Raw genomic sequence first — 72,089 nt, 5'->3', positions numbered from 1 at the left:
ACATCAGCTTTGTTGAAGTGTTCAGTTTCTTAGCAGAAATTTAAAAAATACTTTGATCCTAGAACTCTGAATGTAGAGAAAAATTCTCCATCAGAGACTCTACTGTTTAATCTAAAGAAAGAGGGATAGCAGCCATGCAGCCACTGGTATCAGTTCTGTGGCTATTGTAGCCTAGATATAAAACTTTCCCATAGACTCATATATTTGAATATTTGGTTCTGACCTGGTAATGCTTTTGGGGAGGTTGGCGAACATTACAGAGGTGGGGCCTAGCCGAGGACACAGGCCTCAAGATTTATTGTCCATTACTGCTATGTAGGGAAGTGTTTTCCCAGGTTTATCTAGGTAAGTGTTCAAAAGCTACTGCTGCTTTGGTGAAAGGGGACCAGGCTGTCTTGTGCTAGCAGCAGAATTTGACAATATCATTTACATAATATTGGTTGTGTAGGCATGCTGATTGCAGGGGTCCAGGAGGTTGTGCGTAGTGACCCTGGGTGATGTGGAACAGTGTTAATATCTTGTATGGAGCTCCTGATTTGGCTTCCTATGAAGCTGTGAAGATGAAGCTTGTATTTCAGTAAAGAACCCAGCATACATGTATGGACGACAATACTCTCTTATTGACATAGGAGGTTTATTGAAATAACTACTGAACAAAAATGCCATGGATATCCCCAAAGATGCAGTGCAAAACAGTGCAATATGCACACTGTCTTGTCAAAAATTATATGAATTATTTTTATGCTTGAGTCATATTGAGGACTGAAAGGTCTCTTCTCCCCTGGATATTCATTGCAACTGCAATACCTCCTCAGTGAAGAAGAGTAGAAGATGATTTTATTTTTATCTTTAACAAAGGCATTGTAAACATCATTACTTTAAATTAAATTAAAATATTCAGACATCTATTCATTAGGACAGGCTTTATTCCATCTTAGAATTCAACATTCTTTTCATTGCAATGATCTTGTCAGATGTGCTAACACTTTGAGTCTCATCTTGCAGTTATTATTTGAGATTACTTAGCTTTGGTAAAGTATATGCTATCTAAGCTAATTTGTTAAATACCCTTTATCATTTGGGAAAAAAGAATTAATTTATCCTCTCCAAAGGCTGACCCTTTGTTAAATATCTTAATTCTCCTTCCCTGTAAGAAAAACAGTCATTGACACCAATGACTTACTGCACTCTACCTCCTCAACATCTGTGGTGCCATTTTCTAAAAGAAACTAGCTTTCAACTGAGCAGTGCCTTTTCAAAGTCACTTAATATTGTTTAAAAATGGCATTCAAATAACCATACACTTTACAAGTAAAAGTTTCCATTTTTCTCACCCCATTGAGCACACAGAGGAAACCAAGACTGTCTGAGGTGAGTGTTCTTGGTAAATGATGCAGCAGCTGCAAGGTCACTCAGGATGAGTAATGCCCACAATACAGGGTACCACTCCTAGCATTTGATGTGGGTACCTTTTTCAGCTTGGCTGCCTCTTTTTGATCCTAAACCATACCAATAGCCAGGCTCTGTCAAGCGGTCTCATGTTATAGGAGCTTCATCTTTTAAATTATTTTTAAAAGTGACCTTGAAGGTAACTTTGGAAAATATTTTATTTGCCTGTTTGTATATTCATTGAATTGCTTCTAGCCACGTCTCTTGCTCTTTGTTAGGAAAACTTGTAGTAGTTATTCTTTAAGCTGTGCTTATTGTGTTGTAAATGCTGGTATATAGGGGGTAAAACTTGACAGCTATGTCATAATATTTTTGTAGTAAATAAATTCCAGGTTTTAAGTTTATTCTTTCTCTATTGTACAAACTTACATTTTAAATAAACTTCCAAAATGTTTTATTTTATTAGACACCTAGTATTTATAGAATAACTTATGCTTTTCACTTCTCTTTTAGATTTATATTTTATGTGTGTGACTATTTTAGCTTGTTCATATGTATATGTAGTACATATGTGGCTTATGCCTTCAGTTCAGAGGAGGGTGTCAGATCCCCTGGGACAGGAGTGAGGTATTGTTGTAAGCCAGCAGGTGGGTGCAGGGAAGCAAACTGAAGTCCTATAGAAGAGTAACAAGTACTACCAGCTGTTTTTCCAGTGCCTATCAAATAATTTTTAAATTTTATTGGATGTTATACTTTTGGCAAATGTATTTACTGAGAAAACTCAATATTTACCAGTGGTTTTCTAATCCTATTTTTCTTATATAAACTTGCATGTTGCAAAGCTTCTGGTTTGCTCTTTTTATGTTAAACCAACACTTCACCTGCTTCTCAAGTTATTGTTGGCATAAAATTAACAAAAGTGTTAATTTTGTGGCATTATGGTTCCTCACTATGGTTGATATTCTAGCTAAAATTAACATCTTCATGGAATTCTGTTCAACTTATGATTAAAATATTAATGTTCATGTTTTACTTGCGGACTTACTTGATTGTGATCTTTTGTAGCTATCAAGGAACTTTTGTAGTGCCTGGAGAGCCAGGTTTTAAATTATTTTTTAAAATAGTGCTGAGTTTTTTTACTTTTAAATTAAGAATTTATAATGAAAAGAAAATAAATGATGGAGTAAAAATTCAATCCATGTCATTGAACCATGCAGAGGAGACATCAACATCTAGATCTTTATGTGACTAATCTAAAGAGAATTATGAGAGGTCAAATGTAGGGAAGGGGTGTCCTCTGAAAGTCAGCCACAGTTCAGTCAGTGTGAGCTCACTATAGTTCATATTGCAGCAGCTATCACTACAGGGCACCAGTTTCTGAGGGCACCAGGTACATCGAGGAAGTCATCTCTCTCATCTAGCTTCATCCCTTGCAGCAAGAGTCTCTTCGAGGGCTCAGACAGCAAAGCAAAGCTTCTTACCCTCAAGTTTTGCTGAGCCCTGGTCATTTTGTCTTTGTTGGATTATCTTTCTTTTCTAACAGCTGGAGGAAAAGTCAGGCTTTTAATAACTGAAGAAACAAGACTGAATCTAATCAAGAACAGCTCAGGAGGAATTTTTATAATCACTAAATTCACTCATGGTCCATAAACCCTCCTACTGAATGCAGATGTGTCAGGAGAGCCAACGGCTGCTCATTTAAAACAATAATGTGAAGCAGTGGCTTTATAGACTAACATACTAATCTATAAAATAATGGAAAATCTTAAATGAGCTGAAAGCATAATTTTCAAATTTTCCCGTAACTTATTTGGACAGACAAGAATTAGCCTTGAGGGCCGGCGACATTAGCAAAGCCTGGCCTTATCCCAGCACCACTCCCTGTTTGTGATGGGAATGGCATGCTGGGTTTGTAATTAGCAAAAAGATGCTATATTTCTTAACTGACAAAGAACTATACTTCTTATTTGTCACAGATCCTATATTTCTCATTTGGCACATGAGAACACTCTGCTGTTTAGGCTTTCATGAAAAATATTAGCTGATGGTGAACATATATCATGCTGAATCTTGTATGTTTACACATCAGATCTCTCAAACACATCAACAGTATGACAACAGCAGACAGTTTCAGACTCATTTTACTTTAGGCCCATGTACTTGCTTCTTCTATGACATGGGTACCAAAGACTGCAGTACCAGGGCCTTATAGTCCATCAATTCTCTATATGGGGATCACCAACAGGTTAAACTATGGCCATCTTTAGTGGTTTTCTGAGAGACAGTCCAAGTCCAATTATGTTAAAAGTTGAAATAAATCTAACTATGAAGATATCTGATTGGGAAAAGGCTAATGACCAAAAATAGAAAAAATGGAACAAATTAATTTTTAATTTCACATGTTATCAAATCAGTCCTCTTGTTTAACCCTGGGTATCCAGCCCCATATTTATTTCCCTGCATAGACTACCAGAGGTTTTGCTGTGCTAGTAAAATGCAGTTTTTATTGACAAATTTTTTGTTTGGCACTTTTCCAACACTACTTGATGATCCCAGCTTACTTGTTCATATAGGTGGCTGACTCACGTTACGAGAGTCAAAGAGCCTTGTGCAGAAGGATATTATCCTAACCAACTTTTATCCTCCAAAAACAGAGAGCAATGAATCTATTCTATGAAGGACTTAATGGCATATATCAATTGGTTTGAGGAGATCATATGTGTCTTTATCCTTGAACACTAAATTTTAGTATCATTTAAAAATATAAAAAGCATCCTTAGTTTGAGCTAGATCTGACCTATAGAATATATAATAGGACATGCAGGAACACTGCATGAAAACAAGAATAAACAAGACACAGTAAGTATCTCTTATTAGTAGAGTGTGCAATCAGAAGTATTTTGGATTTGGGGTTTTTATGGGATAGGGTAGGATAAGGTCCAAGTCTTAGCTTATTTATTTATATCTCATATACACTCAGCACACATATCCCGAAAGTAATTTTGAATGGTATTTTTGGTATGACTGTATTTTTTTTAGGGCCAAACATGGTATTCTTTACTAACTATTATGTTTGAAAAGATGATTCACATTACTTCAGTTTGTCAATGCTTATAGAATTTTTTAAAAGTCAAAATCAACTCATATTCCCGTTTTGCAGGTGAAATAACAGAAATCAAGACCCTGCAGGAGAACATATTGAGAATGTGGAACGGATATAAACAGACAATTCTCAAAGGAGGAAACTCAAATGAGTGAGAAACACTTAAAGAAATGTTCAATAGCCTTAGTCACCAGGGAAATGCAACTCAACACTACTTTGAGATTTCATCTTATGCTGTCAGAATGGCTAAGATCAATAAAAACAAGTGACAGCTCATGCTGGAGAGGATGTGGAGTAAAGGGAACACTCATCTATTGCTGGTGGGAGTAGAGACTTATACAGCCACTGTGGAAATCAGCATGGTTGTTTCCCAGGAAGAGGGGAATTGATCTACCTCAGTATACAGTTATATCATTCTTGAACATATATACAGAGGACACTTTATCCTACCACAGAAACAATTGTTGAATAGCATGTTCACCGCTATTCTATTCATAATGGCCAGAAATTAGAAATGACCTAAAATGTCCCTCAACAAATCAATGGATAAAGAAAATATGGTACAATTATACATAGAAGTATTATTCAGCTGTTAAAAATTAAAATTATGAAATTTGCAAGGATGGTTCAACATACAGAAATCATCAATAAAAAAAAAAAAAAAAAAAAAAACACATATATTAATGAAAAAGGAAAAAAAAAAAAAAAAAAAAAAAAAAAAAAAAAAAAAAAAAAAAAAACAGAAAATCAAAAAATAGAAAACTCAAAGAACCATAAATCAGAAAAGAATGTCATCTAATTACATATAGTACTAGAATTTACTAGAAAAAAAAAAAAAGAAAAATACAAATGCAAGAAGAATCAATTTCACTATTTGAGATGATATATATATACATAATGACCAAAAACTTACAGGAATTCTACACTGATAAATCTTCAGTAAAGTAGATACAAATAACTCAAAAAAATCAGTAGAATATATATATTCTCTCTTTTTACCCTACAGGTCCTTTGTGCATGTATTATGGTTTGCAGGTTAGTGTTTCTATGGGATTCCTGGATATGCAAACAAGTGGGTGTCTGTTTCTTGTGCTTCTCCTAGGCTCTTTTCCTTACTTTTGTTTGTTTTGTTCTATTCCAACATATTAGTTTTTGTGTTATCTTATAATATTTGATTTTATTATTCTCTTATGAAAAATAAGTTGTATTTAGCCAGCCATTGACACCAGCAAGCATTTTCTTTTCTTTCTATTAATTAATTTGATCTTACATAATTCTACTATGAAATAAATACCTTTTTCAGATTGTTTCATTTGCTTTTGGCTTGTTTGTTTTTAACTGAAAGTACCCATTGCATACTTTACCCCTGTTAATCATTGGGTATAGGTGAGCCCTGTTAATGAGCCAAGGACCTCAAACCAATTGTTCATATTATTTGACTCTGTCTGACTAATTGAGTAGAAGACAATTCATTTCATTGAATTGGGGAGGTTTAGGAAATACATTTTGTAACACCCCAAATCAAAAAGAATAAATGCATAAATAAGAACAAAAAAATCCTCAGGGAATGACTTTTTAATTTGCATCACTCCTCCTATGTAAAACCTTCAGTCTCATTTCCATAGCTTTCTGGTCAGCCATCAAAAGACATTTTTGAGAAGGTCACTAGTGACTCCATGAATTCCAGAAGGGGTGGTAGTTCTATAAGAAGCCAAGATCCCTTCTGTGGCTCATGTAACTGCTAGAGAGCAGCTGAGGTAGTTCATTGGCTTTCTTTAGGTGACCAAATTGTTACTGTCATCCAAGGAACATAATGGTACTGGCTGCATGCAGGAGAAATGGACTACACACACTTTAGGTTCTTCTTCAGGGCCATAGGCTATTTCTTTGGCCATTGACCAAGGAAAATGTGAGAGGCCTTGTGGTACTTCTTGTCTCTTATATAAAGAGTTAAATCTGATGGAGCATCAATTCCAGGTAGAGGTTATCTGCTGAGTAGCCCCAAAACATTCTCTCACAATGAATGTTCAAAAGTGCCCCTGGTTAGTTAAAGATGGCATTGCTGGTGACTGTAGATGTTAAATACATGCTTGAACTTTCACTGAGTCCCATCTATGAGATTACCTTTGAAGTTTCCCATTTGTGGTGTCATACTATTCAAAAGGTTTTGCATTTTAGAGAAGTTCAATTTTTATATTTTTGGATTATGTATGATGCACATTAAAATTAATAACTATTGAGTATTATACTATTCAGGAATGTTCCTGTTCTAATCTGAATGCATAAAAATGAAATATTCCTCCTAAACATATTTGCTATTTCATCTGCATTCCACCATCCACCAGAATTTTATTAACAATAAAAATAATAGAACTGATAATTTTTTCACTACTCAACCTTAGTTCAGTTTTATTTTCTCCAGATATATGTGATAATTGGTACTTTCAAAAATCATCCTCAGTGTTTATGCAATCCATATGTACCAAAACAATCAAAATCAATTAGAATACTGGGAAGGAACAATTCATTGCTTTTATGACTTTTAAATCTATAACTCTGTTATTAAGTATTCATTGTCACTTTCCCCTGGAAGTGGAGTAATAGGAATACTTCTCCTTAGGGTGTGGAAGGCCACAAAAGTAGTCTATGAGAGGGCAAAAGATAATGTAAGAAGTTAAAACTGTTGGTAGACCTACCATAGATTAGATTCTAGCAAAGCTATGGGAATTGAATTCCAAAGAGGAATTCAATATAAACACGTTCTTCTAAGGAGAGACACTAAGCATACATATTTTGTTTTTGGAAGAACAAGGCAAGGAAGGGAGAGAGAGCTGTAGTAAGGGCAAAGCAAGTAGAAATCAGTTAAAATGTTATGAGATTTTAAAGACCAAATTTTGACTAGTGTATTAGAATACCCAGGAAATCCAAATTACTATTCACTACAGTTTCCTATCAGCATCTTTGAATGAGTGCTCTCAAGCAGAGGCAGTATGGAGACTAGGTAGAGCCCCTCCGGTGCCCTGAGCTGAAGAGAACTCTGTTCTCAGTGTTGCCACATTGTGAGTGGGAGACTTGGTTCTGATCAGAAGCCCTGTTATTCTCAGGAACATTGTGCCAAGTGGAGAATCAAACACCTCTGCCTCTTGGGAAACTTGAAAGCCACTTCCTATCCTCAGAAAGCAAAAGCTATTACTTCCAAAAAAAGCCTTATACTCTAAAAGAGGGGCAAAATTACAAAGATTTATTTTTATACAGGGGAAAGAATAATAATACTCTTCTGCCACAGAAGCTCAAAAACACAGGCTAGAATTTTTTCACCTTGAGGACCCAGGGCAAGAAAACTTAAAGAGCCCCTTGCCCCAGTTACCAAGCCTGATGACCCATTTGTGGTGAGAATGGAGGCAAGGAAACAGGGATCTACCTCATCCTTACAGACCCAGCACCAAGTTATCAGGCAATGGGAGATCTGCTCAGCCTCAGAATTCAAGGGGAGGCTAATAGACAACCTTGGGCCACTTCTACACAGCAGGTTATTTTGACAATGCTCCAGAACTAAGAAACTAAACTACAGTTTTAAAGGGTTATAAAATAAAAAACAAAGCAGAATTTAGGATGGAAACAACATATACTCTAGAAACCAAATCACTTGCTATTTTTAAAAGTTTGCTGATCTTTGGGAATGATCATAGATAGACCCCCATGACACAATAGTCCAAAAACTGTCTAAAAATAAGGTAAGAACAGAAAAACAGACAAAAGCTACCACACACCAGCCTACATATCGGTACTAGAATGTGAGGTAATCTCTATAGGGATCTAAAGTAAAAGGTTCACAAGGGTATTGGTGGGAAAATAATGCCTAGTTCAATGGCTAACTCTATCAACTTAGAAAAGGCATGTCCATCCATAGGGGTTAAACAATGTATCTCCATACATTTCTCTCAACATGTAATTTCTATAATTCTGTTCAGGACTATGATTTAAAAATTAATGAGGAAAATCTAACTTATTTTTAATGCAGAAAGTGGAAAGAAGGAGTATTACAGGTCTCTCCATTTAGAATAATTACAAAGTGATTTCATAGTAGTTATAAGTAATAAGTTAAAGTATTCTCTTAAGAACGTGGAAAGCATGTATGAACACTTGCAGGGAAAGCAGAGTCTCTGGGAGGATCATGACTCTTTTGACATATTTAATTTATCTGATCATATCTGTTTTGGACTTTTGAGCCCCAAACTGATTGTACAAACCAGAGAGGTCAAGGACATCAAAAGAAAACCCACAGAAACAACTAACCCAGGCTCATATTAACTAATAGAGTCTGAACTAAAAACCAGGGAACTGCATGGAACCAACCTAGGCCCTCACTATATATGTGACAATTGTGTAGATTGGTATACTTGTGGAACTCCTAACAGTGGGAACAAGGGCTGTCCCTAATGCATCAGGTGGCTATTCCTCATACTGAGTTGTCTTGCCAAGCCTTAATACGGGGAAGAATTGTGTCAACTTTATATGCCATGCTTTGTTGATACCCATGGGAGGCCTGTCCCTTTCTCATCATAAACAGAGGAGGAGTGGATGGGGGCAGGAAGATAAGGCATGAAATGGAAAAAGAGAATGGAGGGGAAACTGCAGTCAGGATGTAAAATACATACATATATACATACATACATAAATACATAAATTCAATTAATAATGAAAGAACTATTTTAAAAGGGTAAATTGGATATTACTTGTTACAGCTTCAGTTGGATGCTAGTAAAACCCACAAAGTTCTTAGCCATAGTTGCAAATCAAATCTGACCATGATGAACTGTAGTTTATTTTTAACTCTGTTGTACTGTTTCAGCCTTTGACAATCATTGAATACAAGCTGAACGTAAATCAGACACTGTGGCTCAGGCCTGTCACTGCAGCACTTAGGAGGCCAAGGATCAGGAATTCCAGGGCAGAATTGGCAACAGATTGACACTCTCTCTCAAAAGGTATTTTTTTAAAAAGCAATGAAGGGCTAGGGAGATGGATCATCAGTTAAGAGGTACACTGTTCTCACAGAGAATCCAAGTTCAGTTTTCAGCACTCACATCATGTGGCTCACAATCACCTGTGTCTCTAGTTCTAGGGGATCTAATATCCTCCATGAGTACCTATGTTTACATGTGTACATGCTCACACAGAGACATGATGAATTTATTGTTCTATTATCAATAAAAACTTGGGAGTCAAATATCGAGGTCAAAAACCTGACAGATCAAAGAAGTGGCAGAGTAGTGACCAACTGTCTTTCCTTCTACACTTCCCAGATCAAAGAGAATGCATGAATTCAAAGCCCCCCTTTCTCTTCCCTTTCAATCTTACCTATTAGGGAATTCCTATTAGAGAATCCTGGCTTCTATATGGTTAATTGGGTCAGCTAGTCACTGATTCTGCCACCTGATTCAAGTTTATCTTTTTTAGCAGTCTTGGAGTATCACAGTGTAATCAAATATCTTGCTACACTGACACACATATGTATACATAATTAAAAATAATTTTTTTAATTAATGAGTATAATTTATCATATAGGAACTATTTTAGGATTTCTATTTCTGTGGTAAAACATCATGACCTTAAGAAACTTGAGAAGGAAAAAGGTTTATTTTCACTTATAACTCTCAGGTCACACTACATTGCTGAAAGAATCAAGGCAGGATCTCAAACAGGGCAGGACCCTGGAAGCAGCTGATGAAGAGGACAAAGATAAACACTACTTTACCGATTTCTTCCTCAGGGCTTATCTCTGCCTTCTTATAATACCCCAGGACAACAGACCCAGAGGTTGCACTGCTCACAGCGAGCTGATCCCTCCGACATCAATCATTAACCAAGAAAATATACCATAGGCTTGTTGACAATTCAATCTGATAGGTGTATTTTCTCAATTGATATTCCCTCTTCCAAAACTACTCGAGTTTGTGTCTAGTTGACATGAAACTAGCCAGCATAGGGTCTAAAATAAGAAGTAAATCTACATAGGATCATTTCAGTTGATACTGTGTGGAGAATGACTTTAGCTATGGACTTGGCTATGTGTAATACTAAGAAAGACCATTTATGTTGTGGTAACTTTATATATTTAATATTTAAATCAGTAGACTTCCAACAAAACAGATTATCCTCCATAAGATGTGTGATGTCTTAAGAAGTGATGGTCAGCCGGGCGGTGGTGGCGCACGCCTTTAATCCCAGCACTCAGGAGGCAGAGGCAGGCGGATCTCTGTGAGTTGGAGGCCAGCCTGGGCTACCAAGTGAGTTCTAGGAAAAGGCGCAAAGCTACACAGAGAAACCCTGTCTCGAAAAACCAAAAAAAAAAAAAAAAAAAAAAAAAAAAAAAAAAAAAAAAAAAAAAGATGTGATGGTCTTATCAATAAAATGAACTGTTTCTTCAGGAAGACATGACTCCTTTAGCAGATTGTTTTAGGGTTGAGCTTTGCTGGCATTCCATCCTTTAAGGTGTAACTCTACTAGCTTCCACTAGTACACTTAGATGACAAAAATATGTCATCCAAGTTGGAAAGTAGGAAGAAGGTCTGTCTTTATTCATATGGTACAATTGTTTGAACATAAATTTGTTCAAATATGTAATAAATCACAACTATAGAAACTAATCACAGTGTCTCATAGTGTTATAAAGTAAAAGATTGGAATACAAAATTCCTAAGCATTTTCATGGAGTGCAATTGAACAACTAGAAGCTGACATTGAAATCACCTTTACAATAGCATTAAGTTGACATTAAATGTACAATATTACTAAAGCATGAAATACATATAGGTGAACATACCTAAACATGGAAGACTCAACTTTGTTGAGATACAAATTTCCCTCTAACTGATGCAACCATAATCAATTGAGTAGGCTTTTGGTAGAAACTGACAACCTTTTTCAGGTTTAAACGAAGAATTAAAAGAATTAGTAGGAAAACTGTCTTAATAGAACAGAAATCTTGAAAGCCTACAAAGCTAGAAGTCAAAGTCACAAACACAGTAATCAAGCAATGTGCTGCTCTTTTTCAAGTTTAAATGAAAACTCAAAAGAACTAATAGAAAAACTATCTTAAAGAATCTGAAATAAAAGCCACAGTAATCAAGCAATGTGGTGTTCTATGAGAAAGATGTCTAACGGAATGAGCAAGCACTGAAGAATGGAAGCTGCACATAGCTACTAGGGTGAGTACACACAAGAAGACAAGCCTGATTCTTATTTTTATATAAGACATGAGATTAAGGACAGTGAGACTGTAACTGAGATCACCCATTTGCAATTTCATCTAACAGCTCCCAAATCCATAAACAGAATGAGACTTCAAGACTAAGAGTTCTAAAGGAGAACACTTGAGCTTGACAAAGAAGAAAATGACTTAGAAACTGAAAGTCACAAATTTAATATTATTTTTAGTTGTGAGGGCAAAGGCACACTCAATACATAAAAATATTGCTATACATATCTGGGACAGAATGTCTATTTGATAAGTGAAGAATTATCACTACATATAAAGAATGTAATGAAAAGCTCAGTAAAGTAGAAAGAGAAAATTTGAACATTCATCCAGAAGAGATAATGATGGAAAAATATATAAAAACAAAGTTAACAACCTTAGTTCTTAGAAAAATGCACTTGAACCACAATAAACCACCAATGTGCACCTCTCCAATTACATGGGACACATCCACTCACTGGTGTACATATGCAGTGATCAGTCTTACATTCTGGAACAGACAGCACAAACTGTGCAATCACATATCTGGTGAGGATGTGCGAATATGCTCAAGATATTTTGGAAGACATTTGGCAATTTCATATAAATTAAAATATACATTTACTGTGCAGCTCAGCATTCCTCCTCATGGGTGTTTACCCCAAAGGAATAAAACCATATGTCCAAGAGTATAAATGTTCACAGCAGCTCTGTTTATGATGATTCCAAACTGGAAACAGCCACATGTCCATTACCATTGAGGGGCTGAAAGGAATGAACCAGTGAAATGTACAGCAACACAGGCAGATCTCAAAAACATCATGTTGGGAAAGGACACCAGACGAAACATGTCAACACACTGCAAAAAAAAGTCACTTAAAGGACATTCTAGAAGTGGCAAGATTGTAAGTAGAAAAAAAAAACAACAACTCAGATTGGTGCACACTAGGAGAAGAGAGAATTATGACTTCAAAGGGACAGGAGCTTTCTGTAATGATGAGAATGTTGTATATACTCAGTATTGATTTTTGGGTTGGAGGCACAGGGGTGATTACAATTCAGTGGAGAGTGAAAATAGCATGTGAATGTGACAAACATCTGGCTCATCTTGGGCAGACTACACCAATGTTGAGACGGAGAACAGTACAAAGAGAGAGGAGAAAGAGAGGGATAAAGAATGCTAAGGAAGATTAAAAAGCCATAGAGATAATTATTATTTTGTTTCCTTAAAATACATATAACTATATGTGTATACATATATAAATAATTTAAATGAAGTTATGCACTCCTTCCCCAGAGGCATAGACGACTATGTAACAAAGACATCAGTGTCAGAAATGGGTAATCTCCCTATGAGTTGTTGGTCAGAGAGATCCAAACAACTCCCAAAATAATATAGGCTTTTGCTTTTGCCCTTATTTGCCTTTCAGATAAAAAGATATTGCCTCAACACCACACAATTCAAACACAGGATGTAGAAGAATAGAGCTTTAGAAGACTCCTCTCTGAAGACTAGCTCTAGTAGAATTGGAAAGGGCTATGTAAGATGTCAAGGGGAAAAAAGCAATCAATAGTCCATCTGTGAATCCTACAAACCACAACAAGACCAGCATGGCAAGGTATCTTCAAAGATGTAACAGTGACTCTTGTACATTGGGGATATAATCATCTAATTGGTTGAAAGACCTACTCAATAGGAGGTCAATAGGAGGAAATTCATGTCTGGTACTGTAAACCCAGACAATTACCTATGGCTGGTAAGGCCATTGACCTCAGGGGAGAACCCACTACTGCCACATTCCTAAACCTACCAAATTTCAAATAACATTGTAAATATCTATCCTTGTGTCCACAGATGTGTAGCTGATCAAAGAAGCTTCTTTTTGTAGCAGACTGAGACCATCATAGAAATCCATATGTTCGCCATCATAGAGAACAACTAACGAGATGCTGCCTAACCCCGACTGATCTTTCCACAACACAACCTCTAAAATTGGCACTCAGAGAACATCAAATAAAATGAGTAGAAAGATTGTAAGAGCCAGATGACCAGGAGGTCTGGTACAAGATAATATCTTATATGTGTGATAGGGAACTTCACTCATGAAATCTTAACAACATGATCCTCTAAATAACACCTGCAAAAGGACAGAACAAGTTAGCATGCCTTTGTAGACATGAGGAATCTTACAAGGCTCCATCCCTAGATGAAGATCTACAGGAAACTAATGGCTGCTACGACAGGGAAAGTCAGTTTTCTCCAGGTGGAGTCCTTGATATATTAACCAACACTAACTAGGAAGAGGTCTTAGATTGAGTTTGGGGCATAGAAAGAGTTGGAGTGGGAAGAGAGGGGACTGGAAATGATATAAACACAGCATTTATGTATGAAATTATTGAAAAAATATAAAATGTATACTCACAAATTTTTCTATTATGTTTTTTATATGTGACCATGAAAAAAAAATAGTCTTATTTTACTGCCTTTTGCTCAGTAAGAATGATGTTTTCAAGGCTCAAACATGTTTTAGCATGTATCAGTGTTTAATGTATTTTTTGGTGAATAATATTTCATTAGGTTCATGTAGCATACGGTAATACATAGTCTCTTTATTTTTATTAATTAATTTTCTTCAGCATAACTTTTTCCCCTCCCACTCTCCTCTCCTCCCATTCCTTCCCACCACCCCATCCCATCCTCCTCTTCTTGCTGTAGAAAATGGCAGGCCTCCCATGTATATCAGCCAGCCATGGCATATCAAGTTGCAGTAAGAGTAGGTACCTCCTCTCCTATTAAAGCCGGACCAGGCAACCCAGTAGGATAAAAGGAAGGTAATGGAGTCAGTTCCACTGTTAGATGTCTCGCAAGAAGAACAAGATTGCAAGTATAACATGAGTGCAGAGGACCTGGATCAGTCCCATGCAAGCTCTCGGGTTTGCAATTCAGTCTCCATGAGCCCCTATCAGCCCAAGTTAGTGGATTCTGTGGGTGTTTTTTTTTTTTTTTTTTTTGTTTGTTTGCTTGTTTGTTTGTTTTGGGGTGTGTGTGTGTGTGTGTGTGTGTGTGTGTGTGTGTGTGTGTGTGTGTGTGTTATCCTTGACCACTCTGGCTTTTATAAACAATTCTTCCTCCTCCTCTTCCACAGGATTCCCCAAAGTTTGCTTAATGTTTGGCTGTGTGAGTCTGCATCTGTTTACACCAGTTGCTGGGTGAAACTTCTCTCATGACAACTGGGATAGGCACCCATCTATGAGTACACCATTATGATTCATTTCATTGACTTTTTTTTTTGCCAGTCATGTTTGGTTCTACCATAGGTCTCTGGTCTATCCAACCTCTGGGTCCTGACCCTCCTGGCAGTGTCAGGGATGGGCTCCCTTCCATGTTATGGGTCTCAAGCTGGTCCACTTAGTAGTTGGTCACTCCCATAATTTCTGCACCACCTTTACCCCAGTGTATTTGTAGACAGGGCAAATAGTAGATCATAGATCATCTGGCTGGTTTGGGGTCCCAGTCCCTCTACTGTTAAGTCTTAGCTAGGTACAGGAGATGGCTAGTTCTGGCTCCATATCTCCCAACTAGGAGTCTTAGCTAGGGTCACCCTCATTGATTCCGGTGAGTTTCCATTGTACTAGGTTTCTAGCTCATCCCAGAGATGCCCCTGATTCCAGTTGTCTTTCTCAATACACTTTCTTTCCAACTTCCCCCTATCTGATTCCTCCTGTTCCCATGCTCATCTACTCATCTACACCCCACTGTTCACCTGTGATGTCTATTCTGTTTCCCCTTCACAATGAAATTTATGTGTCTGAGCCCTCAAGCCTTTCTTGTTACTTAACTTCTTTGGGTCTGTGGATTATAGCATGGTTACACTTTACTTAAAGTACATATTCTTTTATAACTGATGAATATTTGGATTGTTTCCTTTTTGAGCTAATGAAGAATGTCACGTCATTCCTGTATGAGGCTTGTAGAGGTGTCTGGTTAATTACATTATCTACTAACACTTTATTCTCAATGTATGTTTTAGGTTGGCCTTAAGCTTCTGATCTTCCTGCCATAGCCTCCCATGTTGGGGAATACAGGTGTACACCACCACACCCATCATCATACTAAAATTCTTGATATGTCTTTTTACCTTTGCAATTGAGGAATTTGTTTCAGTATGAAAATATTAGGATGTACTACTTCTTTAAAAAATTTATAGCTAGTCTTTTCAACAATATTCTACCCTTGAATATTACCACTGAGAAATTTTGAAACCATATATTTTTTGTAATTCTATGCCACTTCAGTTTAATAATTTTATTTTTTAATGTCCTAAGTGTTATTGTCTTTGAGGTATCAAAAATTTTGAATTCTTTTTTCTAGAATATAGCATAAATTTCTGTGTTATGTTTTTGTGTAAAATTAGTTAGTGAAATTTAAAAAATTATACCATATACTTTTATCATCTTTCCTCTCCCCCAATTCCACCCAGATTTTACCCATTCTTTCTACCCACCCAACTTCATGTTCTTTGTTGCTCTTAAAAACTCCTAACCCACCCAAAGGTGGAGTTGCATGCCTTTAATCCCAGCACTTGGGAGGCAGAGTCAAGTGGCTATCTGTGAATTCGAGGCCAGCTTGGTCTACTGAGAAAGTTCCAGGATAGCCAAAGCTACACAGAAAAACACTGTCTCAGCCCCCTCCCCTCAAAATAAAGAACAACACAAACCAAAATAACACACAAAATAGCACAAATTAAAAAACAAACGTGGGTCCATCTTATGTTGGCCAACTACTCCTGAGCAGGAGGCCTGCCCTGGACAGTGTTGAGATAAGCAGTTTCACTCCATTAAAGATAACCAATCTTTCCCCTCCTCCAGCAGCTCTCAATTGCTAAGAGCCTTTTGCTTAGGAATGAGACTTTGTGCCTACTTCCTTCTCTGTATCAGTGTTTTGTCAGCCTTGAACTCATGCAGGCTTTGTGCCTGCTGTCACAGTCTCTGTAAATTCATGTGTATATCAAATCTGTTGTATGTAAAAGATGCTTTTTCCTTAGTCATCCATGACCTTTGGCTCTTATAATCTTTCTTCTCCCACTTCCACATAGATCCCTGAACCTTGAGGGGAAGGTGTGATAAAGAAAGAACATTAAGTGCTGAGTGCTTCAAAGTCTTTAATTCTTGGCACATCACCCAATTATGGATCACTGTTTTAATTACCATCTACTGCAAGAAGCTTCTCTAATGACAACTGAGTGATGCACTGATTTTTGCATATAGTAGGATGTCATTATGGGTTGTTCTTTGCTATTTTCATTTAGCAGAATAATGGGAACAGGATTTCTCAAGTTCTTGAATTCATTTTTAAAGTCAGATATAGGTTCCATCTCATGGAACAAGCCTTAAACACAATCAAACAAGTGCCAAAATTATCTTTTTAACCCACTTGATACCCATGTTTTAAATTTCATTTATTTGATTTTTAAACATTTTTGTTTATTGCCTAGATATCTATTTTTCAATGTCTATTTATCACTAGTGTTTCTAAAGGTTAGAAATCTTCAAACTGTAAAGATAGCCTTGACATAGGCACACATGTCCAGTACAGGCCATTAATGCATTCTATTTGTATTAATAGCTTGGTATCTATGGAAAACTTCCACCACATAATCTACTCATGTAGCCCTTGTAACATCAACTGAGCATCTGGAAGGATGACATGGTTGAAGTCAGGTTTGTTGCATGTTGCTCAGAATGGGATGGAGAAAATAAGACACATTCTCATGAAGTGTAATCTACTGGGTTTTATGAGTCTAAATGACTTAAGGACTGATCACTTGATTTTTCTTCTACATAGAGGCATAAAATGCATGGTAAAGTCTGGGGAGTGCATGGGAAATCAACTAAAACCAGAGGAAGACTTAAGACAAGCAACACATATTCAAAGTGATTGTTTTATAGCTGTTTATTGTGATACTGTATCCACAGTGGGGATGTCAGATTTGGGAATGTCTCTAAAAACAGAGTTAAGACAGAATGCCTAAGTCTCAAGATACCACAGACATTTGAATTTAGGACAGCTGTATTTTATTCAAAGATACTTTGCAACTTCAGTTGTTTTAGTCTTGTCAGAGAAGTCTCAGCTGACTCATCATCTTCAATCCTTTCCATTCTTCCATGTTTCCAAGTTTAAGCACAGATTAATCTATTTGTCTGTTAGAAAGTAAGACTGAGATTTATAGGAGCTGAGACTAGTAGGAATGCTTGGGTGTGTTATCAGCCCAAGATATTTCAAATATAGGATTTTTAAAGACTCTAAAAATGTTTTTTTAGAAAGCATTTCCTTCTTGAAAATCCCATGTGATCCCTAGGAAATGAAACAAAAGGACACTGTTGAACTTTTGATTTGTTTATCCAAAATTTCCAAAGCAAATTAAAGTTCTCCATTTCTCCCCATGCTACACAGAGCAGCAGGGTAGGCAGGCAGGGCGAATAGGAAGTCAGCACCCTTAGGGAGAACAGCATGCAGGATAGGCTCATAAAACAGGCTGCCTGCCATATGTGGTCATCTGGCAACCCCACAGAATCAGTCACACAAAGACAAGCACCTTTGATCTACTTGAAAGGCTGGAGATGTGAAATACAAACTTGAGTGACCTTTTCTCTTTTCAGCCTCAGTGGCTCCCTAGTCCCTTTAATGTCACCTTTTTCTCTAAACTTCCATCTGGCTTCTGACAAATCCATGTGGTCTTTGTGATTTCACTATCTCCATTCTTGTCTGTTAAGCAGGATCAGAGGATGCATTGCCATTTTTTGTAAACATGGTTCTGCAAACTGACTTTAAAAAGGCTACTAGAGAGACAGATATAGCTTTTAAAAGAAAAGGAAAGACAGTTGTTGAAAGCTGTGAAAATATTGGAAAAAATATACATTTTCTGTACATATAGTTCCAAATTTAAATGCATGAGAACATACACATTTTAAATTAAATATCAGTCCCACTTTATTTGCAAAAATTTAGTAGCTTGTACACACATCTTTGGCCTTAATATTTATGTCTAAAATAAAATATGAAAAACACTCAACATACTTAAATAATTTTATCCAACATTTAAAATAGAGATGTTGTAAGGAGTAGCAGTATATGCCTGAAGTCACAGCTAGTCAGAACAGTGAGGTCAGAATGCTGGGTTCAAGACCAGCTATGTTATGGGCAACATAACATGATCCTACCTTCAGTAAAAGCAATCAGTTGGAGATGTTAAAGTTTGCAGTAATCAGACTTAAAATTGATGTCTTAATCAAAATGTATTAATATAAAACAATATCTAAATTTGCATATATTTGTTTCAAGAGGTATTTCTGTATTAATGATATACATATTTTTATATTAGACAATTATACCTAATTATCTATGGCAGTTTATGCCACATTATACCCTATTAACTGCTAGGAGTTTAGCACTTCACTTTTAACTGGAATATTAAAAACATGTGCTCATTCATTAGCATGAAAAAGATAAAAGTAGCTGACAAGAAGACAATAGAAATGCTATAAAATCAAATTCTGACTTTATACAACTTAAAAACAGTCCTTAAGAACACAGAACCAATGTCAGCATTGGCCCTCTTCCAACTGTTTAAATCTTATTTAAATAAACAAATAGACAGCTTAAGTTTCTTTTCAACTTAAAGTGACAGCTGAAGCAGTTATTTTTAAAAATCAATGTGACTCATTTTGCATGAGCATTTTTATAACAGAAAGCTTCCAAATGATTGCTTTTCAGGGTTGTTCCCTCTTTTTACAACAGAAAGCATTGCTCTTATTTAATGTTTAGCTAAATGAAAGTGCTAACCTTCCGACAGCATGGCGGGCTTTATTTACCTTACACAGACATGTGAGTTACTCAGTCATGACCATGTGGATATAAAAGACAATTATTGAACCTCTTGAATTGTATTCTTTTCCATATAGTATCAGGTAAAATTGGCTTTCTTTTGCCATAAAAATAACTTGTACTTTCTTTCTTTACTCCTCTTATTTCTCCATCCCTGGGCCAGAACTGTTAATTTTATTGTCTGAGGAGTTTTCCCTATTCCAGAAAGTCATCAGGTTGAAATTAGATAATGGGTAGCCTGCTTAGAATAGTTTCTTCCATTTAGCAGCGTGCATTTCAGATAGCTTCATTTTTTTTTTTTTTTTTTTTTTTGTGGCTTGGTAGCTGATTTCTTTTTGATGTTAAGAAGTATCACATCATTTGCATGGACCACTGATTATTTATTTATTTATCTTCTAAATTATACCTGGGCTAAATTCATGTTTTCACAATTATAGTTAAAGTTGCCACTATTCATTCAGGGTATTGTGCAGACAGTTTGATGAATGTTACAGAGATCCATGAGTTCAGTTGTAGGCTACAGTTGATAAGAAATCATCTTCCTAAGTGAATATGCTGTTTCACACCACCCAACAGTGAACAAGGAATGAGACTTCTTAATGTTCAGGGCTTATGCCTTCTTATGCTTTATGTTATTAGCAGCCATTTTCCAAACATTTTAAAAAAAAAGATGATGGTATTAATTATGAGAATGATTGTTGTCTTAGTTACTTTTCTGTTTCTGTGATAAAACACCATGACCAAGTCAATATGTAGAAGTAAGGGTTATATTGGGCCTACAATTCTAGAGGGATAAGAGTCTAGCACCATCCAGCTGGGAAGCCTGACAACAAGCAGGTGGTAGGAATAGCTGAGAGTTCACATCTCCAACTTCAAGTAGGAAACAGAGAGCAAACTGTCTTTGAACTCTTAGAGCTTGCCCCAAGTATACAATTCCTTCAGCAAGATCACAACTCTTAGGTCTACCTAAAGAGCCCCAGGAACCCTAGGACTATGTATTCAATGTAAGAGACCATGAAGGCCATCTATTTTTCAAACTAAAATTGTGCTAAATTTTTTGTGAACTAGCTCACAGGACTTAGAAAAGAGTATTTATATTTAAGTATTACAAATAATTAATATACAAGCAGTCAGTATTAATAAGATTAAAGGCTTGAGATTTTCTTGACACATTTACCAAATGAAATGCTAATAGTAACAATATGCAGAGTCACTACAGGATAATGTGTACATAGGCTGTCTCTCATCACTCACAATAGTCATTTATACACTGAATTCTTTAGTGTTTGTTTCATCATATTCCATGATTCCACAATGCCACACCATATACTTTATGTCATGGTAAAGATACTAAATAACTATGAAAGTGTACTCCTCTAGTGTACTTCATATCAGTCCCCAGGAGTATTTTGTTATTTTGTATTCAGTTAGTTGCACACTTAGGAGATCTGCAACTTAAGTAACTCACTGGCACTCATTTTTATACTTTTGTTCTCTAATGATTAAGAAAAGGAAAAACTATGTGTGTTAGGGCTTTCAAGAGAAAAACAACTCACAGAATATTTATATGAGTATATATGTATATATATGAAGGGAGATATAATGTTTTATAGGCTGTGATCCAGTTAGTCCAATAATGGCTGTCTACCAACAGAACTTCCAAGAATCCAGCAGTTGATTAGTACACAATGCTGATTGTCTTCATTGGTCTTCAATATATGCCAGAATCATGAAGAAGTTAGCTGTAATGCTGATGAAGAAATGGCCTTGCCAGTGAGAGCAAAAGAAAGCAGACATGAGAAAAAATTTCCTTCTTTCATGTCTTTTATATAGGCTGCCAGCAGAAGGTGTGGCCCAGATTAAAGATGGATCTTCCCACTTTGAAAAATCTGGATTAATGCTGTCAACTTGTAATATCTAGATTAAGTGTGAGTCTTCCCATTTCAAATTACTTCATTAAAAAATGTCCCTCATAGTTGTATGCGGCGAGCTCCTTGACCAGCGAGGAAGAACGACCACCACTCGAGGATTCTTCTCAGATCACACTTTATTGGAGCGCCTCTTGATTAAGGGAGAGCAGGAGGTGAGGGGCCCCGAGAGTCAAAATGCAGCTGCTTATATGGGGAATCAAGCAAACATGCCGTACTGTGATTGGGTCCCGCCAGAATGCAAGCACAGGGAGCCACGGGATAGGCTGAGGACATAGAGCCAATTACCAAATACGCGCATGCGCAGGCCTCGGGACATGTAGTCCTAGGAGCATAGCCAAATATGGAGTTGTTTACAGCTGGGCTACCAGGAAGTCGGCGCCATCTTAGAATGGCAGCTCCCTACAGTTGTACCCAGCTGCTTGGGTTTTAATTAAATTAATATGTAGTCAAGTTAACAATCAAGAATAGTCATCACAAATCCATCCCTTGTTAACTTGGCAAACTATCATATCCCCTTATATCATGTTTAATTTCCAAATGAAAGCAATAACCAAGTAATAATTATGCCTAACATGATATAACTGTAACTCCTATAAATGCAAAAACATTACAAATTTCAGGATAGATGACAAAATCCTCTGAGAGATTCTTTTGATAGCTCAAAACTTAAATATTAAACATAATAACCACTGGTATTCTTTTAACTGATGTTACATTACATGTTAAAGAAATCAAAGAAAAAAGCACAAATATCAAATATAACCCCATTCTTCACGAAATATGAAAGAAACACTCATGTCAATTATAATCTTCATTTCTACAACTAGTCAAATGACCTTAGCTATTATTTTTAAACACCTTCCTCTACTAATCATTCTGTATTTCTTCCAACCTCAGCAAGCATTTCAACAGGTCTTGGTTCTTTTCCTGGAGGAGTAACCCATACCTTCATTCATGAAGAGTATGTACCCTTTATCCTCCTGCCTGGATTAGGTTGTTGTAGTTTTCCATTGATTTTAATCACAGGACATGGTAGCCCCAAGAGATTCCCCGAAGGATCTCTGGCACTACTCAGGGGAACCTGGTTGTCCCTTAATTCAAAGGGTTCTGGTTCTGCAAACTGGCTCAAGTCTGAAAATTGCTTCAGAAGCAGAGCTTCCATTTTGCCATTGTTCAATGTAGCTTTTCTTTCATTTGTTTGAGAATGTTTCTACTTTACAGATCAAATAAAAATTCAGAAGGCTTCTTATCTATTTCATGTTGGAACAACGTGGTTGATTAGCCAGCACCAAATGCCCATACAAATCATGCTACCATAAAATTCACTTTGCCTGTGCTGTCCATTACAGGTCACACCATCACAAACATGACTTTGTTTATGCTGCCCATTAAAATAACTATGATTACTGTGCCTTTGGCAATTCTGTGCTGGTATCTGGCCTCTGCTACTTTAAGGCCCAATTAAACTCATCTCATTTAATTCATCCAACTAAGCAGCAATATCTCCAACTCTAAGGTCTGGCACAAGAAAAGAATGACAATAAAGCTCCTCAAATGTGCTGGCATCCTTCTCACCATATTGGGTCTTATAGAATTAGTAAAGGGCATATCTTTTGAGCTTTCCCATAGTGGAGGATTAGGTTTTTCACAGCATACCCACTCTAGCTTTTGCAATTTCCTTGAGCCTTATAATCCCTTTATCAACACTAAGCCAAGGGATATCAGGCATCTCCAACCCCCTTTTTTTTTTTTTTTTTTTTTTTTTCTTTTTAGTTTTTCGAGACAGGGTTTCTCTGTGTAGCTTTGTGTCTTTCCTGGAACTCACTACGTACTCCAGGCTGGTCTCGAACTCACAGAGATCTGCCTGGCTCTGCCTCCTGAGTGCTGGGATTAAAGGCTTGTGCCACCACCGCCTGGCTTTCCAACTCCTTTTTAGTAGCCTGTAGACAAATTTCTAAATGGTCTTATTAAATAAAAAACACAGAGCCAAAAATAGGGGTGAAAACCTTAGAGAGATCAGGTAAATAGGAAAAGCCACCAGCCAACTTCACCTCACCAACTCTGTAGCTTCCAAATGCAAGTTACTTCCTGTCCACCCACGCCTTTATTGCCTTGCTGGTCTGCCATCTGATTTGCTCTCTTATCTAGCTGCATCACTTCTCTTCTTGGCCAGCTCTGTCACTTCATGTCTGTACATGCTTCCAGAACTCTATGGTTGATACTGGGATTAAAAGCATGTGTTACCACGCTTGGCTGTTTCTTAGTGCGACCTTGAACACACAAAGATCCTGCCTGTTAAGTGATAGGCTTAAGGGCATGTGCTACCAACTGCCTAACTTCTTTGTTTACTTAAAATGGCTTGCTATTTCCTCTGATCTCCAGGAAAACTATTTATTAAAGCACAAATAAAATATCACATTTCACCACAAATAAAATATCACCACAGTAGCCATTTTTGACAAATGCTTCAGCCAAACGTTCAAACAAAGTTTGACATTTTTCAATTGTTCATTTTTCCATATTAAACCTAGAATCTCTCTACTAAAGAGGCTCATAACTATGAAATCAGCCTGATCCAGTTTAATGTTCTTATACCATTATCCTACATCCTTAAAATCCATTCCAACACACATTCCCTAATCTTCTGCTTGAATGAATTAACAAACTCACTAAGCATTTTAGCAGTGTATCACACCTCCTCTTAGACTATGGTTTTTTTCTTGCTTATAGGAGCCTAGTTAGCTTTTAGTCTGATTATAGTTTTAGAGACTATTGGTGAACCCTGAGGGATTGTCTTGCCTAGCATCTCCTTCAGGGAAAGTCGCTAGTAGTTTAGCAAACAATGAAGCATTAATTTCCTCAGACAAAGGCCAAAAAGGTAATATTTCAGGGGTTTGGGATGGGAGTACATCTTTTGCTGAAGGTAGAGAGATTACTTCTTCAGGAGAGATAAACCCTTGAGAATCTGAGGATTCAAAGTTCTCACCATCAATAGGGTCCTACCACATATCTCCATCTCAAGTTATACTCAGATTGAGCTGTCTATTCCACACAGGGTAGTATAGAGTATTATAACAAAATTGTTCTGAGTCTCTTGAGCTTTAAACTGTCTTGAAGTAAAATTAATGATGGGTCTATTAAATATCTAGTGAACTGTAATGTATGAAGCAATTAAGTAAGCTACACATAATCTAGGTATTCAGCATATTGACCGGAGTGTGTGAGTTCTCCAATACTAAAGAGTTACTTGATTTTTAAATTATTATTTCAAATGTGTAGATTTTTCATATCTATTCTTAAAAGAGTTATTGATTGCAGGTAGAAAAATCTACATCTTACAAGAAATATGTCTAATAAATCCTAATATATAAGGAAAAGTTGAGCTGTCTCAATAATATTGAAAATGAAGAAAATTTAATTCAGGTATGCTATAAAGGAGGTGAGGTGGGTGGTATTTAGGAGACACTGTAAAATAATCTATAAATTGTACAAGCAAGAACTTCATTCAGCTTCTTCTGAAGGGGTAAAGAAAAGAGTTAATTAGGCCGAGCCAAGCAACCCTGCATAAGCCCCAGGTTGCAAACAGCCAACTCATGCACTGAGCACAGGACCCGGTCCCACTGCCTGGATGCCGCTCAAACAGATCAAGCCAATCAACTGTCTCACCTATTCAGAGAGCCTGATCCAGTTGGGGGCCCCTCAGCCTTTGGTTCATAGTTCATGTGTTTCCATTGGTTTGGCTATTTGTCCCTGTGCTTTATCCAACTTTGGTCTCAACAATTCTTGTTCATATAAACCCTCCTCTTTCTAGCTAATTGGACTCCCAGAGCTCCACCCTGGGCCTAGCCATGGATCTCTGCATCCAGTTCCCTCAGTCATTGGATGGGGTTTCTAGCACAACACTGCCTGGACTGAGTCTACCAGGTTGATCTCAGTCCTTGGGGGAGGCTTTGCCCTGGAGGAGGTGGGAATGGAGGTTAGGCTGGGGGGAAAGGAACAGGGGCGGGAGGGGGGAGAACAAGGGAATCCGTGGCTGATATGTAGAAGTGAATTGTAGTGTAAAATAAAATTAAATTAAATTTAAAAAATGAATAATTTTTTTTAAAGAGTTAACTAGGGAACCAACTACTTTGAGGGATGGGGTTGGTCTGGAGTGTGATGATGTACTCAGTGACTCTCCACTGGCCAAAAGCTAAGTTTCCTTTTCCCAGCAGGTACCATTTGGAAATAGTTCTTTCTTGAGTGTGGAGTGGGCAAAGCTTTTTATCTACTTCCCCAATTCTCCTTTCAATCCCAGGATTTTGCCTGGTTTGAATCTGTGCAAAGTTGTGCATGTTACCATTGTCATAGTCTCTGTGAAACATTTTTTTTTTTTTTTTTTTTTTTTTAGTATATCAACCTGAAACACAAAAGATGCTGTTTCATTGTCTGTTTCAATTTTGGGTTTTTGTTTTTGTTTTACTTTGTTTTTGTCTTTGAGAGAAGGAGCGTGAAGCATGAAGTTGGGTGAGTCAGGTGATGGGTAAGGCTCTGGGGAAATTGGGGGAGAGGAAAAATGATCAAAACATATTGCGTGGAAGTAATTTAAATAAAAATAAAAGATGCCTTTGGACTGATAATTTCAGGGTTTTCCAGGTAGAAAACAAATTATAGAGGAAAATCAGGCTGTGGAAAGAGAAAGACATGAACCTGATGGAATTAAACTTTAGTAGGTCTCTGGAGACCCAGCAACAGGAATCAGTCTCTATGCGCAACAGGAGCAAATACAGCATGACCAGTCTGCTGGGGTACTGCTGATCTCCTGGGTCCTACATGAGTTCTGACACACTGTTGACCTCATTTCTGTTTTCAACTCCATTCTCACCATTTCAATAAGTAAAACAAATGACTCTGATGCACATAAGATGGCTCTTTGGGGTTTAAAATCTGATGCGTTTAGACTTAAAATTCATTATTATTTCTGCCTCATTTCTGCATTTAGGTAATTGTGGGATTTTTGCAGGCCCTCAGCATTTCAGTGATATTAAAAAAAGAAATGTCAAAATGATAAAAATGTTGTCTAAATAATTCAATTATCAGAGTAATACAAGACGCGTTTCAGTAATTTATTCTGTAAATGTAAAAATGTCACTGAATTGGAAGCATATTATATGCTCTGTGCTATTGATATGCCAATAACCTTCAGAGATAGTTTGGCTCCAGCCTCCTTGTTTCTATTGCTTTCCCACAGATACTTAAAAGTTTCCTGCCTCCATCTGTTCAGTGGGTATTATCATTTGATACATAGAAAGAAGGTTTAAAAATTGCAACTAGTAGGTCTCTTCAGACTTTAAGTGTTTGATCTTTAAATTGAGTTTTTATTCCAATAAACTGCTCTTTCATGATCATAACACATTTGGTCAAATTACATATATATATAATAAAATGTTCCATGATACACTTCCCAGAGTAATCTCACCAGTTAAGATAATGGAGTGCTTTTTAGATTTGGTCTGAAAATTTATTCTTGGGTATCATTAATATATTGGCAATTTTATGCAGTATCTCATTATATTTTGAATATAATGTTGGCTATGGGAACTAAACCATAAGATATATTTAATCACTTACAAGGAATCCCCTAAATTAAAATACACATAATAGGCCCTGCCCAATACACACATGTAAGATAGTATTCACCCATAATATCATGTTAACAAAACTGAGATACTAACAATCCTAATTAATGTCTTATCTTAATGATATCAGATTAAGATACTGATATAAAGGATGAAATTGAATAAAATTTATCAAAGCATATAAGCATCAAAAACATAATAATGAAAGTGGTAGTGAGTCCCATATCTAGAATAAGGAAGACTATGAAAGCAAACATGAACATGTTCATAAAATCAAAAAATAAGACATGTATGAGGGTCTATAGTTGGACCTTTTCATCTGGACTACTGGTTACCTAGTAATGACACAGAGACTTATTAATTGTAAAAGCTCAGTCAATAGCTTACACTTGTTTCTAACTAGGTTTTATTACATATATTAACCTATTTCTATTCATCTACATGTTATCTCATTACTTACGGCTTTTTCCTCTCCTCCTGCATGTCTGTTCTCTCTGCATCTGCTGGCAACTTCACCTTTCTTCTTCCCAGAACTCTATGTTTGAAGAAGTCTCACAACTCTTCCTGAGTAGCTATTGGCCATTCAGCTCTTTATTAAGTCAATCACAGTGACATGTCTTCACACAGTGTAAAGGAATATTCCTCAACAAGGGTGACTAGAGTGTCCTGGTTGACCTGTGTGCACCTTCCGTTTGTCAGTAACAATCAGAAAAAAAATGGAACAGTTGTCCTCACTTTTGACATCTCCTATTTGGTCTTCTTGGTTGTTGCAACAAAATAAAAAAAGCTGGGTACCTGAAGCAACAGAAATTTATTTATTACAAATTTGGACACTGGTGAGTCAAGATCAAAATTGTGGAAAGGTAGATTTCACTGTAAGGCCTCTTCTTTGGGGTTATAGATGATCATTATCTCAGTTCTTTACCAAACAGCTCTGCAATCATGGTATACAGAAAGAACAAGCTTTTTGTCATTTTTAATAGGGATATTCACCCATCATAAAGACCTCACCCTCTTCATATCATTGTGTTCCAAAGTTGATGTCACAATGAATATCAAAGTGGGGGCTAGTGCTTCAGCCTATGAACTTCAGGGGTTCCTTCTTGGCAACCTTCTGACAACTACTTAGTTTAAACCTGTGCCATGGTCCATGTGGGAAGGCTAACATACATAACAATTTCTCATGATTATGACAAGTCAGAATTTCGGGTCAGTGAGGGAAAAGCTGATAGGTTACTGGTATATGGATGTAGGATTACAGGATATAGGAGAACACCAAATAACATGCTATACAGTTCATCTGAGGCAGAAGAAGGTCATGAAGACAGGACTGCCAAGAGGCAAAGTAGACAAAAGGAGATAGCATAGGAGTACAGAGAGAAGTCTCTAATGCCTTAGGAAAATTACCATGGTCATGTTTTAGGCAGAAGATAGAATGTACTTTCCATGGTCCATTGCTCCAGGCCTATGCTTGGTTTGCCACTTGGACCCTATAACACAGAAAGAATGTTTAGATAAAAATTTAATCTTTATGACAATTCTACATTTTCAAAATAAGCATATATGAATTGGCCTTGTAATTAGAGGAAATGTCTCACTTTATTTTCTCTAAATATGTGTAACTCTGGCAGACTGTTGGAAGGAAGGCTCTGGATGGCAGGGCTCAGGTCAGAGCACTGAGCAAGCAGGCCCTTGGTGGGTACTATGGCTTACTAACTACTTATTTTACTAAGATGTCATTTGGCTAATGCATCTGATAAATCTCAGTAAATCTTAAATTGACAACAATTCATTCTTTCATTCACAATCTAACTTTGCTTAGTTACAAAAGATGGCTTTGCTAAACTGCCACTCACATGCATCTCACGGCCATTAGCTATCAGACTTTGCTATAGTTTCTGCATCTCATAGAAAAAAATATACAGAAAGTACACTCATATTAGTTATATACTACACTAGCTATAATTTGTGTGCATAATTCCATATTCTTCATGTGTAGGTGAGAAAGAGATTTATGTGCATATAGGTGACAGAGTCATCATCACAAAATGGGAAGTACACATCTTGCCATGTCATATCTTTTTATTTCAACATCTCTCTCTAGAGTTGCTTTTCTATGAACCAAGGAGCTATGGAAAGGCAGATCTATAATAACAACAAAAGTAATCAAAAAATATGCTTCTATGTTTTAATAAATGTAATCTGAAAAAAAATTTGATTAGATAAAATATAGATAGTGTATGAACAAAGGGTCTGTTGGAACAAAGTGAGTTTCAGATAGTTTGGGGCTTTTCTGTGAACTCATTATATTTTATAAATAGACTGTATTTAAAATAATTGTTAATGCTTGACAGTTCTGGTTACAGTTTTTTTTTTAAGTTTTTGGGTTTTCAAGACAGGGTTTCTTTGTGTAATTTTGTTGCCTGTCTGTCCTGGAGCTCGCTCTGTAGACCAGGCTGTCCTCAAACTCACAGGGATCTGGCTCTGCCTCGCGGGTGCTGGGATTAAAGGCATGCACCACCACCACCTGGCTAGCTACAGTTCTTGACAGCTATTTCTTTGCCATAAGAAACATTTTTTTAAAAATAAAACAGTATTTCCTTAGACAGAAGCATTTATGGATGTGTTTCAAGGAAGATCCTGTCATTGGCCTTGTGAAAAAAAAGGTTTACTGCTGCCAACTTCCAAGGCTATGTCAGAGGAAAGTCTTCAAACAAATTCCTTTGGTTGAAGTTAAGTTCTAATCACACAGCTTTGAGGCTGTAGCAGAAAATTCTATCACTTTTTAATCCTAGAATTCTAGTCTTGAAATAGTGGCTCATGTTCTTACTTAAATTTAAATTAATTAAAAATGACGTAAACTTAACAAGATTTAGTAATTCTGGCCACATATCTAATAACATGTGTAGCTCGTGGTGACCACGTCAAGCAGGGAAGATTCAAAGCATTCCATCAGCACTGTTACCCTGAAATAACAGGGAGACTCAAGAGACAAAGAACCCTATCAGGGCAAATATGCACAGTAGGTAAGGAGAGGCTACTGTTAGGTAATTCCTTTTTCTCTATCTATGAACAAGTAATTAAAATATATCAAAGCAAAAAGCATTGGATTTTCTCCTTAATGGTTAGAAGGGGAGCCAGCTCATTGAAGACTTGTATTTATTATTTGTATGTTAAAAATAACCAAAAGAAAGTGGTTCTATTTGGTGTATCAGTCAAATACAATGCAATTCAAAATACAGTGCATAAACTGCAAATTATGCCTGTTCCTTTTCTGCCTCCTCTCCCACATTTGTTGCTGTTGTAATAATCCATTCTCTCTCTCTCTCTCTCTCTCTCTCTCTCTCTCTCTCTCTCTCTCTCTCTCTCTCTCTCTTCTCTCTCTCTCCTTTACAAGCTAACAAGTTTGATGTGGCTCTGTGTCTTATTCCCTTCCAGGCTTGCAGCTGTTTTGGCAACAGAAGAAAAAAAATCCCCATAACAAATCAAATAAAAGCTCTTTCTGTGAAGAGGAATTGAAAACAGCAGGCCTCAAAGAGGACTGCACATGAGATGCCTTGTTCTGGCTTTCAACACAACTCAAATCAGAAACACATTACCATAATCTGAAACAGCCCACTGCTAACACAAGACAGATGGTAGGTAATAACCCATGCATCATTAATAAATAAATTCCAGCATTAAAGGCTTTACAAAGTATGACAACATTATCTGGGCACAATTACTGCCCCTCTCCCACCCCAGCATCATTTCAGTGTGTTATGGACTGTGCTAGGTTTATTTTTATCTTTTTTTCACTTCGACTCCACAGATCTAAAGGAAGTTTAAATATGACACACGTTCTAACCAGATGAAACCTATCTCAGTGTACAAGAGAGGTCAAAAACTCCATAAGGAAAAAAGAAAATAGCTGCCAGAGTTTAAGAGCTCACATGTTCTGCGGTTGGATCGGCCCACAGAGATTTACTGTGCTGCCCTCCATGGGCTGGCCTCACCCTCTCCAGTATGCCTCAGCCTGTATCACACTGCACATTTTACCCAAGAATCTTGGCATCACATTTGCCATGAAGCTGAGAGATGTATGTGTAATTTCTCAGTTTTCTTTTTGCGAGCAGTGCCATCTGTGTCTTCCCCCCTGGTTCCCCTCACTACATGGGAAAGCAAACAACCTCTGATTAGATTCAAAAAGTAAAAGAGAGAAATTTAATACCATAAATGTTGGAAAGTAAAATAAAAGAAGAGAAAGACATTACAGACATCTAAAGATATGGACTGCATTATTTGTTCAAGGGATGTGGAATTATCTTACCCTACCAGGATGAGGGGAGCACAGAGGTACTGGAGAGGACTGTGAAGGGGTCTTAGGATGTTCTCTAGGATTTCCCAGGGTACGGCTGTGATTCTGCAATGTCTAGATAGCTACTCTCCCTGCACACCATCCTAAATCAAAATAGAGCTTGGGAACAACCACAAATTAGGTACAAATACAGTATTTAGTAAAACAAATACAAAGTTTAACTTTCCTTTATAGCAGTTATTAACTTGTTCAAATGATGGTTTTGATGAAAAAGAGAAAATATATTGAACTAATTCCTTTGACATGTAAAGACCTAAGGACAGACACAGTATATCATAAATAGGCTAATCTCAGTTCATGTGACAACCAATGAGTATATCCTAAGATATCATCCAAAGTCTCAAAGGGCAGATCCTCTGGAAGGCTTTCTCAGTCCTTGAATTTAAATTAGTTTTTCTTTGACCTGGGTCTTTGGGAAGAAAGAAAGAAGAAAAGAAGGAAATGAAGAAGAAGGAGACAGAAGGAAAGAGACAGAAAAGGGGAGCATAGGGAAGAAGGGGAAGAAGGAAGGGGGAACCTGTTCCTGACAAGCAGCCCTTACATCTTGGCACACAGAGACTCCCCTTTCTGGTATAGTCCATAAAGTCTGATATGCAAGACTTCCTTGATGAGCATGTTAATCAAGACCCTCCTTTTCCTCAAACTAAATCAATATTTTTATGTGTACATGTGTATCTACTTTCTCTTAATTGACTGTTTATCTTGTTTCCTGTACTACATTGTGAGATTCCTGAGGGTACAAACCGTGTCTAATTGACGAACTAAATTCTTCTTAGCACCCGACACAGAACACCGCACTCAGGCTAAATGGAATCACCACTCCAAGAGATGCCAGAATGGCTGGCAGGACAGCTTTAGCTGGGTCTATGAGTTCCAGGCGAGTCTGTTCCAAAGCAGCTTTTCTTTGAGCTCTTTCCAGCTTTCTCTGGGAACAGCTGCTGAGGGATGGTCAGGAGGAGGAGAGTTAAGCTCTAATTGGTTCCTAAGGTCTGCAATTTCCTTCTCGATGGGTACATGATGGAGGGAAATTCTAAATAAATCCTGGTTCTGAATCAGTAGATAGAGAAGAAATCATAAGATCATATTGATTAACAGACATTCTGAAAACAGATGTAAAGTAAGGGTCATTTCTACAAACCTTGGTGTGCTTCTAACTTCAGAGTTTATGACATCACATTTGATGGTTTTTCTCTTTTCTCTTAGGTGAATTCCTGCTTGGAAAAATTTATTAAGCTATCATTCTATCATTGTTATCATTTAGGCCAAGTAAACAATTAATAAACTTTTATTTTCTCATCTTATAGTATAGGTTACAGATTGAAAGTTTTAAACCAGATTTTATCAGTATCTCTGGAGTTTCAAGTTCAGAAACCAAACCCAAGGTCTGCAACTGCTAAAACTGTATAAAGAAAAACCTGCATACAGTCATCTGGCTACATATATGCATTTCTTACTTGTGAATTCAAACAACTACAGATGGAAATGCTTATGAAGAAGTATGTTTGTTTTGAGCATGCATAGGTTCCTATTTTCTTGTCATTCTTCCATAAACCATACAATATAATATCTATGTACAGTGTGTTAGTGTTATAAGAAATCTAGAGGTGATTAATGGCTACAGAAGGATGTCTATGTAGTGTATAGATCCATATGATTGTCATCCACGGTTTGCTGTTACTAATCATGAAGGGCAGCTATAGAGAGCTGCATAGCAGGGTATTGTCTCAATGATGTTTATACATTTTTACTTAGCAAAGGGAAAATATATAATATTTTTTATTTTTAGAATTATTTATTTTATTGTTTGTATGAGTGTTTTGCTTTGTATATGCATGTGTATCCCATGTGTACAGTGTCAGAGGATGTCTGAGGAGGTTGTTCCATCCTTTGGAACTGAAGTTACAGATGGTTGTGAACCACCATGTAGGTTCTGCAAACTGAACCTGGGTCCTCTGTAAGAACAGCAAATGCTTTTAACCGCTAAGTCAACTCTGCAGCCCTAGTTGCTGAAACAAATAGGTTAGCTTAAAATATTCCCCCATTAAATCAGATAAGGAAGCAAAGCACATATAGATGAGTACCTATGGACACAGGCCTTCTGTAGATCTGAACTTACTGAAATATGACTACACTCTTAAGACAGTACATCCCTAAAGGAATCAGGGGTGGGGTCCATTATCTTATTGAGAAATTTCTAGCCTCCAGTTAGTGTTTATTCACTTTTCCAGTATCTACTGTTAGAGAACATAGTTTTATTTAATATTTGTGAACTTTCTACTGCCTCATCTACTTGTAAATAAGAAAATCTTCTGCATCTCACAAAGTATTGAAGGACTGACTAAATCATGTTTTGAGGATGCTGAAACATTACTCGCATTAAGCATGACATGACAAAATTTAGCTACATTTTAGAAGTCACATCTTGGACTTGGGAGAAGAGTTGCATTTTTTCTTGTCATTTGCAAGCATAACATTTGGGATAAGACCAATATAGGAACATCATTTCTATATGACATGGTAAATGCTACCTGAATTTACATATGCAAAGTTTCCCAGAGTATCCAGTGTACAACCAGCTCTTTCTTATAGTAAGTGCTGAGTATATGTTGATGGAAACAAGAAAAAAGGTCCTGCATTTCATTGACAGTACCATTTAGTGAGAGATGGTAAAAGATGTGATTAATGTAAGAAATTAGAGCCAAATTCCAATTGCATATGAGTACCAGAGTAAAGGCAGTGTCAAGAAGATCAAGTTGTTCAGCTGTTTCTAAGTATTCAGGGCAGTCAGTCAGCTAACAACTTGTAAATGTTCCTTTAAATGGTGATGTGTTCATAATTATAGATCATTAAAGAGCTAATTGTAAAGAGTCTTGACTGTGGAAGCCATAATGCAGAGTACTGAAGAAGAAGAAGGGAAGAGAAAGATAGGACTGTACTGTTTCTACTGCACCAGGCTTTTACTATATGACAGCTGCAGGGGAGGATTCCACCCAGCATGTCAGTTCAGTGTCAGACTCCTAGGAGTAGCTAACACCATACTCTATATCTTACATAATGGGTCATGCATGAAAAGGTTTAAAATAATTCATGTTGAAATATTTGTTTTGTCAGACGACATTTATCATTTTGATGGTAGATAGACTTTTGAAGGATAATAGCCTTATAAACACTCCTTGCCAGTGCTTAAAAGAAGTGTATGATAAAGAAGGGGCACTCTGGCTCATTTCTAGTTAGTTAATGGGGTACAAAATTCATTTTCTAGTTTTTCCCCCACATCAGAAAGGACAAACTGATAATTTTATGATTTAAGTCATATTTGTGCCACAAATCAAGTGGGCCTGTTGAATAGCCTCAGAGAACCTTTAATCCCATGTATCTCATTTGATACCATCTGATGTGTAGAGTTCATGAGTTGTCTTTTCCAACTCTAATGGCATTATTCATGGTTGGCATCCAAATTCCTCTCAAAACCTGACCTACATCTCAGAATTTTCATTTGAGGAGTAAAAAGCATAGTGATCTAAATACATGTGTGAATGAAGCCATTTCAGGCTTTAAAGTTCCAAGTTGTGCTCCCAACAACTCTGGGTTTCCTTATGAAACCATGTTTACCCAAGAAAACCTGCAAGTAAGCTCCTGAGCCCTGGAATGACAGTGAGATGGTCTTTGGAAGGCATCAGGAAATTGTAGAGAGAGAAATAATGCAAGATCTGGTTCCTGGTAGAAACATTCCATCTGCTGACTGTGCGGATGTCAGTGCTGGGAAAGATAGACGGACTAACTCATCATTTCATCTTGCAAGGTTTCATGCTTTCTTATTCTTCATTTGAAGCTTCCTGAGCTGGAAAACAATGGAAATAAGAGGAGGAAAAAATCTGCTTCTCTGACTTTCCTTCTTCTAGCCCCAAAAGCTTTGTCGTTCACAACCCTTTAGGCAAAAATCTACAGATTTTCAGTCGCAGAATGATAAAAAAGAGTCATCTCATTTTTACCATGGCATGACTCATAATTCTTTAGTTAAATTTCACTTGTGATTTTTATTCTTTGTAGCAAAACACAAAAAACAACATTTGAGAATAGCAAGCATTCCATAGAATGATGTTAAAAATTGTTAGCAGTCAGCCAGCAAGAGGGCTCAATAGGTAAATGTTCTTGTTTCACAAACCTCACAACCTGAGTTTGACTCTCAAATCCCAGAGTGGAAGAAACAACCCACTCCTTTATGGCACTTTGTCATTGTTAACTGATTTCATGATCTGAGATGAAATCCATTTTCAATAAAAGGTAAATATTGCAGACCAAATTGATAATTGATAAATGATCAGTAATGAAAACCAATTAATTTAAAGTTCTAGCTTTTCTTTTTCCCTTTTAGAGGGCTATTAGTAGAGTCATACTCCCAGTGACTACTATCCCACTGTGTCTCTGGCTAGAGTTGTCCAGCAGCCTACCCATGAGCTAACAGAGCTTCCACTGGTAAGAACTCACCTTTCTTTCAGTTCCTCATCACTGCTGTACAAAATGTTGCTAGTTTTTGTTCATTCTCCTTTTGTTAAAACAAATGACTTACATATGGATCTGTTGCCAATCTCCCAACTTCCTGAGTGAATTATTTAGAGGTCATCTACAAAGAGAGAGAAGAGAGACAGGGAGAAGAGCTAGGGATGGATAGAGGGAGGGAGGGAGGGAGGGAGGGAGGGAGGGAGGAGAAGAAGAATGTACAGACGTACTGAGGGAAAGAAAGGAAAATAAAGACATAGACAAGCATCTGTGTTGCCAAAACATAGGAGACTATGGTGGGATTATTGAAGGGCTGGCTCTAGGAGGCCTGAGCATGATGAAAATGGTGTTGATAGGCTTTGCCCTTTACTTCCTCTCCCTCTCCCTCGCTAAAAACCATTAAGACTACATTCCTAAAGCTAGTCCCCAAGGTCTATTCCCTTATTTGGCCACTGATTCAATCCTGACAAAAAACACCAAGGTCCAACAATTGAAATTCATTATTTGGCTAACTCATCCAATCAGGATTGAGCACATCACCCTAGCACAGACTCCCCTTTTTTCTCCTCAAAAACACCTGCTTGCTTGCTTGTTACTGTCTGCCTTTAAAACACCACCACCACCACCACCCCACAACCCCACCCCTGCCCCATGCTTGCCCCTCTGGGGTAATAAATCTCCTTTATACCGAAAATTTAGTGTCTGGGTGTGTCCTGTACCAACTGGGGGTGGGGAGCAACCTCTCTTACAATCATAAGGTTGATGATGTTCAATGGTTTAGAAATCTCTGATGTGAGGCCTTTTAGATCATGTGAAAGCCTTCCTTTCCTTTCAAGAAAAATAGTTATTGTTTTACACCCTGAGGTGGATTTCTGATGCCCATCACAAAAAACATCTCTGATTTAGCTTTTCACAGATTTCTTTCCAGAATCTCTCACACTTGTCCTTCCCAATCACACCCCTAATGTATTCTCTGGGCTTATCCAGAGTGATCTTAGGTTTTATTAATTTATGTTTTGTGTATATGTAGGTTCATGTGTACATGAGCGCATGTTTGTGTTCAGGTGTGTATACATCTGTGTATAGAAACAAGAGAACATCAGGTGTGTTGTTCCATGGGAGAGCCATGGGCTCTCATTAGCCTGAGACTTCCCAATGTTTCTAGGCTGATTAACCATCAAGCCCAGAAATCTGCCCATCTCTGTCTTTACAGTCGTAATTACAAGGATTTACCATCATTCCTGGCTTTGTTAAATAAATTCTGATAATCAGACTGAGGTCCTCCCTTCATGCTTGTATGGCAAGACCTTTACTGACTGATTAGTAAAATATTTGCAATTGGGCTTAGTGTTTGCTTTCTACTGGAAATCAAATTAAATGAGCAAAGCCCTGATCTATATGGGCTTCTGCCTTACCTCTCATACTCTGTCTTCCTACCACAAACCCTTGCCATTGCAGGCACTACCACAACTTCCCACAGGCAACTGTGGCATCAACCACAGGGCATTTGCACTGATTTTCTATGTTGAATTCCTCCAGGTACTTTTAAATCCCACTCATTCTATGCGAAAAATTCTAAAAGGGGGTTGATTAAATTTATATGTACCTATGTTAGAGTTCAATAGATGTTGTTGAGTTCCTCCTTGAGAAGACTCCAACAATTAATGGGCAAAATATAAAGGTATTTATTTCCTAAAATATGTGGCACCATCAAGCGCTAAACATCTTACATGTTGCTGATCTGTCCTTTTAAGCTTTGTTATTTTCCATCAAAAAGCAGCACATTGCCCATTTTCATTTATCTTCTTTTGGCTTCTTATATGCTTTGTGTTCTGGCTTCCAGTAACCCACAAGAAGTATTCATTCCTTTTTTTTTTTTCTAGATGAACTTTTCTGTCTCACCTGCTGCCTTTCCACATTTTACTGCAGCTATGGCCTGATTGACTCATCAGAAAGGACCTTCTTTTTTCACTCAGGTCCAGTGTGCCTCACTGAAGGTTGTAGAGACTCTTTCTCAGTGACAGGGAAGTCAGGGTCCCTCTGAGGTACTCTCTGAGTTTGTCTGCACAATACTGTAAGAAATGCCTAATCTAGGCTTAGGTATGGATAGTCCATAATGGCCTGGGTGCTCTGCTGTGTCTTCTTCCTTGCTATTTTGGTAGGAATCAACTCCATCTGAGACAGATGTGGGAAGGTGATCACTCTCTGCTAGTGAGCAGCTCATCTTGACTTTCCACTTTTCACTGCCCGGAAATCTAACAATGACAGGAAATAGTGATAGTTACAGTGACTGTGTACAGTGTTACAGTGATCACCTCCTATGTGACAGGCATTTGTCCAAGTGCTTCATATATAATGTCCCATCATTCTTAATGGCATTCCAACACATGGAGCTTTCTTATAATTTCTACTTTAGAGATGAAAAATGTGGACTTCCAGAGCTAAAGAGCCTTTGAAAATTCTCACGAGTAAAGAAGGAGTTGAGACATGACTCAAGGTTGCAAACACCTGTGCACTGTGTTTTTTAACCATTATTTCTATGTTATCTGTGGGTAAATAAAATACAGGATTCTTTTAAAAAATATGTTTTGGGCATTACTACACACAGAAATCTCATGGCAGCATAGTTGAGGTTTAATGATTTGGGGTCCATCTCAACAATTCAGATTTCAAACCATCAATGCCCCTGTAGGCTCCAAAGTACTTGCAGAAATGAAGCATGCTTCCATCCATATAGTCCAAAGGAATGATTTGCTCAAGGCTTCCCCATTACAGAACATTATCAATTAATGGGTATTATGTGAGAAAAAGTATCACTTATCAAATAAAATAGGAAAGTTAATTTGATCAATTCATCATTCAATTTAATCAGTTGAAGGCTGCAGCTAAAGAAGATATGATCATGAGTCAGAGCCATAGGTGATGATTATGAGATGTCATCTAGAATGTGTTTGGAATCTCATCCCAACACATGATAATGACATAGTAAGTAATATCAAATGATTAATTTGAGTACAAATCATGCCATCTGAAGACTTCAGCTCATAACCTTAATGTACCATTACCATAATTAAGGTATCTTAGCCATTTGGCATTTTGTTGCCTTTCAGAGCTTAACTTTTCTTTCATTTTATTAGTAGTACAGTGTTGATTCATTTATGATAATCATCTTCCTTCAAATGGTTTGGTAATGGCTCAGGGGTAGAAAAATGACAAAGATGGAAACAGAAACAGAGAGAAATGGAGATCAGAGAGTAAAATTTATGTGTAAGCACTCCCAATAGAAATGAATCCTGTATGTTAGTTAAGATTTCCTAGCCACTGCAATAAAAAGTAAAAAGAATAGATGAGATTATTTTAAACATAAATTTTGTTTATTGAAATACATTTAAACTTCAACATGAAATCAAATAAAAACCTAATCATGAGAAATATTACTTGTTTTTTACTAAGCTTTCATGAACCAAAGTATATTTACTTTACCTTTATATCACACAGCAATTCAATTGCAAATTCAGGTCTTCCATCACTGAAGTCAAATTGTCACACTGTCCTTAACCACATTAGTTAATGGCCATCATGCTGCACAGAATAGTCATGAAGCATTTGTAAAATGAATCATGTTCTTTGATAATGGAAACACTGGAGTACTTTTATTAACTTTGAAAAGCATGCTACAATTCTTTGTGTTTTGTGATTTTTTTTTACCCAGGCTTGCTTTTTTTTAAGTAGGCAAGAAATGAATAAGAAATTTAAGTAAGCAAAAAAGAATAAGAAGCATAATGATTTTACACTGTTTCACAGAAGCCTCCAAACACAATAAATGTGAATATTCTGGGCACCCCTGGCATCCAAAGCAACAACTATCGACTATCCATTTCTGGCACGAAATCTGAATTCCAACAGTGAGGAGGGAGAAAAACTGCCTATCATTCATGGTCAAATGGTTACTTCCTATAGTTTCAGGGTCATACAGAACAGGATCTGCGACTTTACAAGATAATAAAACTAAAGCCAACAGATGTAGTATTTCTGGTCCTAATTGCAAATAGCCTCATTATCATTAATAAGGACCAAAGTGTTTTTAACTGCAAGAAAGAAAGTGAAATTAACCAATGCAGAAGTAGAGTTTAAGCTTTCGAGGAAACAATTGCAATTAAAACAGTTTAACAAAGCTTTGCTTGTTATCTATACACACCAGGCAGAAAAATGCCACAAAAATATCTGCCAACTTGAAGTCCCAACATCCTGAGTATCTCCTGCCTGTGTTAATCCAAGCTCCCATCTCTTCCATGAAAAACAACATTCAAAAACAATAGTGTTGCTTCAGGAATTTTCTGACCAACATCCAGAAAATACAGTTGAAATCTAGCTCACCATGTTACAGTTGAATTTTCTGGAGGTAATATTTCCAAAGCCTGTCTAATATTTAGAAGAACAGAGAAGTTAAATCGTAAACCAGATATGGTACCTGTTTTAGTGATCATGTATAGCCACAAAGAAGATATTGGTGGTGCCATTGAGCTTTTCACACAGCCATCCAGTGGTATCAAAGCCATCAACCCTTATTCTATGCTAATTTGTCCTTGATAAGAGAAATTGCAATCTTTAAGCTCAAATATGGAAGTAAAAGGCAATTACTGACCTAGAACAGCTAAGGAAACAAAATCCAAAAGATATTTATACCCTAGCTAGTGTTATTTTTGCTTACTTGCTTATGGACCCAGTGAAAGCAGAGGCCTTTAGTAAATGCTTGCCTTCAGCAGATAGTAGATGTTTAAAAGTAGACATTAAGGCTCTTGAAAATTCTCTTGGTGGTTCATACATCTAAAAGAGGGGTGAGAAAAGTACTGGAGAATATCAACCTAAAGAGCAAGAACAAGGAGCTTTGGAAGAAGAAATGAAAAAAGGAAGAGGAGGAGGAAGAAGAAGAGGAGGAGGAGATGAAGATGAAGATGAAGGAGAAGGAGAAGGAGAAGGAGAAGGAGAAGGAGAAGGAGAAGGAGAAGAAGAAGAAGAAGAAGAAGAAGAAGAAGAAGAAGAAGAAGAAGAAGAAGAAGAAGAAGAAGAAGAAGTAACTGCCTTAGAATTATGACCCGAGAGTAACCCCGAATGCAAAATGGTGGATATCAATGCAAAAACATTCTTACTACCTAGGAAGAAAGAAGGGTGAGGAGAAGAACCAGACTGGAAAAAGAACAAAGAGAGCAACTGCACGAACTTCCTCTGAACTGGACACCAGTAAAACTGGGAACAGCCCACCCAACTCACCAAGAACTTGCCTTGATACAATACCTGCCTCTAAAGTAATCCGTACCTCAAGACACCAGAAACATCCAGGGCCCCAGCAACAAAACAGAAACATGCAACAGGAGAAAGAGAAAGGAGGCAAAGGGGCTAGTGATTGTGATGTACTTGTTGTAGGTTGTTTTAAATCCAGAGTTCCTGGCTTTTCCAACATAATAAAAGTAACACAGCAAGAAGCCCAGAGCTCCCTCCTCCATCCCCATTGTCAGGAAATGATTTCTTGTACTTCACATGGGAACTTCATCAAACTGACTAATCAGGTTTAGCCTACTTCACAAAATAGCTTTGCACAAATTATGAAACTTAAGATGCCTGAGTGTCAGACACATTATCTAAGGTTTCCCGGAATTTAAATACAATGTGTTTCTCCTGCTTCAATTAATGTGAAAAGACATACATTCATTTTTAAGTCTTACCTTAAATTATGTGTTAGGAGGCCCTGGGTAGGTTAAATGTGGACTCTTCTGTGCATCCAAGTCCTTGGTTTGGATTATCTGTGATGAAAAGGAATCTTCCTAAAATATTAGTGTGTTTAATTAAATAAGTGGCCAGAAACACTCAATGTCTAAAGTAATTTTACCATAAGTTCTCTGTTCTGTGATACTGGGATTGTGATTCTCTTCACTTGTATGCAAATGTGAACAAACCTGACTCCTCTATGCCCTTGCTATTTTCAATTTCAGATTATGTTAACAGATGATTCAGTTCCATTGAAGACCTCCACAAATATATCAATGATACATACTTGACTCTTAGACCAGTGCTCTGAGGGCAAATGAATTTTGGCTTCTTAATAAGAACATTTAATGGCCACTATCAAGAACGTAAACTTTGACTTCTTTATTTTAAGAGTAACAGTATCAGGCGCCATTAAAAATTAACAAGAGCATTTGGCCCAGTTAGCACTCAGATGGCTCCCCTTTCTGTTATGGGATCTGACCTTTCACTACTTTTCTCAAAGTAATTTGGTTTGCAGGTCACTTATGGAGTAGATACTGCTCTTGTCTTTCCTTGCTAGCAAACTGAATTCACACTCAACAGCTATGAGATGCACATTGGGGTGCCTCCCTATGTTTGATATTCATTTATGCCACCCAAGATATCATTTATTTCAGGCTTTTATTTCCTTGTGATCAGATTCCGTGTGACCAGATTGTTAAGAAAAGTGCTGCTGCGTTTGAATATTGAAGAATAAATGAATAAAAAGCTGGTAGGAATGAATCAGTAATTAAAAAGAAATGAGAGTTAAAATTATTCTTTGCAGAATGTATGGATGTTCCCATTTTATGCAGCCAGAAGAGTGTAAATAATGAGGGCTAGGATTATAACATAAATGTAGAAATCTTACAATTCCTGAGAAGATTCAATTTTCAACTCTGCTCTATCTGCTACAATGACAAGATGAGAAACAGGGAGTGTGAGGCTAGAATGCTGATATATAAATTACGATGTGCAATAGTTTTTAATTTTCCTGCTTATGTTAATCTTCTAATGCTGTAGAAATTACTTACTATCCCCACTTGGAAGATGATACAGAGGTCTCTGCTTTGAAAAACAGCTTGTGTTCTCTTTAGCATCTGTTGTTTCCCCACTCAGTTATTTACATAATAGGCATGGTCAAATCATAACAGAAACTCACTGGCAGCCCATGCAGCTTCAGTTAGTGGGAATAGTTATCAATGAGGCCGTGGTTACAGCAGAGTTATAAAAATTAAACAGTGGGCCAAAAGCCATGTATAAACCCCTCCTTTTATTTTACAATAATTTTCATCTTAGGGAAAAATTATAATAGCAGATTTTGTTGACTCCATGCACGGATTCACCAATAATTAATGTGTTCCTGTTCAGTGCTTTGTAGTTCATCCAGGGTATCTGTATTTACTCTACTGCCCAATCTTATAATAAATGAGTAGTCCCAGCAATGTCAGTAGGAGAATATGAGGAGGACAAGCTCACTTCCCTCAGGGAAGAGGGAATAGAAACTGTAGGGAGCAAACCAGTAATACCAGGTCAGTTTCTCACTGAGAGCATCATCTACAATGGATAACAAATAGAGAATAAGAAGAGAAACTATGAAAGCTACATAAACAGAGACTACCTTGTACCCTTCATAATTCTGAGGCAAAGTAATTATCAATGTCACAGAGAAGATGACTTCAAACAGAATGAGTTCAGTATAGGAAGGTAATAGATTAGAGCAGATGGAAATGTGGCTCATAGAGCCAAGTTTCCCATTCATATGTGCTTGGTGGTACACATCTGTGAACCCTGCTCTCAGGAAACTGACACAGAAATGTCACAAGTTCTAGTCCAGCCTGGGCTACTTAGTGACACAATCTCTTAATTAATTTCTAATTAAATTAATTAATTAAAACGAGATTATCCCATATTTCCTAGTTTGAAGGCCTAAATTTTAGCAATCTCTTAACATTGGTATGATCATACCCAACCCCTGATTATGGCCTGAGTTTTGACACTCTCCTTGCCCTTTGCTATATGACAAACTAATATTCCAGGCCTTGGGTGACTATGCCTGAATATTTCTGGCCTTGCTCTGTGTCTAACTTTTGCTGTGTTGACTTTCATCTCACAAGTCCTCCCTGAGTCCCATCCCAGAATAAACCCATTATTTAACAGACAACCTTTATTTTTTTTCTCAGTATGAATTAAAAATATGTGTGTGATTAACAAATATCTTTAACAATAGATGGGGACAGAGAGGATGTGTCTGTCTTTTACAACCATGAATTCTCAAGCATGGCATATTGCTTGGCATATGTAGACACTCAATAAATATTTACTGATTTAATAAATAGATGAATGAGCAACTTGCTTTTTTAATAAGCATACTAAAATCTTTCAAAATATTTAAGTTGTATTGAATAGGCATATGATTAAAATATGTTATCCCTGGAAATAGTCATAAAATTATTATTCATTTCATTATGGCATTAAAATATCTTGGTCTTCATCTCTTTGAATATTTAGTTTTTCTTTTTTTCATAATTTTTATATTAGCATAGAAATACTGGTAAAATATTTCCCCAAAACAAAAAGATTGGCATGTGCTACATTCAGAGTATGTCCAAGACTGACAGGAATTAAGTTCTCCTTTGTTACTACAGAAAAACATATAGGATAATGAGAAACTTAAGTAGCCTTTCAATAGGAAAGAGTAGCTACGAAATACTAGAAAAGTGATTCATTTGATCACTTTATTTCTTTTCATAGAAAATATAAATATTACCTTAGAGAAAAAATTAAAATTCCATGAACTAATGTTTGTGGTTATGACTGGAGCATTACTATATATTTTTATTAAACTTACTATAAATCTATTAATGTATTCATTTTGAATAATTATATGTGATTACATAGCTAATAAAGAATGCAAATATATTGTAAGAGATTGATTTTTATAGGAGTAGAATATGCACAAACCATACAGTTGTAACAAGTGAATTTCACATGCCATACATGTGCCAATTACAGCTGCCCAATTGGTATCTTAAACTAAGCCTTAGTAAAAATGTTGCTGATCTAGTTTGAATCTCAGTACATGATCTATAGAAATAAAACAACACTAAAAATATAAAAATTATCTAGTTTAATTAACATTTTATAAACTCATTCATATTTCAAAATTCCTAATTCAACCGTGTATATTATTACCAAGGCTGTTTAGAACAGGCTGAAAAAAGAATCTGGCCTACCATCTGCTTACAGCCCATCAACTAAGAATAGGATTTGCCTTTTGAGGTAGTGAAAAAATAAAAAAGAAAGATATTTTGCCACTTGAAAAACTGCATGAAATTCAAATGTCATTGTCACAAATGAAGTTTCATTAGAATTTGCCATGTGCCCTCATTTACTTGTCATTTGCTGCCCTGGGCTGACTTTGTCCCATATCTACAGAACTGAATAGCTTGTACCAATACTTCATACCTTGAGACATTTCATGTTTGACTCTTTATAGGAAAAATTTTGCCAACCCTAACCCTAGCATTATAATTTGTTATGAATTTTGTTATTAATGGGCTTCTAGATTTCTTAACCCTATGGCATTTTATGCTATTCTGTTCTGATGTTAAAACTAATCCTTGCTCTACTTACTAGAGATAACTGAACTTGCCAAATTCTTTGTTGTTCATCACTAGCCATCTAAGTGACATCTTCATCAGTAGCTTCCTATACCATAGTAATCCAATCCTGCCCACACAGCTAGTCTTCAGTCTTGGCTTCGATAACTCAGCTCATTCCTGAACTGTGATTGTTCAACCACTTTTACAAAAGTGAAAGTGGAAATTATGTTGTGAAGCACAGAACTGAAAAGAGGCTCTTGAGGAAACTGGATCATGAGTTTTTGTTTTTCTGGAAGAAAATCTGCATTACATAAAGCAATGTGTCATCATGAAGATATATACAAACACATGTGAATGGTTAACATGATCAAAAACATACTTCAAATGACAAACTTCAAAAAAATAATGCTTTTATTTATTCACTGAGAATATCATATAATATATATTGATCATATTCATCTTCTTCTTCTTACACACTACCTTCCTATCTGCCCAACTTCATGTCCTCTCTCTCTTTCTCTTTAAAGAACAACAATGGAGTCCAGAGTATATGTTGGCCAACCTCTCCTGGGCAGTGTGAGACCTAGCCTAGAGTATGGTCCATATACAATCCAAATGTGTTGTGAGTTATTTTCTTCTGATCCAACTGTCTTCTTGGGGCCACTCAACTGTGCCCCCTTGTAAAGTACCACCCCAGTTGGGATTGTTGATAGTTTACACTACAGTAGAAAGGACCAGAATAAGGCATGAGATTCCCACCTGAGTATCTAGTTGCTGCCTATATCCTGGCATCTCTGAATGTGGCCTGGAAGAGGGACAACAATATTAAAGAGCAGGAAGGAACAGAGTGGAGATCCATCTACACAGTTACATAGAAGCTATTATCTCTTCTGTATAAGGCTTTTCAGGAGTGGCCTGCTAGAGGAAGAGAGTGTCAACATCTCTGTGACTCCTCACCTATATTCTGTAAGTAAATCACAGGAAGAACCAACTCACTTGTTCTACAGACTGAAGTGTGGTGGAACTGTTTGTTGTTTAGACCTTAAGAGAAGGGGTAGACAATGCTTTTGTGCCCTTTCACTCCATATCTAAGAAGAAATTTTAGCAAAAAGTTGTCATTGTACTAAAGAAAACTTGCTTTTCCACTCCCAGTAGTTACCAAATGTCAATACCTCCTCAGTTAGGGGTGGAACACTCTTCTTGGATTTTGTATGGCTTGAGATGCAGCATATCTTCTGCATGTAGTGTGTGCTATAAGCACTCCCCTATACCAGAGAGCATGTTTCCTTGAAAGTGGACTATAAAATCCCTAGATTTCATTTTAAAGTGATGAGATAGCTTATTTTGGAGTTCATATGAGCATCTGTCCTATTGTATCTGGAAAACACTCTTTCCTTGGAATCATCGACCACTCTGATTCTTACAATCTTTCTACTCTATCTTATATGTAGACCTCTGAGCACTGAAGTGGAGAGTCATGATATAGACATCTCATTTAAAGATGAGCATTTCTAAGTCTCTTATACTCTTCATGTTGACTAGTTGTAGGGTTTTGTGTTAAATGCCATGTACTTCTAGGAGAAGCTTCTTCAATGAGGGTTGATCTATGGATATAGCAATATGTCATTAGGGCTTACTTTATTCCTATGTCAATTTAGCACAACAATAGGAGAAGTTCTTCACTTAGGGCCCATGACCTATCTAGCTTCCAGTTCCTTGCCTTATTTACAGTATCAGGTATGGGTTCTAGTTCATGGAGCAGGCCTTAAATCCAATGGAAACCTCTCTACTTCACTGTAGTTTTAATAAATTCAGCTTCTTTTCAGGAATCCTTGCTCTTATCCCCTAGGTACATTCTCAGTTTTACAAGGTGAACATTTTACTTCATGGCTGATTCAAATGTAGGCATTTCTTTGCTCTGAATGATGCCACAGATGTAGCTTGGGACTTATCAGAGTGTCGAAGTGGTAAAGTATTAGAAGAGTAGCCCTAATCTTGGGAAGATTTCAGAAGGAAGATGGAGTGTTTAGAAGCTAGTCAAGATGCAGGTCACTGTAGTGCAGTGGCCAAGGCTGGAGTTTGCCAGTTTGAGGATAGACTGAGCTATATAGAAGGATGACATCTTGACAAACAGTCAAATGTTTTAAATTTCAAGTAAAAAATGAAGCAGTCCAATTCAGAATGTATGGTGTGTTCAGAATAAAAATAATCTAAGTAGAACTTCAGGCAAGCAATCAAATTGATTTCCCTCTTTCTCATTGTGCTACCATGAATGCTACAAACATAGACATTATGAGAATTATTCAGAAGAATTTCAGAGAAACTTCAATTATTTTCCTGTTACTTTGTATTTGGCTATTTAGCAGGTAAATCAATAACCATTAAACTGAATATACACAATAACAAAAAGGCGTTTTTAGAGCTTTTGTTTCTGACATTTCAAAATAATTTTTCTACTCCCAATATTTAATTGAGCTAATAAATACTTCTACCCTACCCATTGAAATTCTAAAGGAAAATAAATTTCTTCTAGAAAGAGATCCAACATAATTAAACATCTTTTGTGTTTGCTGAGATATAATCCTGCCCAGTAGGAAACCAAGAGTTCAAAACAGCCCTGATAAGGTGCTTGACTTGCAAAATTTCTGATTGAATTGTATGCTTCATGTAGATTTTGAAAGCTGTAAAATGCCACTGAATACTAATACCAAATATTTCCCCTGGAATGTCTGCAGAGTTCTCAACTAGAGCTGTTTGGAAAGTTTCCAGAAGTCTCTTACAGCAGCACTTGTACATAAAAGAAAAAAACAAAATATACACAAATGAGAAAATTCCGTCATTGAGAGGAAATCTGTAACTTTTTCTACCATGTTCCATGTCTCCATAACAATTTTTAGAATAAAAAATTGGAGACATTTTGCATTTTTTTGTTCATTTACTTTTATATTTAGTTATAACTAGTTTTTATTGTCTTTATTCCTCTGAATTGGTGTTTGTGTGCACATATATATGCATATATACATATGTATATATGCATGTGTCAGCATTATGTGATAGACTCTTTAGCCATATATTACTACCCAAATTGGCAGAGCTGCCCAAATAAATTCCATCATTCCTAGTTAATTCAGCATAAATAAATAAAATGTCAAAAATTTTAAAATATGTTCCAGTCCAGGCAGTTTTGCCAATTTCTAAATATTTTTTATTGAAAATTGACATTTTTTCAACAATATAGTCTATTTAAAAATTTCCCTCCCTCAACTACTCCTATTTCCTCCCTACCTCCTCTCTCATTTGGATCCACACACTCTGTCTCTCATTAGAAAACAAATAGACATCTAAGGAATAATAATAAAATAGAAAAAGATTAAACAAAAACAAACAAAAGAAAAAGAGTAAAAGAAAAAGCTGAGAACACACGTTCACACACACACACACACACACACACACACACACACACACACACAGGAACCCCATAAAAGCACAAAACTATAAGCTGTAGTATACCTGCAAAAAGAATCTATAAGGTTAAAAAGGAAAAAATGCCCAACACAACATTATGAGACAAAGAACTCCCAAAGATGGCATTGAGACTTCATTTTGTATTAGCCATCTAATGTTGGGCACAGGGCCTATGCTTAAGAGTAGTTTGTTTCCCCAGGGAGACTTCCTTAGAGAAAATTAATTTTTCATTTGAAAGTAATCAACTGGAGCTAGCTTGTGGGTTAGGGATGGGGGTGTGTGTTCACTTCTCTCAGAACTAGGACTCTCTTTCAGGGTTTCTATTGCTGTGAAGAGACACCATGACCATGACAACTCTTACAAAGGAAAAATATTTAATTGTGGGAGCTAGAGTTCTCACATTTGACTCACAAGCAACAGAAAGTAGCCTTTGTCATTGGGCATGGCTCAAGCACATATGAGACCTCAAAGACCAAATTCACAGTGACACACTTCCTCCAAGACCACACCTACTCTAACAAGGTCACAACTCCTAATAGTGCCACTTCCTTTGGGGACAATTTTCTTTCAAACCACTACAAAGACCATCTGGTACTGATTCATGCAAGCCATTGGAATGCTATCACAGACAGTCCTTGGGAGTTTAAACATGCATCAGTTAGGCTGTGTTTAGAGGGTGCTGTGGGATGTTAATGTATGTCCTGTGGGAGTCCTTCTTGGGTTCTTTGTGGTGTTACCCAGCAGGTCCGCATAGAGGATGATTAGGACCATGGGCCTGAGTGCAGGTGTTTGAGATGGTCTGCACTTGGCTGTGCTGGGGGATGGTCTATATGTCAAGTTGTTCTGATTGATCAATAAATAAAACCTGATCGGCTGTGGCTAGGCAGGAAGGATAGGCGGGACTAACAGAGAGGAGAAATAAAAGGACAGGAAGGCAGAAGGACTGGCTGCAGCCGCCGCCATGACCAGCAGCATGTGAAGACGCCGATAAGCCACCAGCCACGTGGCGAGGTATAGATTTGTAGAAATGCGTTACTTTAAGATATAAGAACAGTTAACAAGAAGCCTGCCACGGCCATACAGTTTGTAAGCAATATAAGTCTCTGTGTTTACTTGGTTGGGTCTGAGCGGCTGTGGGACTGGCGGGTGACAGAGATTTGTCCTGACTGTGGGCAAGGCAGGAAAACTCTAGCTACAAGAGGGCTGTATTTCCTCACTGTTTTCCATCTCCTCTGACTCTTACAGTTTTTCTGATCCCTCTTATATAGAATTCTCTGAGCCCTAAGTGGAGGGATTTATTGGAGACACCCCACTTAGAACTGAGTCTCCCAAATTCTCTCCCTCTTTGTACATCATTCAGTTGTGGGTATCTGTATTTGTTCCAATTTACTATAGGAGTAAGCATCTCTGAGGATGACTGAATAAGATACTGATCTATGAGTATTGCAGAATGTCTTTAGGAATCATTTTATTAGCAGAACATTAAATTCAGTTTTCTTCTAGCCTTATGGCCTATCTAGTGGCAAGTGTTTGGTCCCCCAGCAGTATCCAGGTATGGGTCCATCTCAATGAGTAAACCTTAAATCCAATCAGACAGTGATTGGTTACTCCCACAACTTTTGTGCCATTATTGTATTAGCTTGCTTATCTTTCAGGCAAAGTCACTATTGCAGATTTCACTGTTTGTAGCCGTGCTGGTCTTTACCTTTCTCCTGTGGTAGTTTGTAGAGTACCTTCTAGTACTATGAACATTTATCTATAGGGTTGAAGGCTCTAAGTTGGAACCAACTCGATTTCTCTGTGTTCAGTGAGTTGTATAGGTATTGTCTTTAGCAATAGGGTCTCACAATCAATTTGTAGATAGCAAGCAGTAACCTTGATAATAGCCTAGATTGTATGGGGATTCCTATGGGACCCGTTTGACTAATAGCTCAATTAGAAGTAACGCATTATCAGTACTGAAAGCTTTTTTTGGTGACAGAAAATGTCCAGTTGGGGAGCTGTTTCCCTTGTTATTTGAAGATTTCATTTAGATCTCCTACGTATGTGTATATATTTTGTGAAGTTTATACTGTATTAGCTTTCCATATGATCCCTCCAATCATTCTTAGTTCTAGACGTCCCTCTATGTATCCCCTTTCTTGACTCCCTGTTTTCTCCCTCTCCCTATTTTATTCTGTTTCTGCCCACCCCATCCATCCACAACTATTTATTCTATTTCCCCTTCTTAGAGAGGGCTCTCCCTTCCCCCTTGTCCCTACTCTATGCCTAACCTCTGTAGTTACACAAACTGTAGGTTGCTTATCAATGACTTAACATTTAATATCCACATATAAGTGAATACATACCATATTTGTCTTTCTGAGTCTGGGTTACCTCACTTAGGATAGTTTTTTTTCTAGCTCTATCATTACCAGCAAATTTCCTTTATTTTAACAACTGAGTAATATGCCATTATGTAAATGTACCATATTTTTGCTGTCCATTTTATATGTCGACAGACATATAGGTAACTTCCAATTTCTGGCTATTATGAATAGAGCAGCAATGAACATGTTTGAGCAAGTTTTTATGTAGTCGATGAAGCATCCTTTGGATATATGTGCAAGAGTGGTATGGCTGGATCTTAAGGCAGATCAATTCCCAGTTTCCTGAGGAACCACCACATTGATTTCCATAGTGGCTACATGAGTTTGCAATCACATAAGCAATGAATGAGAGTTCCACTTACTCCACAACTTATCCACAATGAGATGTCATTTGTTTTTATTGATTTTGACCATTCTAACTATTATAAGATGAAATCTCAAAGCATGTTTGATTTGCATTTCCCTGATGACTAAGGATATTGAGTATTTCTGTGTTTCTTAGCTATTTTTGTTTCATCATGTAAGATGAAGCAGAAGATAGTTTATAAACAAAAGATTATGTTTAAAGCTGTACCCCATTTTTAAATTGGGTTATTTGTTTCTATGATGTTCATTTTTTTGTTCTTAAGAGATTTTATATATTAGCCCTCTATCAGATGTGCAGCTGGTAAAAATGTTTTCACATTTTGTAACATGATGCTTTGTCTAAATGATTTTGTCTTTACCCCACAGAAGCTTTTTAGTTTTATGAGATTCCATTTGTTAATTGTTATTCATAATGCCTGTACTATGTTCTTTTCAGGTTGTGTTTTTCTGTGCCATTGAGTTCAGTCTGACCAACACTATTTATTGGGGATGATGTCATTTGTGTGTGTGTGTGTGTGTGTGTGTGTGTGTGTGTGTGTGTGTGTGATCTTTAGAAAATTTCAGATGTCCATAGGTATATGTAATTATTTTTGGGTCTTCAATTCCATTTCATTGATCAATGTATCTGTTTTTGTGCCAATACCATGCTGTTTTTATTTTTTATTTTATTTTATTTTTTAATTTATTTATTTATTTATTTTGGTTTTTCAAGACAGGGTTTCTCTGTGTAGCTTTGCGCCTTTCCCGGAACTCACTTGGTAGCCCAGGCTGGCTTCGAACTCACAGAGATCCACCTCCCTCTGCCTCCCGAGTGCTGGGATTAAAGGCATGCGCCACCACCGCCCAGTCCATGCTGTTTTTAATTACTATAGCTCTGTAGTAAAATTTGAGGTTGGAGATGGTGATAACTCCCATGATGTTTTTATTATTCAGAATTTTTTTTAACTATCTTGGGTATTTGTGTTTCCATATGAAGCTGGAAAGTTTTCTTTCAAGATATTTGAAGAATTGTGTTGAATTTTGTTGGGGTTTGCATTGAATCTATAGATCATTTTTGGTAGAATAGCCATTTTTACTACATTAACACTACCAATCCATCAGTATGGCAAATCTTTCTATCTTGTGATTTATTCTTCAATTTTTTTCTTTCATTGTCTGGTAAGTTTTTACTAGTCTTTCATTTTGTTAGAGTTATCTGTAGTGAGTCTTTGTCTCACCAGCCAGTTCCTAAATAACCACAGAGACTTATTATTAATTGTGAAAGCTCAGCTGAAAGGTTATACTTGCTTCTAACTAGCTATTATAACTAAAATTAACCAATTTTTGTTAATTTACATGCTGTCATGGGGCTCATGGCTTGTTACCTCATCTCCTACATGATCTGCTTCTCTGCATCTCCTGGGCACACTGCCCTTCTTCTTCCCAAAATCCTCTGTGCCTGGAAATCCTGCCTAGCTAATGGGCAATCAGCTCTTTATTAAACCTATCACAATGACATATCTTTACACAGTATAATCAAATATCTCATAACACTTTCCCCTTTTGTCTAAACAAAAAGGAAAGGGTTTTAGCTCTGACATAGTAAAATTATATACAATAAGCACAATTATCCAGTAAGAATTACATTACATTGCACAGTCCATTTGTATTTGGCAATTTCAAAGAAAATACTCTCATTATTTATCCTATCTTGATGAGTTCAAATTTAGTACCTAATTTATCTTCTATCATAATTAAGGAAAATTATAACTATACTATCTAGTCTTTCACTTCACCAAAGACTTCAGAAGGATATAATATTATTGGATTAAACAAAGTGCATTGTAAGCAACTTTCAAAAATATAGAAACAACAGAGACATCTGGCTACCTGGACAGTAACCCAAAGTTCCTCTGCAGCATTAGAGGCTCTAATCTTCAGCCTGAAGGCCTAGATTATTTGGCAGGCTCTTCTATGAAGCACAAATTTTCAAGGACTGTCCCACCCAGTCTTGGCAAAATTCAGTAGTTACTTTCCTATGTATTCTGAAGAATGTCTGGTAGACTTCTATGAATCAGGAATTTGAAGGACTAATCCACCTTATCTTGGGAAAGTTCTACAGTCTTTTTCCATTTTTATACTACTTATCCAGTTTGTATAGCATACTGTCAGCAGTCAAGGCAAGAGCAGTATCCTGCTCAAATGGCCAGCTTAGCCACATGAAGGTAAACTCCATAAGGAGGTTCTTCAATGCCCATCATCTTCTCTGAAGTAAATTGATGTTGTGATGAGCAGACGTGTCTCATTAAAAGCATTTTAAATGCTGTATTCTGTAGGTATTTATTTAGCCTTGAAAACATACCTAATATTATTACAAGTTTGATTGTTATAAATGAGTAACTATTAATATACATTTCTTAAATATATATTACATTTTTAAATGAGCTGCATAAGCTCAATACCCCAAACAAGGATAGAAAAATACATTAAGTATAACAAAAATAGCATTAAATTTCTATCAATATGCCAAATAAATACCAGTGTAAAATATTTGAGACTATTGGTTATTTAAAAGTAGACTCAACAAACTACATTTTTATCCCATTATTTCTATATTATATCCCCCATCTTCCTTCCATAAAGAGATCCCTGAATCTAATTTTCTTTGTTCAATTTTTTTTAACCTTGACCAACAATTTGTAACAAACCCCTATTAAACAATCACAAACATACATAACCCATCAAATTAGCAAAAACAATCTACCCCATCTCTTGGGAATATGGGCACTGTGTTCTGCAGACTGCTTCTTGTTGTCTGGGGGCCCTGGCATCTTTGGAGGGTCCTGGGATAATTAGGAAAATGGTCAAGTCCTGGCTACAATAGTCTGTGAGGCTGGACCATCTCAGCCAGCAGCCTTGAAACTGTTCTAAAAGTATAACTCTGAGCAAACTGCAACAAAGGCAGTCTGAGAGATTGGATGACCTGGGTCACCCATTTTCATTGGTTTCTGGTCCCCTAGCTGGAAAACACACAAATTTTCAAAGGTAACATATGTATCTGCATTAACACAAATATGGAATGTGTAGTGTGCACAAGTCAGTTAAAGATGATGTTTTGTTTTATGTTTGAGCAGGTAAAATATATATATATATATATATATATATATATATATATATATATATATATTTCTTTATGTCTGTAGCCAGGATTTTCAGGGGATGTCCCCCAATCAAATATGATCCTTTTTAATATTGAACAAATCTAGTCTTTCACTATTAATGAAAAAAAGAATCACATCTTATCCAATGCAACACATTTTTTTACTTCCATTTTGAAATTAAGACATTTTTAAAATATATAGGTTGGTTTAATTTAGTAGGTTTTATAATCCAATGTCTCTCAGTAGCTATTGTTTGTTCATCAGCAATCAAAACATTTAAAGCCAATACAACACCATGCAGGATCCAGACTCCCTGTGTTTCCCATCTCTATGTGGCTAATTATTATTATTATTATTATTATTATTATTATTATTATTATTACTTTACTTCTCTCTTTAAAAACTTAATTTCATTATTTTTAAACTATTTTGTATGACTGTCTGTATCCTTTTTTTCCTTAAGCCTATACAAATTGTTAGACACACTATAAACTGTTTAGTAGGTTCTATTTCTGTCTGAACCTGAATCTTTTTTCTCTGCATATGTGAAACCTTAAACTGCCAGGTGTAGATGAATTTCTAAAATGTCTTATTAAATAAAAAACGTGGAACCAGATACAGGGGTGAAAACCTGAGAGAGATCAGAGGAACAGGAACAGCCGCATGCTAACCTCACCTACCAACTCTGCAGCTTCCAAAAGCGAGATACTTCCTGTCTACCCACATCTATATGCCTTGCTGTTCTGCCATCTGATTTACTCTCTCTGTCCAGCTACATTACTTCTTTTATTGCCCAGCTCTGTCACTCCCTGTCTGTCTGTACAGAATTCCAGACCTCCATGGTTAACTAATGTTGAAATTTAAGGCATGTGCCACCACGCCTGGCTCTGTTCCCAGTGTGGCCTTGAACTCACAGAAATCTAGACAGATCCCTGCCTGCCAAGTGATAGGATTAAAGGCATGTCCTACTTTTGCATGACTTTTGTGTTTACTTATAATGGCTAACATTTTCCTCTGATCTCCAGGCAAGTTCTATTTATTAAGGCACAAATAAAATATCACCACATTTCAGCACAAATGAAATATCACTACAGCCAGGCAGCTTAGTTCATGGTGCACTGGTGGTTCAAGTTGGCAGGCAATGGCCAAGAGACCTCTCTCTGTATGGAATCCAGCATGAGAGATTGAAGAACTAGGAAGCCACATTTCACTCCTTTTGGTGTGTTTGGGACTGGTTTTTAAGCTTTCTCAGGTTTTAAGTGGCAACACATGTCCCCACATTGGACACTATTTGTAGCAAGTCATTTTCTGTCCTGCCAGCCAGCTCCCAAATAATACACAGAGACATTATTAATTATGAAAACTTAACCAATAGAATAGGCTCGTTTCTAACTAGCTACTGTAACTTAAATTAGCCTATTTCTAGTCATTTATATGTTGCCATGTGACTCATGGCTTGTCTAATTTCTTCCATGACCAGCTTCCTCTGCATCTCCTGGCAACTCCACTCTTTTCCCAGGGGCCTCTGTGCCTGGAAATCCTGACTAGCTATTGATTGTTCAGCTTTTTATTAAACCAATCACAGTGACATATCTTTAAACAGTGAAATCAAATATCCTGCAACAGTTATTCACAAGTATATTTTTTTAGACTGTTATGACAGGTGTTATTTTCCTGATTTATCAGTCCATTTGCCGTTTGTATATAAGAAGATATTGATTTTTGTGTATTAATTTTGTATCCTGCTACTTTGCTGAAAGTTTTTATCAGCTGAAGGAGTTTCCTGGTGGAAAATTTAGGTCATGTGTATATACTATTAAGTCACTTGAAGATAAATATACTTTGACTTTTGTGCTTCCTCTTTGTATCCCATAGATCCCCTTTAGTTGTTTTCTTGCCCAACTAAGACTTCAAACACTATATTCGATAGATATGAAGAGACTAGATAATCTTGCCTTGTTCCTGTATTTAGATTGCTTTTGCAGTGCTGCAGTATGTCTCTTGTATTTCTAATCTCTCCATGACTTTTACCATAAGGGGTGATGAATTTTATCAGAGGACTTTTCTATACCCAGTGAAAATAACTAAGGGTTTTTTGACTTTCAGTCTATTTATATAGTGGATTACATTTATCATTTTACATATATTGAATTATGCCTGAATCTCTGGGATAAAATGGCATCAAAGGTCTGGTTATATATTTCCACATAAGATTTGAGAAGCTTAAAAATGTTCTAAATACACAAATATGGAGCAACAGACAAACATGGCTCCCTGTCTCATAGTCTCCCATGTGGGCCACAGTACAGAGACACATCTCCTGGCTGATGCCTATGAGCTTAAGCCACCAGCATGCCATGAGCTAATCTATGTGGTAGTTTAAGATTTTGCTCATGCAGACAAAAAAAGATTGCAGATAAGCAGTAACACAGGCTCAGATGGGAAAAAAAACTCTAAACAGGTTACAGTGAGTTTAAAAAAAGGTGCTTGGGATTAAGAAAAAAAGAGAAAGAGTATAGACAATCATAAAAACATAATACATTTAAAAATAATAAATAGAGAAGTAAAAAATGAAGAATATGCCATGTAAGGATGAGATATCCTACAACATAGGGAGAGTTTGGACCTTATATGTTGCTTTGTTAATTTTGAAGTCTTGGAATGTTAACGAACAGACAAAAGCTGCTAAGAGACATTGAATTTTAGAAGGGACTGCTAAATTAAACCAACCTATATATTTTTAAAATGTCTTAACTTTAAAATGGAAGTAAAAAATGCATAGGGAAGAGGTTATGATTTTGTTTCCATAGAAAATGAAAGTCTGTTGATTTATTACAGGTTGATAGTGATCATATTTGATGAGGGAAGAATCCCTATAAATATTGGCTATAGATATATAAAAAATAAACATAAAAAAACCTACAAGAAGGGCGAGGCGGTGGTGGCGCACGCCTTTAATCCCAGCACTCAGGAGGCAGAGGCAGGCGGATCTCTATGAGTTCGAGGTCAGCTTGGACTACCAAGTGAGTCCCAGGAAAGGCGCAAAGCTACACAGAGAAACCCTGTCTCGAAACTGCACCCCCCCAAAAAAAACCTACAAGAAGAAGCAAAGGGTCTAGACACCAATAAAGATGGGTGGCCCAGGTGATCCAGCCTCTCAGAATGCCTCTGTTGCAGTTTGCACAGTTTTGTATCCAGACAGCTTCAAGGTTGCTGGTTGAGATTGTGCAACCTCACAGACTACTACAGCCAAACTTCAGATAAGTCCAACATTTTCCCATCACACCAAGAATAGACAGCAGCTGGCCTTCCCAGAACTTGATCAACTATCCCAATTTTCCCAGGGACCTCTAAAGATTCCAGCACCCCCAGACAACAGGAAGCAGTCTAGAGAACACAACAGCCACATTCTCAAGAGATAGGGTGGTTTTTTTTAATCATTCTGTAGGTTATGGATGTTTATCATTATTAAAGGGGGTTGATTACATATTGTTATTGGTCATGGTCAGAAAAAAAATTGAACAAATGAGATTGGATTCAAGGATCTTTTCCTAAAGGGGAAAGGGTGGATATAATATAAAAATGGTGAAATAAAAGAATGGATTTATGAGTCTACTTTTCAACAACCACTAGTCTCAAATATTTTACATCGGTATGGATTTTGGCATATTGATACAAATTTTAAAGTTATTTTTGTTATACTGACTGTATGTTTCTACCATTGTTTGAGGAATTGTGCTTATGCAGCTCATTTAAAAATGTAATTTATAAGTAAGAAATACAAGCTAATAGTCATTTATAATAATCAAACTATAACCATATTTGGAATGTTTTAAGATTAAATATAGATAGATAGATAGATAGATAGATAGATAGATAGATAGATAGATATGTGATCTTCAAACACTTTAAAGACCTACAGAATATGACATTTAAGATGTTTAATATCCTGAGGATTTTCATGACAGTAAGACACATCTGTTCCTGGCAGCTTCAGTTAAGATGATGGGCATTGAATAAACTCCATACGGAACTTTCTTTCTTTGTGGCAAAAGCCACTGGGCAAAATAACTGCCTTTGCCTCAGTTGCAGACAGTATACTGTCCAAACTGAACAAGCAAGACACAAAGATAAGTGTATGCCAAACTTTGCCAAGACAATATAGGACAATCCTTCAAAATTCCTGCTTCACGGCAAAATCTGTCAGATACTCTAGGCCTATAGGCCAAAGATAGTTGTCCCAATGTTATAGAAGAACCTTGGGGCGACTGTCAAGGCAGCTTGATGTCTCTGTCATTTCTTAGTTTTGAAAATTGTTTGCTCTGCACTTCTGTTTACTCAAGTAATATTTTATCCTTCTTGGGTAGATGATGGTGATTGAAGACTAGATATCTATAGTTTTGCAGTTTTCCTTATTACCAAATTCAGAAAAAAACTTAGATAAGAGATGTAAAGTTTATATGGTTGAGAAATATAAAAGCTTAATTTGTTTATCTAAAAGGATATTAGGGTGGTAATACAAGTTATGACAAAAATGATTTAGGTATAAAACTTTGGACTAAGATAAGACAGATAATGGATATTTTCTCTAAATTTGCCCAATGCAAAGGGACTGCTGACCTTATAAATGTAATTCTTGCCTGATAATTGTTCTTATTGTACATAATTTTACTGTGTTAGAGTCAAAACCTGTCTTTTTTATTTAGAATAAAACGGGAAATGTGTGAATAATCTTTTTGTACACTGTGTAAATATGTCCCGCTGATTGGTTTAATAAAAAGCTAAATGGCCAATAGTTATGCAAGATTACCAGGAACAGAGGATGCTGGAAAAAAGAAGGGAAGAAGCACCAGGATGCAGAGCAGGCAGAATGAATATTATATAGTAAAAATAACTGAGTAATCTAAAAGAACATAGATTAAAAGATATTGGTTAATTTAAGTTTATAAGAACTAATTAGAAACAAGCCTAAGTTATCAGCCAAACTTTCACAATTAATAACAAGTCTCAATGTCATTTTTGTGAGCTGCCAGCCCAAAGAAAAATCTGTCTGCCCTGAAGCCTACATGATCATGGTGAGTAATCATTTTGATGTGTTCTTTGATAGGATTTACAAGCATTTTATTGAGAATTTTTGCATCTATGTTCATAAGGAAAGTTGATGAGTTGGTAATTCTCTTTCTTTCTTGAGTCTTTATGTGATTTACGTATTAGGGTAACTGTACCTTTGTAAAAAGAATTAGGCAATGTTCCTCCAGTTTCTGTTTTGTGGAATAATTTAAGGAAGACTGAAATTAACTCTTCTTGGAAAGTCTTGTAGAATTCTGTGCTAAAACTGTCTGGTTCTGGGCCTTGGTTTGTTTTGGTTTGTTTTTGGTTTTTGAGGGGAGACTTTTAATTACTGTTTCCATTTTACTCGGAGTTATAGTCTGTTCAAATTGCTTATCTGATCTTGATTGAAAAATTATCTATCCCTTTTAGATTTTCCAAGTTAGTGCAGTACAGGATTTCAAAGTATGTCCTTATGTTTCTCTGGATTTCCTTAGTGTTTATTGCTATTTACCCCTTTTTATTTCTAATTTTGTTGATTTGTGTTTTTCTCTCTATACCTTTTAGTTAACTTGTCTAATGTTTTGTCAATCTTAACTGCTTTTCTCGAAGAACTAACTCTTTGTTTCACTCATTCTTGTATTGTTTTTGTTGGTGGTGGTAGCATTTTGATAGTATTGACTTAAGCCTCATGTTTGATTATTTCTGGCCATTTACTCCGTTTTGAAATTGTGGAGGCAATTTCCACAATTTCACAAAGGTTTTCTAGTGAGATCTGAGCTTGCTTTACCCAGCAGGGTTGCATTAGAGAATTGCTTGACCACGTGTGTGGTTACCAGGTGATTGGAAGGATCTGTACTTGGCTGTGCTAGAGGGAGGTCTTTTGCTCCACCCCTTGGCATTCCTATAAAAGGCCCTTTAGAAGAGACAGAAGGGGGCCAGTGGATAATAATCCAGGTCCTCTTAAGGCTATCCTGTGTTTCTGTTTCTCTCCTCTCTAACTTTCTACCTAATATCTCATCCCAGAAAATGTGGGAGCTGATCTCCCACAGGGAATATTTCTTCTAGAGCTGTCAAACGTGCCATTAAGTTGCTACTAAAAGATTTGTCCAAATTTTTGTGTTGGTACTTAACTTGTCTCTTAGAACCACTTTCATTGTTTCCCATAAGTCTGGATATGTTGTGCTTTCATTTCATTCTATTTTTAAACAGTTTTATTTCTTTCTTAATTTATATATTGCCACAATTTTTAATCAGTAATTTGTTGTTCAGTTTCCAAAAGTTCTTACACTTTCTTTTTTGATACCCAACTTAAATCTGTGATGGTAAGTTTGGATGCAGGGCATTGTTCAATTTTCTTCTATCTGCTGAGAATTGCTTTGTGTTCAAATATTTGTTCAATTTTTGGAAAATGTTCTATGTGGTACTAAAAAGGTATATTCTTTTGGGTTAGGGATAAATATTCTATAAATGTGTTTTTTATCCATTTGGCTTATGACATCAATTAGCTCTGGTATTCTCTGTTTAAATTTTTTTTTTGGCAAGAGTGTGGTATTGAAGTCACCCACTATCACTGTGTGAGGGTGGATATGTGATTTAAGCTACAGTAATGTTTCTTTTATGAACTTGTTTGCTCTTGTGTTTGACACATAGACATTAAGAATTATAATATTTCATTGATACTTTCTTTTTTTTTATTAAGAGATTTTCCATTCGTTTGACATATCAACCACAGACTCCCTTGTCCTCCCTCCTCCCACTTCACAGCCTTCTCCCCACAACCCAACCCCCATTCCCACCTCCTCCAAGGCAAGGTCTCCCTCCCCTGGAGAGTCAGCAGAGCCTGGTACATTCAGCTGAGGCAGGTCCAAGGCCCTCCTCCCTGCACCAAGGCTGAGCAAAGTGTTCCAACATAGGCACTAGGCTCCAAAAAGCCGGCCCATGCACCAAGGACAGGTCTGCCTGGGGGCCCCCCAAACAGTTCAAGCTAAACAACTCTCTCACCTATCCAGAGGGCCCAGTTCAGTACCATGGGGGCTCCTCAGCTATTGGTTCACAGTTCATGTGTTCCCACTAATCTGGCTAGCTCTCTCCGTAATTTTTCCAATCATGGTCATAAGCAAAGTTCACATGGGTTTTAGGCTGTATCCAGTGACAATGACAATCCATTCTTGGAAACATCTGAATAACAAAAGTAAGCAGTCTTGTATAATCTGAAGCAAGCCCACTCCTATTTACTACACCTGGGTGTCAGGGACAAGGACAGAATCTCTAGTTAGTGGAAAAATACAGACCCTACATAAGACAGGGAACTAGATCAGCTTACAGTCAGGTTGCCTAGCAACAGGAATTGAGTCAGAGCCCTTGACCCTTTCACCCTGTAAACATCCTATACAAACATCCTGTTAGCTTGCCCCACCTTATGCAGGTGACAGCTTCTTGCTCCCCCCACCCTGTGGAACTATATAAACCCTTGTGAAAGGAAATAAAGTGGCACCTTGATCAGAATCTAGACTTGGTGTCTTTCCTTTGTATCTCCTGTCCCTACATTCCCTCCTTAGGGTGGTCGAGAACCCGTTGAAGCCCTGCAGGTGGGGCACCTGGGAAGGGCACAGAAGCACATTTCAAGAACAAATCTATCTTATAGAGGAACATAGGATACAACACTCTTTTCTTGTTTACTTGGAGTTTTCTCATAAGCTCTCAGAAAACTACTCACACAGCTTCATTCAAGTGCCATGTTCCGACAACTTCCAAATGAGGATACATTGTGAGTACTGTAGTCAGAGCTCAACTCAAGAATTATTGAGTATACAGTTCAATTTAATATCAACAGCTTTGAAATTTTCTAAGACCTCTAGGCATACTTTACCCCATTAATTAATTTCTTATGAGAGAAAATAGAGGATAGAGTTTAGCATATGCTGAATAAACACTTCAGGATATTTTGACTACCCTAGGACAACATGAATAAAAAATGGTGTGGTAGATTGAGTCAATTTAGGATACTTGGCAATCTATGAAATATCTAAATCTCCATAAAGTTATTTAATTTTTTTCAAATTTTCAAATGCAAGTAGCTGGTTTCCTCATAACACTTTCATACACACTTGTTCTCTCTTGACCTTTCCCAACACCCCAGCTTTTTCTAAATCTTTCTGCCTCTGCTTAGCCACTTCCACCCTTACTGTATGCCCTTTTATTTTTACATCACATGTGTTTGCCCACTATACAAATATTTAACTAAATTATTTCTTTACTTGGGAAACATGTAGATATCTAACTCAAAGTATTGCCTTATAAGAAATGATCACACTGATAAAACAGAAGTAAGACATTTGCTCAGATTTTTACCAAGAGAAGTTGGTGAGACTTGAAATGCCACCATTGGACCAGGTGCAGCACTAACAAATAAAGCACTGTTTCCATCATCCTCTAGGAAGATGGTTATTCTATCATCACTTAAAGCATCAGATCTCTGTAAGCCAGAGTCATTGGTGTTTCAGGCTGGTTTGCCATGTCTAGTATGCCTGCTCATGACAATGTGTGTGTAACTTCATTTCTCTTCCCCACTTTTCCATTTCAGCAACAGGAAGAAAAAAGTCCTCTTGTTCCTGAATGTGAGTGTCACAATTTTCCCCATAAATCAGGTCTGGCCACCTGGCTCCAATATTCTAAAAAGCCAAATTAAAACTGAAAAGAAGAAAGATGTATTCCATGTGAACACATTGGGATGATGAACAGAGAGATCTAAGGAAACCTCCAAGTCCATCTTCAGGGTTCTGAAGTAAGATTAAAGTTTAAATAGATGGCCAATGAACACATCTAAGTAGCCTCAGTCAAGCTATGTTGACAACCACCACTGACCCAATGATTTCTGGGTGTTAGTTTCAGCCTTGGTCTGACAAATAGAACTTGGTGAAATTTCTTTCCTGGAGACAAGTTCCTCCTTTTTCTGGTGCTGTTCCCTTCTCCTAGCATGAAATTCCTGAATAAAATTCTCATTTCTTTAGATTCCATTTTTTCAAGTCTGGTAGTCAAATTGAGAGGCAGAAGTGTCTCTTTAGAATATCTTCATTTCTAAAAGAGTAGTTACACTCTGTTGTAGGTAATTTCATTTGTTAATGGTCTAATGAGATTCATTATGTTGAAAAGTCATTTTATGTGCCTTGGTGTAAGCAAAATTAGGATATTTTCATATGCTGAAAAAACAAAAATATTCTGTTTAGCATATAAAATAATTCTTGAATGTTTTGAAGAAGGTTTTTCTTTTCCTTTTTTTCTCTAATATCCAATCAAGTTCCTAAAAGATATGTCATATCCTTAGAAGAACATGTGGTACTTAAGATGAATATGCAATTATTCAATCCATATTTAATCATGGATTCCAGAGATCTGCTATGCAGTACTGAGCAAAACACCTAGGCTAAGCATCTAAATTATAAAAGTTCATGTTTTAAATTTTTATCCATTAACATTTGTTTTTGCTTCCTTTTATATTAAAAAAAAAACATGGTTCATCCTAACTTCTGTCTTCCTCTTCTCCTTCATCCCTCAAGGTTCTAAAACACATGCTAATACCTCATTCTCCCAGAGGAGGTGAAGTTTGGAACTTCCCTTTTTCTTTTTTCTTTTCACTTATTCTTATCTCATATTACAATTTTTCTCTCATTCAAATATTCTTCTCTCATCCTGACCACAACCGCCCCTCCCACAGTCCTTCCCACCAACATCCCCTCTCCCCTAGATCCTCCATTCCTCCATTTCCATGCAGAAAAGAGCAGTCCTCGGGGGATATCAACTGAACTGGGCACAACATGAGGGAATAAAACTATGTACAAACCCTCATATGATGGCTGGATGAGGCACCCCAGGAGAAGTAATAAGGTACCACAAACAGGCAAAAGAGTCAGAGACACCCCCTCCCACTGTTTGGAGTTCCACAAAAACCCCAAGCTAAATAATCACAGCATGTATGTAGAGGACCTAGGTCAGACCTGTGCAGGCTCTGTCATTAGTGCATCAGTCTTCATGTGCCTCTATGAGCCCTGATTAACTGATTTTGAGGGTTGTCTGATTCTCCTGGTGTCCTCTACCCTTCTGGCTCCTACAACCCTTCCTCCCTCTCTTGTGCAGGGTTCCCCAAGTTCTGTTTATTTGTGGTTCTCTGCATCTGCTTCCAAAAGATCCTTGATCAAGCCTCTCTGATGACATTTGGGCTAGACATTGACCTATGAATATAGCAGAATATCATTAGGAATTATTTCATTGACTTTTGTTTTTGTTTTGTGTAGTGGGTAGCTGTTCCAGCTTTGACCTTGAAGCACCACCCCAGTGAGGCAGGCAGTAACTGCCATGCCTACCTATGACCTGCACCTGGGGCATGGCCAAGACAGGAGCCCTTAAGACCGAAGATCTGAGATACTATGTGCCTCTTGGCTCCTCGTGATTCTGGATGCTGGATGCCAGAACAAGTCAGAGTTCTTCAAAGAACCCCACTGGACTGTACCTCACCTCTCCCAGATCCTGTAACCAACCCCTTTTCTGGCTGTAAGTTACTCCAAAATAAACCTCCTTATAACTACCCGATAAACTGCATGAGGTTGCCTTGTTAAATTCCCACATTAGTTTTGTTTTGTTTTGGTTTGGTTTGGTTGTTTTTGTCAGTTGTGTTTGGTTCTCCCTTAGGTCTCTGGCCATCTAGCTTCCACTTTCTGATCATCTTGGCAGTGTCTGGCATGGGCTCCTTCTCATGATTTAGGCTTTAAGTTAGACCAGACATTGGTTGGCCACTCCCACAAGCTCTGAGCTGCTATTGCCCCAGAACATCTTTTAGGCAGGACAGGTTGTGGGTTGAAGGCTTTGTGGCTGGTCGTGTCTTGGTTTCACCACTGGGAGCCTATCCTGGTTATAGATGATGGCTCAATATCCTCCATTACTAGAAGTCCTTACTAGGATCACCCTCATATGTTCCAGAAAGTTTCCACTGCACAAGATTTCCACATCACCACCTAAATGCCCACCTATCCTCACAGTCTCTCCAGGTACTCTCTCCTCTCCATCTTTCTCTCCCCAGAATCCATAAGACTTTCACCTTTCAGTTATTATTTTCCCATGTATCTGGAATCTAGGCTATTATGTCATTATTTCCTCAGATATTTCAAATGTGCCCATTTTCCCAGGGCCTGCACGAATGCAACTCTTGGTGGTATAACCTAGGGCTTTGTAATCTTATGGCACAAGATCCTTTATGCTAAGAATTTTTCATAATTCAAAGCAAACAGGTACTCATGTTAAGTATTTACTGATAAAAACTCAAAGAAATTTATTTAAAAATATTTTTTTTGCTGAGCATATATCTTTTTCATTTATTGAAGATGAAAGGCAATCTGCATGCTACCATAATGGCTCTGTTCCTTATTTTTACATAAGACATTAAACATTGATTGAATATTTGGTATTAAGAAAAGTAGAGCATCTTCACTTTTCAGAATTGATTGATGGGTTAATTTTAAAATAATCAATGGCAAGAACATATGTTTACTAAACACATAGTACAAAATGGCAGGTGCATGTTAAGGATCATTTCAGAAATTGTCAAAAAATCCTGTCCTAATCCCCAAAATTAATTTGACAATGTTTCTGAACCTCATTAGCAAATTAAAAAGTGGTTTTAAAAATTAATCATCCTCACATAGTCCAATAAAAAGACAAGCAACTTTGATACTTACATGCTAAGGAATTAGAGAGGGAAAATATTCAAAGTGGTTTTTCTTTTCCATAATTAATCTTTCATGTTTCTATAAGAGCAGAAAACTTCACACAAGCAGTAAAAACAGTGCAGTTCCTAAGGTATAATAGTCTTTGGATTGGAGGCAGCTTCTGTTAATGGGAAGGCATGCTGTCCAGAGTGTGCATATGGTACATTCAGAACACAGCCAGAGGTGGAGTCACACAATGCAACATGTGTGAGAGCTGCTGTAACATCCCAAAATTATTACACATTTACTTTTAAATGCAGTTTGGGTCATGGCATGTTGAGAAATTTCTTCTTTCTAGCAAATTTTTGTAACTTCCACTTACTGCTGCAGGAGCCATATGGGGTCACTGCCCACAGGTAAAGAAGCTGTTGTCACCATACCCCTTACTCTACAGATGAATGACTCAATTGTTACTCCTACAGATGCCCTTTTTTCAATTTCTCTTCCCCATGTAACATCGGTTTTCCCTGCTTATGCAATGTGAACTGTATTTAGCATTCAAACACAGCGCTAAGGAAGGCTTCCTTTAAACAATCTCCTTCAAACAACCTTAAATGCTTCACTCAGTAGGTTCCCCTAACACTCAACTTGACCTCTATCTTCATGTTTCATACAAAAATGTTTTAATTAGCTACAGGTTCTTGTTCAGGAGCTATTTCTCAGGATTGAAACATTCCCTCATCCAGGGAAGATGAGAGGCTCACAAAACTCACAGAAATTTACCAAAAAAAAAATCAACAATATAATAACAAGAAACAATAAGGAAGTTTTAAAATTCACAGGACATCTCTGTCTAACTCCCACATGGTTATAGAAATAACTCTTGTGGAGAGACGTCTTCTATAGAGCTACCCATCAGTTGCAGAAAAAACCTCTATGATGCAGCTTTCATGACTGACCATCTGTGCTGAGTGGGCTTTGTGGTGATGTAGTAGCCTCAAAGTCACCCATGTAAGGAACTCAATAAGCACAGTGGTTCGCTAAGCTTCACTTGGGTGGATTCATTGGGTGTGTCAATAGTGCCCTATGTGAGGTGAACAGATTACTTGTTCATGTTTCTCTAGGAAAGGTTATGCTGCAATGCTGTCTTTCCACATGACCTTCACAGGAATGCTATGCATTATGCTTCCCCATTGAGTCACTCTTCTGACAAAGCAGATTCTGTCAGCCAAAATGGGGTACGCTAACTTCTGTATTTTTCTGGAGAAAAACCTTCCTCTGAGAATTTTATATCGTGGTGAATCAATTTATTCCAAATTCTTTACTTATATGTTGAATCCACTCACTTAACTAAATAGTCTCAAATCCAGTAGTTAAGTATTGCAACTCTGCATGAATTTTTAGCATTTTTCTGGGCTGCTCATGCCAAGACTAAGAGCCTTCATGCTTTCTAGTAAAATCCCCAAAGCAGAGAAATGTGCAGCCAAATGCTCAAAGTAGATAAAAAGTACAATCCACACTGAAATCAAATAGAAGCCATGTGCATGACTGGTTTTCTACAGTTGCTGGTTTGGAAGAGGTTTTATCAAAAAAGGGATGCCAACTTTCATTGCATGCTTCCCCTATATCTCTTTAATCATCTAACATTGATTTGCAATAACTGGTCTGCTGATGTCAAGTGAACCTTCAAATGGGTCATGATGGATTATTTATTTACTGTCTGCCAGATGCATCAAGATGATCTTATGAACAGAAGTTATGTTATTTATATAATCAAGTTCAAGAGGAATATTTTTCTTTTCTGGTATTCTTATTTTAAAAAATGATGTAAGCTTTTAGTTCTGCCTTCCTTTCATTCTGATACTTTGTCTTATTTTTCTTAATCATGCTGTAGATTTGTCAATTATTTTAGACTTTCAGATAACTAACAATTAGATGTGCTGTTTCTATCTCCATTGTATCTTCTTTTGATTTCACTATTTTCCATTATTATTTTTGCTATTGTTTTTCCCTTTTCCTCTTATATCTTTGGACTTTTTTATTTGATATGTATTCTAACTTCTAAAAGTACACATTTAGGTGTGGATTTGGTTTTATGTTTAATTTTAAGGATTTTACTTTTCTTATTAAAAGGATATAAGCTCCTAAATTTATTCCTAACAATATATTATTTGTATACTATGCCTGCAGGTATGTTACATTCTCATTTTGTTTAGTTACAGGTGTTATTGTTTGAGTTATAAATTTATTTTTCAAATTTTTCTGTATTTTGATAATTTAATATTTTGTTCATTGGGATATATTTTGATAATTTTCAAATAAGTGGAGTTTTCCTAGATATTTCTTATGATTGCTTTTTAACAAATTACACTGTGCTCACAGAATATGGCCTATTAAACGTCCCAGAATTTTGTATTGTCCCAACATAGGTTTAAGTTTTACAGATGCAGTGGTTTGTGCTTGAAAATATTGCAATATCTACAGATACTGAACATTTCAAGTTTTTTAGTCTCTGTAAAAAGGTTTAACATTCAACTAATTAGTTCTCCTTAAGATATGAACTAATTTTGGTAAATCTTCCATGACAATGCGATTCCTCTTTTTTTGTTCTTTATTTGTTTTGATATTTGTGACTGGATTTCTCTGGGTAGCTTTGAAGCCTATCCTGTAACTCATTGTGTAGACCAGGCTGGCCTCGAACTCACAGTAATCCACCTACCTCTGCTTCCCAAGTGCTAAGATTAAAGGCATGCAACACCACTGCCCAGCCTTACAATGTGAATTCCTGATCATGAAATTGATTTCTCTCCCACTTCAGGCAGGAAATAGAAAGATGCCAAAATTATAATCTTGAATCTATCTATAAGATCTCTGATCTCAGAGCTGCCAAAATATTTGAATATTCACAAAATACTTGAAATTTATCATTATATGTTAATAATTAAATAGTTAATTGCACAATTATTCATAATAGAGGTGAAGACACTTTTATTCCAAAGGTAGATAATTTTCTGTCAAAATCAAAAATCTTAAACAGTAGCACAAATATAAAAAATCAGGAAAGGAGGAAAGTGATGCCTGATTAGCAAGGGAGGGAGGCAGTAAAACCACTTCCAGATCATCAACCTGGCATGGTGCCATCAAGTTATGGGAAGAAAGGATGTAGGAGAGGTAGGAAAAATGAGAGGGAAAGAAAAAGAAAGGGAGGGAGTGATGGAGGGACTGTACCTTTTTATATACTGTGATGGCCTTATATTGCTTTGCTGAATTCTTTTTTTTAAATTAAGAAATGTTTTATTCATTTTGCATACCAACCACAGATACCCATCTCTTCCCTCCTCTCCCCCTCCAGCCTTCCCCCACCCAACCATTCTCCATTCCCTCCTTTCACAAGGTAAGGCCTCCCATGGGGAGTCAGCAGAGCCTGGTACATTCAGTAGAGGCATGTCCAAGCTCCTCCTCCTGCACCAAGGCTGTGCAAGTTGTCCCACCATAGATAGTTGGCTCCAAAAAGCCAGCTCGTACCCTACTGCCAGGGGGCTCCTTAAGCAGATCAAGCTATACAACTGTCTCGATTATGCAGAGCCTAGTCCAGTAGCATGGAAGCTCCCCAGCTGTTGGTCTAAAGTTCATGAGTTCCCACTAGCTTGGTTCAGTTGTCTCTGTAGGTATCCCCATCATGATCTTGATGCCCCTTGCATTTTTTTTGCTCTGGGAAGGGGAAATAGATAAGATCTCCATGAATAAACTGGAGGTGAGAGAGGCAATAGAGAGTAGGGGATAGGGGGTGAGAACATAAGGGAATGAGAGGGTCCAGCTGGAACATGGACACAGTAGGAGAGTGATAAAAGAGCTTTCCTGACTTCTACAGCCATAGCTTACTCCTTCCGCTACAACACATGGTTAAGAAGGCTTTAATGAGAGAGCCCAAAGAGCAGCTTTGGTAAAGATTTTGTTTGGTTTTTAACTGAGATTAGGGAAGTCAAAAAAAATTGTACCAGAACTTTCTTGGCATTCAGTGTGGGCCTTGTGGCTGTATCATGTTTTGGACATCACTTTTAAGAAACATGGAGGGTGCCACACATGCATTTTTTCCCTCTTCTTATAAAAACCAGCAGTTTCTTTATAGGATCACAGTTTCATGACCCTTTCCTATCTAAGTACATCTGAAAGGCTCAACTTTCACCTGGTATATTGACTTAAGTTTCAACCTTAGTTTTGGAGGGACAGACAGATCATAGAGGCATGGATATGTTTGCTCTATCATTAAGCTCTTTCCCTGTGCACAGTCCACTGAAGTATTAATTTCTTCTTATTAGTTTCACTCCTTGTAGCCATTTTTTATTTGTGACCACTGACATCAAGCATGTGGAAGACCATGACATACAAATACAACTTCTTTCTTCACTTATTTTGATGCTCTTTAGTGAACTTTAGGAACCCACAGATTTGATGTTTAGCTTCCATGTTTCCCTGCTAATGTATAATTAATTGATCCCAAAATATTTCTTAAACTGTTTCACTCTCAAATGATTTTCAGTGAGATATGCACTGTACTCACGTTGAGTCCTCTTTAAAAGTCCTTTTGCTTTATATTTCACTTTCATTTAAAATCATTAGTGCCTAAAGAACACATAGGAAAAGGAGCTTGCAAAACAGCCTGCAGCAGTACAGGGCTCAAAGGGGATCCACCGAGTTGGTGTACTTTTTTATCTGAGAGAATAAAGAGAAAGACACACACACACTTGATAGTTTGCTTCTGATTTTTTCTTTATTCTTCTGTATTCTTCCTCTACATCTTTCCTGGTGATTTCCTTCCTCATTCTTGATGTTTTCCTTCTAACTAACATTATTTTTTACATTACAGCTTATATAACCTGTGAAATCTTTCAAGCAATATAAAAATTGCAATGTGGTTACATTCCATTTTTCAAGTGAATGATTACAGTGAATGCAAGAAAAAACAGCATCTTTTTTCATATTCCTTATATGATTAAATATTGTATGTATTACAGGTGAAAAACAAGTTGTCCCAAGAATCAATACACATTCATGTCTAAGCAACTTGTTATAAATTAACAGAATGTGAGCAAGCAAGGTATTTTTCTCAGCCATTTCTTTTGCTGGCAGACTGCACTTGCGGTTACAAAGAAATAACCAATTATTTTATTATTTCAAAAGGTAATCATATAAGAAATCTTAGAAGAATCACAAATCTAAACTTTTATAGAATCAGCCAGCTCTATTTTAAATCCTTAGGGTATATACCCACTCATCAAAAGTATATATATTCAGCTGAGGGCAGAAATGGGCATAAGGAATTAATCATCATCTTCGATCACCAGCCAACAATCCTAGCAAGGAAGATATGTCAGCCAATAATAATTATGCTGCTTTGTTTTTGTTCCCTGACCTTAATGAGTCCCTCACTCAATTATGTTCCTTTCTAAAACTTTAGATTGTCTTCTTGGGCTTTTCACCTCAAAGCTATTTGATAAAAATGTCCTAGTCTAACCTTAAGCTATTTTCAAAGCTTTTTTTCAGCTCTGGTGCACTCTGAAATCTGTAAACACATCTCCCAACATTA

The 72,089-nt window shown here is 36.9% G+C and overlaps 1 pseudogene; it reads left to right on the top strand.

Annotated features, from left to right (window-relative positions):
- The first annotated feature begins 19,586 nt into the window (after positions 1-19,586).
- On the top strand, positions 19,587-52,105 carry LOC114696281 (annotated as a pseudogene).
- Positions 52,106-72,089: the final 19,984 nt, after the last annotated feature.

Source organism: Peromyscus leucopus, chromosome 2 (genome assembly GCF_004664715.2).
Source record: "Peromyscus leucopus breed LL Stock chromosome 2, UCI_PerLeu_2.1, whole genome shotgun sequence".
In the NCBI taxonomy this organism is placed as follows: Eukaryota; Metazoa; Chordata; class Mammalia; order Rodentia; family Cricetidae; genus Peromyscus; species Peromyscus leucopus.
Note: the sequence above shows the minus strand (reverse complement) of the source record. Positions and strands in the feature narration are given on the sequence as shown.